Source organism: Pleurodeles waltl, chromosome 6 (genome assembly GCF_031143425.1).
Source record: "Pleurodeles waltl isolate 20211129_DDA chromosome 6, aPleWal1.hap1.20221129, whole genome shotgun sequence".
NCBI classification, from domain to species: Eukaryota; Metazoa; Chordata; class Amphibia; order Caudata; family Salamandridae; genus Pleurodeles; species Pleurodeles waltl.
The window spans coordinates 1,671,861,262-1,671,933,350 of record NC_090445.1 but is presented as its reverse complement, the minus strand read 5'-3'; the positions used below and the strand labels follow the sequence as shown (position 1 = coordinate 1,671,933,350).

General features: G+C 44.6%; 1 long non-coding RNA gene across 1 annotated transcript; it reads right to left on the bottom strand.

Annotated features, from left to right (window-relative positions):
• Positions 1 to 17,578: 17,578 nt before the first annotated feature.
• Positions 17,579 to 66,873, bottom strand: LOC138302200 (uncharacterized). The gene is made up of 3 exons (XR_011205335.1): positions 66,803 to 66,873; positions 55,924 to 56,001; positions 17,579 to 17,717 (listed from the first exon to the last, which is right to left on the bottom strand). It is a non-coding gene; the product is annotated as an uncharacterized lncRNA (long non-coding RNA).
• Between the last annotated feature and the right edge of the window lie 5,216 nt (positions 66,874 to 72,089).

Below are 72,089 nucleotides of genomic sequence, written 5' to 3'. Positions count from 1 at the left end.
ACTTACTTCCTTCTCCTTTTTTTTCCTATAAAAATGGTGCCTTACTTCTCTCTTCTATTTCTTTTTTTTAAATGAGTCCAGTCAAATCCTTATGTTTTCCAGAACACAGAATTGAATAAAAGCTGAAAGAGGAGTCTGTCTTCGTGACTCTGTGTATAAAAAAAAAAAAACGCTTGAGGCAGTGCACACCGGTGTTAGCATCTCCGTGCTAGCGGACCCGAATCCCATCCTCGTTGCCAAATTGAAGTGAAGAGGAGCTGCAGACCAGGTAGGAGATACACGTTTTATTGAAGGAAGAAGTACAAAGAACAGGTCCGTTGAGGGAAGAAGCTCAGGCTCAACTGACTCCAGGAGACTGCACGTACTAGAACGTGGAATCTCCCTAGGTCAGCATCTGAGAGCATTCCAGCAAAGAAGCAGAACACACTACAGACTGGCACCCTTGAGGACTGTTGAGGACTGTGCGACTACAGGGGCATGTCCACCCACCTTCCTATGTCAAGGTAAACAGTTCCCAAGGGCCAGATGTAGCAAAGGGTTTTTCCCATTCTGTGTCAATGGGAAAATGTGTTCGTACATATGGCCTTAAATCAGGAATCTGAAGTGAAGGACTCAACAGGAGGGCAAGTAGCCCCTTTGTATTTATGTGCAGATGACTGTCTACTTGCCCCACCAAAACAGAGTAGGGCATGAGGCGAAGTGTATGAGGCTAGTAATGTCTCCCAAGAATTCCTGCTATACAGACCGGGGCATATTCTGTTCATGTTGACAGCCCACAGACCCTTTTGGGCATTTGCCAGCCAGGGCTGTAACATGTTGACTTGGTTTTAGGGTGCACGGTCATCACTTCCCCATTTCACCCAAGATTCTGTGATTATACCTAAAACACCATGGATTAAAAGGGATACCTGAGAGTTTTAAGGTATTTTTATTTTAGACAATGATCTAAAAAAGTGCTCCCTGTAATATGGCTGAGCCCATCCTGGTTTTGAGAGATAAGGGTACAACCCGATGATGAAGCACGCCACTACCAGAGTGGGTGAGGGTCACTAATCAAACAAACTAGGATTATTCGTCAGTTGTCAACTTGTCACAAAGAGGACATACCATGCACAGTCTCCAACCCTACCATCTGGCTCAGTTTTTGGTAAGATAGTAGGATACCTTTAGTGATTGATTAGTGTAATCAAAACACATTTTAGAAGAAAAAGTTTTATCTGGGGTTGAGGTAATACCTTGTAGTGTATAATGATAATCAGAGGTACTATGCAAACATTAATCAAAACCAATTCAAACCAATTTGAAGGCAGATTAATTGTAATTCAAACAGTGACTCAACCTTTCATTACACATTAGACTGATTATCAGTCAGAAACTCCATGATCACGTGTAGTGGCTAGATACTGCTACCAATTGCTATTTTTGGAGAATTTCATTAGAATTAACTACTTGGACGCATAAAATGCACAGAAATGATCAAATGACCACTGCAATTCAAAGTAGACATGCTTTTTTTAAATAAAACTCTAGCGTGCACATTTATTTAAAAAATTGGTGGTTACCTTGCCAGCAAAATTCACGAACAAATATAGCTGCACACATACAAATTTACATGTCAGCAAGAATTCTAAACTCGAAAGTAGACGTGGAGGTTTGAAAATGTAACCACTCGCCAAGAAACCAAAATAACCTTCATCCGACTGAGAATCATGTTTATGTATGCAGGCCCTTGGCATCCGTGTAGCAAACCCTATTCTAAAGTCGGTGGAAGGCTGCCCATGGTCAAAGGCACAGACAACATGTTGTGGAGAGGTTGCTGGAGTCTGGGAGGGGAAGGGGACTGAGTCCGATTCGTACCTTTTTCGTTGCAGGATTCCAAGTTTTCTAATGCAATTTGATGTCTTTTTTCAAACAATGAACCAAGTGAAACATGGAACCAACAAAGAGACAGACGAATGTCTTGCAAACCCTACTGATTTATCGTGAACTCACTTACTATCCTCAGACTGTGTGTGTGATTGTGCATGTTTGTGCACATGTGTATGTGTTGTGTGAGTGAATGTGTATGAGGTCTGAACGAGTGCATTTATGGGGGAGTGGTGTTTTCCACAGACCATGGACTAGTGGCGTAACGATACATAAGCCCCCACCCCCCCCCCCTGCAAAGTACCTCTAGGGGCCCCCTCCCCCTGGACCAAATCAGAGGCCTGCGTACTGTGCTGACGGGGCCTATGTTACACCACTGCCCTGGAGGATCATATAATGGTCGGACAAAACAAAGGTTGCACACACTTTGCAACATAGCTGTGGTCATAGATGGAATAACAGTGGTACCTGTGACTTTCTTTGGCATAGCTGGGCCTTCTTGAACTATTCCTCGGCTGTCCCAGACACGAGGTTGGCTCTGGCAGGGTTAGGCTTATCCTTTACATGTTTTGGTTACTCTTGAGATCATGTTGGCAGTTCTTTGTTAATATTATATTGATCTTCAAACATATGAAATCAGCTCAGCAATACATTCAAGAAGCAGACTTAGGGCCCTATTTAGAACTCAGGGGATGGGTTACTCTATCACAATGGTGACGGATTTCCTGTCCGCTCAAATCTAAATCCAATTATGTGCTATGGGATTTAAATTTCGGGAGACGGGATATCCGTCACCGTTGTGATGGAGTAACCCGTCCGCCGAGTTCTAAATCAGGCCCATAATACATTCACTACAGAGGTGGTTAAGGGTACCAAGTACTTCATCAGAGAATATTATCCATTGTATCATTCCTGATATTATTGGTACTATACTTCGACCTAATGATTGCTTAACATAACGAAGGCCATCATTAACATATCGTTCACTTTCTTGTCATAATTGTGGGTGTTGTTGTCTTTATGCTCTCAAAATAACTCTTGTGATTCATGATGGAGTGGTGCTGGTTCTGCATAATGATGCTCATTCTTGATATATTCTTGGCTACTCCTTGCACAATAGTGACTTTGGCATAATGGAGCTCATCTGGAAGCAGAGGGCATAATAGTGGTTCTGGTGTAATAGTGTTTCTCAAAGTTGACATATTCTCTACAAAGTTATGGATGTTCTTGGCATAATGGTAGTCAAATCTCTTCCATATGTTAGATGTCACTGGTATTTCTTGATGGTGATAAAAATGGCAGGAAAGGTAGAATCCATCCATGTGTGGCAGTAGTACATGTCTAGTCGATGAAAATTAGGAGCTTATAGTCTTAATGTAAGGAGTAGAATTGAATAATGAACGGAAATGGAATGCAGATATGAAGAAAGATGATATATACATGTTGAAAAATAATAGGCATGTCATAATGCATTCCCAGATTTTTCAAAAATATTTATTGAGCCACTCTTTATCGATAACATGATAAAAATAAGTGGGTTTGCCTACATTCTTCCAAATGTTCATTAGGGAACTGCGAGAACAACCCCCCCACCAAAACCCCTATCGGCGGTAAAGCTTTTGTATTAACAAAGTCAACCACATTTCATAAGGCAATCCGCATTCCAGAGATGAGGTTGCTTTGGATACTTGACACTCATAAGTGAAGATATCTCTGATACATCCCTGCAACCCCAACAAAGGCTCATAACTTTTCACAATACATTAACTTTAGATTCACATAAGATATAAGTATTACTCGCCTACTGGCTCTCACAGACTAAAATGCCTGCAGTAGGACAGCACCTTAGAGGGGATCATTTATCTAGCCTTTTATAAGAATATTATTCATAAGACAATTCAGTTAATTAACTTAGCTCACACTGGAGATGACAAAATACTTTGGAAACATTAAAAAAAGAATCTAGAAGGGAATGTACGATGTTTGTGTGCAGGTGATTTAACAAAACATGGCTCGGCTTTCCCAGAGAGCACAACATATCTGGGCGCAGAAAACTCTGGGGCTCTATTACAAGCCCCTTGCGCTGCTGCAGTGTAATTATTTCTGAAGCTACGGCGGTGGAGAACATTCCCCCACCCAGCGCCTTATTTACAAACTGGCGCCCTGGGACCATTGCACCAGTCGGTAAACCCTTGCACGCATTATACCTGCACCAGGTATGATATATGCAGGGAGGTGTTCCTAAGCTAGTATTGTAAACACAGCGCTACCTTGGTGTTGTAACGGGAAAGCAGGGTGGCACAAGCAAACTGGCGCATCATGAGCGATACGCCAGTTTCTTGCAGATGGGGCTCTCTGTTTTTTAAAGCAATGAGCAGCTTTCAGACGAATATCATAACATCCTTCAGAAGCAGGGTGATCCTGAGTTCTAGTCACAGCTAATACGCCTTTGGGGTCTACGGATGCCAGCAACAGCATTGAGGGCACAATCTGATAGTGATCGCGAACCATTCAATCTACAAACCGCATGGGAGATACGTTCCCTGGTACCACCTCGTTGATGCCCTGAACCAACCTTATTTCCAGTGCCAGAAGTTCTGGCAAGCATCTAGCCTCATCATTAGTAAGGCTGGTATAAGGCTGTGCTGTGTGTATGGCAGTGGTCTTTGTGGTCATGCTGCGTCAATCTACCCGTGGGCCAATTATGTTGATAGTCACACAGGCCACTGCTCTTTAATCTGATGCATCAAAGATACAAGCTCTGCCTCAAAAGGTACCTTTATCTGTTGTATACTCTTTAAGAGTAGGCATAGTTGGGAAGCAGCCAACCTCACAAATTTGCTAATAGTTATTTTTTAAACTGTGCCCACTTGCAGAACTCCAAGCTGGAGAAGTTTAAACATCTTAGGTTTTTAGGGGGCCCTGTGTGGCAGCAGGTGTATTCCTGAGTGGACCCAGCAGTGGCAGCACATGTCTGGGGCACTGATCCCCAGCTCCTTCTCCTGCTGCTGGATGCCTCAGAGCAGACTTCCAGCAGAGGGGGGAGCAATATATCCAGTCGCGTAGTGACCACAGGGTACCACTACTGGCACTCAGGAGAGAGTCAGCACCGTACCCCCGACTGCAGGGGTGATGGGAGAGAAGCTTCTCTGACCTGGGCAAGTTCAGGAAGTGTTGCACCTATTCCTGAAATGCAAAATGCTATGAACTTGCCCAACTATGCGTTTGTAAATAAACTTTGCAAACACCTAGTTTTTTAGGTGATTATTACTACAAAATCTTTTTTTATTCTTGGTAAAATGTTATGTTTTTTATTGACCATTTTTGCTAATGACATATTTTTGCCAAGCACTCGCTTCATGGGACGGTTATCCTGTCCTCTGTATTACAAGTGCATTATATCCAATGGCATCGTCCACTGAACTCTAAATCAGGCCCTAGTATATTATGGTGTTCAATAAAGTGTAGGTGCAATAAGAACTTCCTTCATTTGATGTGATCTAGACAAGCACGTAGGATCCAGGTAGATCATTGGCGTGATCAGCCACGAAGCATTAGCGTATTCAGCCGGATGCTAACCATGAATGCATTAAGGTGGTGGGAAGCTACGGCATGTAGGTAGCCTTCTCACAGTGCTACACCTTAGTTGCCACCTATTCCTTAAGAGGACGTTCCATTTATAACATTAAAGTCACATTAGCATTTGAGCGATACCCACACAAAGTTTTAACATTACGCTTATTAGGTGCAAATTTAGACAAGAATCTATTCCTCCGACTGCCAGATTTCAGAGGCAGGGACGAGCCCTGCATACAGATTAAAACTCTCAAAGGGATGTGGGTTATTGCTCTGAATAGTTTTCAGGATAGAAATACTATAAATTGTTCATATCTCAAAGTGGTACAGGATAACACAGATTCTGGTGATGGTAACATGGGGCTTGTTTCAATTACAGACTCTTTGTTTGTAACTAGCTTTGAGTAAGCTTGTTGGGCGTACTTATAGCTGTGAGAAGCATGTCTCACCATCAGCAAAGAAGACCAAACGTCTGATTAACATAACATTGTATTTGTATGACTGTACCCAGACCAGAAGGCATCACCGTATTAGGTTTAATTGTTAACTCATGCAAAATAGAGTGTATGTTACCCGAGCTACATTACATGACTTGAAATTCTCTTCTGATACCAAGGTGGATTCATTTTTGGGATGTTTTAAATAAAAAATATGGGAAACGACCTTTACAACGTGGCCGGAGCCACAAAGACAGTAACGACGCAAGTGTGACCATGCTTACCCTGAACCACGCATGTGCCTAAACCACGCAAATGCCATGGTTAAGGCATCATGTATGTGTGTGGTTCAGGCAGACAGCGTCGAGAGGAACACGGCAGCTGGGTGAGTAGGGGTTGGGGGTAGGTTGTGGTATTTTTAATAACAGGGTGCAGTCGGAGGGCTGCGGGTAAGGGGTGGTTTTTAGAGCACGGAGGGGGTAGAAGGCTGAGGGGGGAAGGGGCAGTTTTGGCGGGCAGTTTTAGGCCTCAGGGTAGGTTGGGGGGTCGGGCTTTAGTTTTTAGGTGTGGGGTAAGGTTTTAGGGCTCAGGGCATGGGGGTATCGGGGCCAGGTTTTGGGGGTTTAAGTTTTTCGGGGTGGGGGAATGTTGTAGGACTTGGGACTGGTGGGGGGGTGGTCGGGGTTATTTATTTTTTTATTTGGGGGAAGGTTTTAGGCCTCAGGGCAAGTGGGGTTTTTCAGGGTAGTTTTTTTTTCCAGGCCCAGAGTTTTGGAGGGGGGCAGGGTATTTTTTTTTTTTTTTTTGCTACGGGAAGGGGTTTAGGGCTTAGGGCGGGAGGGGCTTAGGTTTGGTTTGGGGCGGGAGGTTTTTAGGGGGATAGTTTTAAGCCTCAGGGCAGGTGGGGGCGTCATGGTAGATTTTTTACTTAATGGGGAGGGTCATATGGCTGAACTACGTATGCTTTTAGCACACATACCTTTTACTAGGCATGCTTTTACTACAACATTTGATGTAAAGGCATGCGTGGTAAAGGCATGCGTGGTAAAGGCATGCGTGGTAAAGACGCGGTCATGGTTCTGACCGCATTGTTCAGCCACTCGAGGTTCGACCATGCGTGGTTCAGTCATACAACAAAAAACATCTACATCCAATTATATTTGAGATTACAAGATGGAAGATCACAAGATGGCAACTTTTGAGACACAAGTTATTTTAAAAAGAGCCAATATACGTCAGTTACACCATGAGTTTTTCTATTAATACATTTGGAACGTCTATTCTGAAACTCAAAAGGTACATGAATCAGAAAATGGAAATAAATATGGAGCGCTGATGTTCATTAAAACATCATGTATGTCCTCCCAAAACATTAAAATCATACCTTTAGTGAGAATAATGGGAGACGTAGATTCTTTAAGCAGCTAGAGCCATCTAACAATGTATAATGGAAACATATGGGTTAGATCAAACCACTATATATCAATTGCAAGAAGACAAGATGCAAAGAACACCAACAAAGGGAAGGTTGGTACACTCAATCAGGAAAATCAGCAACAACATTTGAAACAGGAACAGGCTAAGCGCAGGCGTTAAACTGACACACCCATTGAAATCAATGGGCCTCTCTGCACTTTTTGCACTAGCGTCCAGATTTTGGACGCTAGTCCAGCAAAGCGCCACACTAGCATAAAAAAAGTTTGACGCTATTGTCCTAACGACAGCCATTGTGCAGACACAAAAAACTGGTGCATCAGTGCTGATGCGCCAGTTTCTTGTATATCTGCCGCTAGGTGTGGGAAGATGTGTTGCAGAGTTTTCATAGAAAGAAAGCTTGATTTAGATACCTTTTCCTCTTGGTCCTTCATGGAGCTTGGAGTCCAGGGTAATTTCAATCATCAGCGAGTGGTAAAAGTCTGCAAACAGAAGTCCACTTGAATAATTGCATATTCTACAAAGAGTAGGGAGGAAACGGCTGCTTACAGGCGGGGTGAGGGTGTCTGCAGGAAATTTCCACGGTGGCCCCATGGTCTTTTCTGCACACTTTTTGGTAAACAGTATTGCCCTGAATTAGATGGAAAATACTGCTGCGTAGTCTGACAAAGAATGTGCAGAGGAATTTGAAAATGAAATAAGAAAATCTCTTTACTAATTTTTAAGAAGCTTTCCAAACTTATCTCATTACATTAGTGAGCGGAAGAGTGCCTCCTTTTCCATGTGTTATTGCCCACCTTAGGTTGCCCGATGAAAGGATGCTTTTAAAGATGATCACTAGATGGCGAAACATACTAACTAATACAAACTTTCCAGCCTCCTGTTGACTTTCATAGTTATGTGAAGAAAACACCCATGCTTGATAAGGCCCATGGTTGGACCAGGTTTCTAACTTTTCATGAATTTTTTAACTATTTCTAAACTACACACGCAAAACTACATTTTTTTTAATGAAAAAAATAGCAGACGACTGAGATATATCCATCAGTCAATTTATGGCAGTGGTCCCAGAATGTGAAACTATGGGGCATGTTTACAATCCCCCAACGCCACCAGAGCGTCACTTTTTCTGTTGCTCCGGTGGTGCTGTGCACTGCACCATATTTACACTTTTGGTGGATTAGCAGCGCCTTGTAAATATGGACCCATCCGATGCAGTTTTCTGTGGCAGAGGGGCGTGCAATGGGTGTTGCTGTGGGCATTTCACAGCACCACCCATTCTTTTTGACATTGACCCATAATTAAGAGAAATAGTAAATCTGTGGCAGTGCCAAAAACTAATGCCACCCCTGGGGTGGAGTTAGCATGGTGCAGCGAGGAGAAATACTTTTATTTCTCCTCATTTTTGCTTTTTCTATGTGTGCTGCATTCAGCAGTACACATAGAAAGAGCAAAAGGCCATGAATGATGGTTTATGTGCAGGAAGGTGTCTCTTTCTGCACATAAACAATCACTCAATTATGGCGATTTGCTACTGCATTCTCCAGCACACATAGAAGTAACAAATCGCCATTGTAGATTGTTTATGTGCAGGAAGTGACACCTTCCTGCACATGAACAATCATTCCCTTCTTTGCAGGCACCCCTCACTTTGGTTCAATGAAGCCTGCATTGGCTCTTGCAGCTACATTTAGCGCCAGTGCTTGGGGAAACACATGGGGTGCGCTGTATTTGTGTAAATACGGTGCATCCCCGCGTTTTAGAACTGACGCAGCGCTGCCAATTTCAGCGCATCGCACTGCACCTTTTCTGTGTAAATGTGCCCCTATATCGTCTTCCAGTTCCGACCCTGACTTCTCTACAGCCTTCAGAAAACACATCCACGACCTCCTCTTCGGTCTGTTCTTCCCTTACACAACCCGGCCCTGCCTACATGGATTGGTTGCTCCAGTACATACTCGGTTAGTGGTTCATAGGTCTGCATATCCTCAGTCCTTTCTCTATGCCTTACCTGAGATCAGCCCTTGGCCCTGGGCCTTTGCTTCCACTGTGCATCATCAGTCTTCCTGCACCGGGAGCGGAAGCGCACTCTATCCACCCTCCGCTGTCTGTGCAGTGCCCTGCCTGGACTCAGTCTACTTTCTCCTTTGTGCTGACACCAAGGATAAGGACTCTGCTGACACCTGTTGTAAGGACCTTGACTGCTTCTCCCTCATCACTTATCTACCTGTCTCCGTCTACCCTGCAACTTGGCCGGAAGTCGGGGAACTTGCCTTTTCACAATTGTTAGTGTGCTTTCTTCTACCTGTGCAAATTCTGCTGTTCACTTTGATGCTCTTGAGTCTAGTTTGAGCAATATACAAAACTTAAGCATAAATAAACTTAATAAAATATGCCGGATTTCACAAAAATAAGATTTGGATGTGCACAATGTATTGCTTGTGTACATTGAAATGTTCACACGTGTTTAAAACGGGCACAAAATGTGGAATCTTTGGGGGGAGGGGATAGGGAAACATGTGTTTACTTCCCTCCAAGGGCTCAACTGAGTAGATAATGCGAGATGCACCAAGCTCAGAAGAAGTTTCCCTCTCGATGCCTCTTTCAGGTTTGTCAGGTGCCATGCGCGCCTTTTTCTAAGTTAACAATATTGTTACTGGATATAGAAAGTGTGCCATCTAGTGGTTTAGCTAGGTATGATGCCCCAATGTCATTGACATCGGCCAGAAGGCCGGCTTGCAATTAAAATCTATAAATTAATATTGCTGAAGGAGAGCGGCCCAGACCACGGAGAGCGTTTAATGTACTTGCTTTTCTTGGTACAAAACCAAAATCACTAGTTTGAAGAAACCTAACATGATTCATGTAGGACATCACTAACCTTTAAACAAGAATCCCCCTGGCTCCAGAATGCAAAGGGTCTTGGGGCTCAGGGATTGGCTGTGCCACCAGAACACCATTACGACGTTGTGTGCTTCTGGGAGCTCACGTCACACCAGGGCCTGCACCAATTCACTCTTATAGACTGGCTTTTTTACAAATACCGGGAAAAGGCAACTTTGGAAAAGAGAGAAAATAAACACTATAATTGTCCAAGAAACCCCTTTAAAACAAAAGTACTAATAAATCATACTCGATTATTAAAGCTTCTTTTGTTGCTAAATTTCCCATGCTCCGAAAACCTACATCTTCCTGCACAGGTCTGCCAGAGGCAGAAGCTGTAGGTGTTAGGCATGGAAATCACTCACACTGCATTTTATGTCCAAGCACTGTGAACGGTAATCATGGCACTGCATTTTACATTCAAGCACTATCAATAGCAATCACTGACAATGCATATTACATCCAAGCTCAGTCAATGGTAATCTCCGACACTGCATGTTATGTCCAAGCACTCTCAATGGTAATCACCAACATTGCATTTTATGTCCAAGCACTATCAATTCTAATCACTAACACTGCATTTTACATGAAAGCTTTATCAATAGAAATCACTGAGCCTGCAGTTTATGTCCAAGCACTCTCAATGGTAATCACAGACACTGCATTTTATGTCCAAGCATCCTCAATGGTAATCACTGACACTGCATTTTACATTCAAGCACTATCAATAGAAATCACTGACACTGCATTTTGCATTCAAGCACTGTCAATGGTAATCACAACACTGCATTTTATGTCCAAGCACTGTCAATGGTAATCACCGACACTGCATTTTATGTCCAAGCACCCTCAATGGTAATCACCAACACTGCATTTTACATCCAAGCACTCTCAATGGAAATCACTGACACTGCATTTTACATGAAAGCACTATCCATAGATATCACTGACACTACATTTTACATTCAAGCACTATCAATGGAAATCACTGACACTGCAATTAACATTCAGGCACTCTCAATAGAAATCACTGGCACTGAATTTTACATTTAAGCACTATCAATAGGAATCACTGACACTGCATTTTACATCCAAGCACTGTCAAAGGTAATCACCGACAGAGCATTTTATGTCTAAGCCCTCTCAATGGTAATCACCGACATTGCAAGCACTCTCAATGGTAATCACCGACACTGCATTTTATGTCCAAGCACTCTCAATAATACCAACACTGCATTTTATGTCCAAGCACTCTCAATGGTAATCATTGACACTGCAAGCACTCTCAATGGTCATCAGCGACACTGCATTTTATGTCCAAGCCCTCTCAATGGTAATCACCGACACTGCAAGCACTCCAAATGGTAATCACTGACACTGCATTTTACATTCAAGCACTATCAGTGGAAATCACGGGCACTGCATTTTACATTCAAGCACTATCAATGGAAATCACTGACACTGCATTTTATGTCCAAGCACTATCAATTAAAATCACTGACACTGCATTTTACATTCAAGCACTATCAATGAAAATCACTGACACTGCATTTTACATTCAAGCACTATCAATGAAAATCACTGACACTGCATTTTATGTCCAAGCACTGTTAATGATAATCACTGACACTGCATTTTACATTCAAGCACTATCAATGGAAGTCACTGACACTTTATTTTATGTCCAAGCACTGTCAATGATAATCACTGACACTGCATTTTACATTCAAGCACTATCAATGAAAATCACTGACACTGCATTTTGCGCCCTACCACTATCACGGAGGATCTTCTTATGGGGAATTGTAATCTTTAATTGGATAAACCAAAAAATAAAGGAGCATTGGAAGTGCTACAAAAGAGAGGGTAAACTTAGATTCAGAAAGCTAACCTCAACCAGCGATCAATAAAGGTGGGAATGACTATGTTTTCATCGTCAGCTTTGTGTCAGAATGTATAGATGTCCAACCTCACAGGCTGACGTGCTTTGAATTGGTTAGGACCGGCGTTCCAAAAGTATGTTATATTTTCTATAAACACTTCTCATATCGGGCTGAGGGGAAGGAAGTGTCCTCATGTACTATGGGCAGAGGAGACTGAATGGACAGTGAAAATAAAAAAATAAGCATTGGCAAACCAAAACGGTCCGGCCTTGGCAAGTTTTAAAACTTTTTTTAATTTACTCTTTGGTGCAAAAAGTTGCAAAATATAAATAAATTGGCAAGAATATAAAAAATCAAGACAATAAGGTAGTTGTCCAGCACCCTGGGACCACCATGGGTGGCACTGAAGTGCACCCGGTTTCAGGCAGCAGAGTACAAGATGCCATGACTCAGAATGCAAGACAGCCAAGGGATGATGTGGGTTGACAAGAGTGTCCCCTACTGCACGCTGTGCAGGGCAACAGCAAAATCTGAGATGCAAACTGGAGAAGAGAGCTGAATAAAAGCCCATTTATGCATATATTTATATATATACATATGTATTTTATTATGATTTTTCAGAAGACGTGGCTGGGAGATCACTAAAGCTGTCTGTAGGATTTGTTCAAATAATACAAATCCTTTTCTTGCGGCTGACCACACATGTGTGCTCCTGTGTGATTGTGGGTGGCCATCTCGAAATGAGTAAAACCTCATTTTTAGAACAACCATGTGAAATGCAATGGGTCTTGCGTTTGCTCGAGTTAGAGCTATTGGCGTTGTAAATTCCGAACTGGACTTTTCTTGCAACAGAAATCAAAAATGAAAAGTGAAAGAGTTGACATAAGCAAGCTGATTCAAAGCGCCACGGCCGCCACGAGAATAAGTGCTTAGGAGAGACACAAAAGGAAAAAGAATTTTGCTTGCAGTCAAACATATTGGCAAACGTGCAATTTTCCTTGTAATAGGGTCGATTGCAAAGGCGGTAATCAAACTGCCCGTAGGCGGGACAAGCATAAAGCATTTACCAATGATAACAAAGATTTTTGAAAGGCAAGTCCACGAACGAGTGAAAGTGATGGGCTTGCGGTGGGCGTTGTTAAAAACCCACAAGACTCACAACAGGTCAAAGCGCTTGCGCGCTGGACCTAAAAATGGCCACTGATGCGGCAAGCATAACATTTCAAATAAAACTATATATAGAGGCGACAAGCGGAGAGGAATGGGGGAGCAATAATGTATTGCACCGGGAAATAAAATAAAAAACACGAGGGATGGAGGTAATAAACAAGCTGCAGAGGGGCATGAGACTCAACACAGAAAAAGACAAGCAACATGGAGGGCAACAGGGACGGAGCACAGTAAAGGGGGAAGAGTATACAGACAGAGAGCAGGAAAACACATGCCCTCCCATGAAGTGATTTAAGGAAAAGAAAAAAGTACTTCTATGTGTGCGAGCAGCGTCAGCAGTGCAAGGATACCCTTCAACCAATCAGGAGAATGTGAGACCTAAATGCTCCAGTGTGGGACAAACAGAAGAATAGGGAAGTAACCCCTAGAATTATGAGGAGACAACTGTGATAGAAAGTAAAGCCTCTTAATCATGAGCAACCGGGTGACCTCAATGCCACTATGTGTATACTGGAAACAACAGGTTGAGTCAACAGCTAAAGTTGTCTCAGTAATTATTGAACATGAAGTGATACAAAATGGCTACATTGGTAGATTACAATGACTTGTGACCTGCAATTCTTCAACAAAGCTCTCACCAGGGGTCCTTTTTTTCTCTTTTCCTTCAGCATTGTTAAATTATATAAAAGTTTTGCAGCCCCCACAACACTGACATGCCAATACACAAATTATTTGGGTCTGGCATAGAGACACCGTTAGCTTTTTCGTCAGCCCCATGTTATAGGAAAAGAAGTACATAAATGATTACACCTGCATGCACATAGAAAGGGTCAGCCCTCTTTCATTTGGCCTGTGGAGCTTGTAAGCTCATTTTGCTTCTCACCAACACACCATAAAGTGTGGGTAAATGGGTCAGCCCTCTTGGCTCTCTTGATGTGAATGATGGCATTTCGCTTAATCATATGTTGAACATCCACAAAAAATTGAGTGCAATTCACTAGCAGGGCTGGTGTGTCTGGGCTGCTGAGACCCTCCTTTATTTTGTTTTTTATAATTTTTGCACATTGCATACGTTTACAAGAAAAAGGAAATACGCGCTGCATGCTGGCCCAAGACAGACTGGCGACAGCATTGTTGGTTTTACCAGCCTCAAGTAATCAAAACATTTCATAAATAAAAAATGCATACATATATACATACATAGATGGGCTTCAGGTCAGCCCTCTTCATCCTTTGGTCTCTTCAACAATCATTAAATGCCTAACACTGCATGGGACATTAGGTACACCACTGCTCTCTTCCACTGTGAGAGGTGGCATGTTTTCTGATCACATGTGCCTAAAAGGTAGAGCACTTCGGTGCCAGGGGAGCATGGAGGTGGGGGAGAGAGAAGGTGTTAACACTTTTTTCCAGTTTCTTTTTCCATTCTTCATCTTTTTACGCTTTTTAGTCATCCTTTTGTGTTTAAACAATATCTTTCAGTTATGGTAATTCAACAGCTATAGTATATCATCTTTGGGTCAAGAAGTTTCATATATACCTGTGATGCACGTTGAAGCTAAAAAGGGTTATTTACCTATTTTAAGTACACCTATCAACTAGGCGGCACTTATATTAAAATTATATTTGAAAGTTTTTTGTTCCAAACTTAAATTTTCCTATAGCAATTTTATGGTGTCTATGTTAAGTGGTGGCATGTTTTCTTTTTTATTATTACTGTGCAAATCCTTGTTATAAAAATGAAAAAAATAACCATTTCACCACCTTGTGAAGCCCAAACCAATAGGTTTTGCAAATGTTTTGTCTATCCGGTAGAGGTGGGTGTTTGAAATTGTGATTCAGAACTTTCTTTTTTATCTTGGCAAATAGATCTAGTTGGTGGAGTTTTTAAAAATGTGTGAACATGGTCTAGGTGAAAAATGCATCTGTCCCACTGTCCGAGAAGAGGCTGGCCACCATGCTACCAGGCCACCCTGCTCTCTTTTAGAAGGACACTGTGGCCCAGATTTATACTTTTTGACGCAAAACTGCGCTAACACAGTTTTGCATCAAAGAGTTTAGCGCCAGCTTGCGCCATTCTACAGTGCCAGCCAGGTGCCATATTTAAGGAATGACGCTAACCGGCGCTAAGCTTGGGCTAATATATAAAAAAAAAACGCTATCCAGGTGGGGGTATGGGAAAAGGAGGTTGTGCAAGAGAAAATGACGGTAAGCGGATAACGTCAAAAATAATACGAGTAACCAGCCTAGCGTCATTTCCTGACGCACAACCACCCAAAAATGACTCCTGTCTTAGTAAAGACGGGAGTCATGCCCACCACCCCAGTGGCCAGCACAGGGGAACAGTGTCCGATGGGCATGGCAATTGCACCCAGTGCCTGGCAGGGGGCCTCATGTAAGGGCCCCCAATGGCACTTAAAAAAACTATTTAAAATACTTACCTTACTCACTTGGGATGGGGTCCCCCATCCTATGGTGTCACTCTGGTGTGGGTGGGGGTGTTCTTAAGGCTTGGTGTTGGCACCTGTGGGCCCATTCCAATGTGTTTGGCCATGAAAATGGGTCCACTGGTACCTTAAAGCCTGGTATGACGCAGGCGTTAAATAATGACGTTAAGCAAGCTTAGCATCATTATTTGGGTCTGCCTCCCACCCGTGCATCATTTTTGCGCGGGGGGATAAACATGTTGCTAAGGGTTTAGTGTCATTTTTTGGATTGGAACGCCCACCTTGCATTTCATTGACGCAAGATGGGTTCACGCATCTAATAAATGGATATTCAGAGATCACAGCCAGCCCAGTTGAGTTCACCATCCTTTCAGAGGAACCACCATCATGACGGTTCGTGTGCATGACAGTTTCTCTGCAGCCACTGCTAGTTTGGTGCATGATCGCCATCTTTCAGGAGGCCACATACCAAACTATTTTGTTTTTAAAAAGAACTCCAAAAGCGTGAGTTTGTTTTTGAAAAAAAAAATTGCCCCCACACCACAGGAGTTTTCTCCCAAGCTGTGGGGTATATTTTTCTTTATTTGTGTTCAGTACCGCCGGGTTGTTAGGATCGACAGAAAAAAATACAATCGACCATCTGCTCCAAACAGTGCGGGATGGACTGAAGTTCTTCCTCCAAGGGGCCAAGTTCACTGCCGTCTGAAGGATGAGTTCCCCCAATTATTATAGAGCTGTCAGACTGAGAGCTCGACTAACAGTGTACCTGTCCCCCATGAGTACCCAGTATGTAAAACTCGAAATCGGCCCTAGGAACGTAAAGGATGATTCTCAGAAAGTTTGTGCACATAAATTTTCATTCAGAGAATCAAGTTTTGCGTATTTTTACATTTGCACTTACGTTTGCCACAATCCACTGGGTGGACAGATTTTCTTTACGCATAAGTGTGTGGTTCGGATGGTAAAGTTTGACTACGGGAGTGTAAAACGAGCTGGCAATGCCAATAAGAACACCCATGGGCAGTGATGTAACAAAGGTCCCCGCAGCCTCCGATATGAGGTGAGGCCCCGAGCTCTAGGAGCCCCCCTCAGCACAGTACCCAGGCCTAAAACTCTTGAGTGAGTCCATGTACTGTGTAGGAGGGCTCAAGTTTCGTTACTCCACTTCCCCAGGGGGACCCATTCACCAACATTTTTTGTTAGCAGTTCTCACTTTTGCAAGAGTTACTTTGGAATTTCCAGGCGTAAATCTCATCATCTCATGGATAAAAAAAAGCTTGCAGGTAAGTTCCTTGTGTGTCACATCTTCCCGTGGCATTTCACATTTTCATATCAGGGGTAGATTTACATGGTGCAATGATTGTGTGAAAGATACACAAACACGCCCATTTGTTCGGGCACGCAGGGGAAGCGATTTCATCACAGGGAGGAAAAATCATTACAAAAAACGGAAACGTGTACAATTGGCCCTCATCCCTGGCTCTGTGCAAGAGAAGCTTCTGCTCTCCGCGCAATCTGCAGCCCTGCTACTGAGGTTATCATTTTCCGTGGTTTCTCGTACATAAGGGAAACCACGAAGCCATAGTATTCCTGCCACTTTTGAAAATCACGAAAATAATAAAGCTGTCACTGCACATACTTGCCCACACTCTTTGTTTATGAATTGGCCAAACCTCCTTCATGATCGAGCCTCATTTGTGAACGCTTTGCAATGTTTTGATTGGTCACTCTTTGTTTTGCACTTGGTTGAAACAAGAACAGATATAAACTGAAAACAGTTTTTATTTAGCAGCACGAATAGGGTTATTTCTCCACGTGTCAAGTTTCTCATTTGAAAAATGTGACTTGGGATAGAAGCCAACAGAGATAGACCTAAAGTTTGAAGTTGTCCTACCATCTTCTGCAATGAGGGTCAACCCATCCTCCGTGGTGGTATTTGGAGCAGGAGCACTGACGGTGCGCTGGAGACGCCTGGCTCTGCATGGTTCCACCTGTGGACGTTGACTGACCGTGGGGTGAGTCTGAAAGACAGGTCAAAAGAAAGAGCAACGAGTTATGCAGCGTTTTCACTGAGCTACAGCCATCAACGCTCTCTTCTTCAAAGTAGTGTGGATTACAACTGAAGATGCCCTGACTATGGACCTATCAGAAGTCTGTGCTCTGACCTCAGACCACTGATCAATGGCTCAAGGACTGCTACACTAGTTAATAGTTTCAACAACCCGGAAAACCGTGTTACACAACGCACACCATAATCACTGCAACCTTATATACTTCCCAGAGTCCATTTTTGCATATCTATATAATTACATTGTCAGAGGCCCAAATGTGGCATAATGATTTTATGCCAAGCAATCAAATGAATACACAAACACAAAACTTCAGGAAGTGGGTCGTGGATGGTCGATGGGGTCATCTTCACTGTCTGCACAGCAGAGCTTGGTTCTTATCAGTCCACAAAGCAAGGCCTGTGGTTCGACTGGATATTTATTTTAAACAGAAGTTGCAGCACTAAGCCCGGAGTTTATTACCTAATTCTTTCAAAAATCAATTTGTATAATCCCAAATAGGAAGGGGCGGCTTTTCCTTTAGGGCGGAGGATCGCCACCCCTCCCCACCCCCGCCAGCAACCAAAGCTGGGAAACTTTCACAACTGAAGGGATAACAAACTATGTTTATTATCAACCTTGTTGTGAAAGGGGCGGGGCACCTGGGGTGAGGAGCTGTGAGGGGGAGTGCTCAACACTCTGCCTCACTGCGCATGTATGTTTGGCCGGCTGGCTTGGGCCGGCCAATCACACATGCACGGTAGGCTCTCTCCAGCCCAGCATTACAGTTGCCGGGCTGGAGAGTCTGCACAGGCTCCCAGTCTGCCTGGGAGCGCCCAGCCAGGAGCGTGGTGTGGGACCGTGCCAAAAAGGTAAGTGGTTTTTACATTGTTTAAATTTTATCACATTTTAGGCGCCCCCGGCGCACTGCACCTCCCCGCTCCTTTCGAGCGAAGCGGGCCGGGACTGCAAAGAGGTGAAACCTGGTGGCAGGCTTATCAGTATTTCATACAACACGATGCAGCAAGACAACGTGCAGTGCTGCGTTGCATGAAAGGGAGAGCAGAAATGCATCATATCTACTAAGTTATGATGCTTTCATGCTCCCTCTTTGCGCTGGTACACTGATTGCTGCCTAGTACCACTGCAGACTTCATTTCACCACAGTGAAAGGGTGTCTGCGTGAAACGCAGGTTTGTTTTTTTGCAGGAAGGGACATCTTCCTGCACAAAAACAATCCTTAGAGCCAATTTACTCTTTCTATGTGTGTTGTAGAATGCCTCCCACATAGAAAGAGGAAATAACAAGAAGAAATAAATATATTTCTCCTCATTACGCTTCTGTTGAGAAGGTGTACCATTTTGATGCAATCCCAGGTTTACTATCCATAGTAAATCGGGGAGTGCGTCAAAATCCATGGGCGAACGCATGAGAATGCCTATGCTCTACCCATGGAACGCCTTCCCAACGCAGCGTAACACAAGGCAGTGATTTGCGCTGCCTTGTGTTACTCTGGATTTACTAAGTCATGCAGAGCCATGCAAGGTGACTTTGCGTGGCTTAGTAAATCCCGCTAAAAGGCTTGCACCGCCTTGCGTCACCTTGAATGACGCAAGGGCAATGCAAACCCTTCGTAAATCTGGGCTCTGGTTTCCTGCAGGAAGTAAATATGACCAAGGTTAAAAGTAATGAAAAGCAATAAAAAATGCACCCCCATATCAAATCTCAAATCCGGAAGTAAAAGAAAGACACACAAAAAGGCACAAAAATGTCCACAATGTTCAAGTATAGAAATGGGAATTTTGCATCCAAAAAATAAACGAGACAAAATTAAAAAAAAGACCATGAAATAAAGAAGGTTGGGATTGCAGTTGGCTGTTTTCCTTTGCCACTGTAATTCAACTTTAAAAGTTGGAATGTTAATGGAGACCGGAGAGAGAATACAGAACGACAAAATATAAGAAGGAAGCGAGAATGAGGAAGAAAGGACAGAGCACTAAATGGGGGGTATCTGAGAAGGGAAATGTGGTATATTTTTATGTGGTTTATATTAGGTGTGCCTTATGACATTGTTAGGTTCCAGGATGACATGTAAAGGTTCCAGGCTGGAACACTGATGGGGTCACTGAGTGAGGCAGCTAGGACTTGGACGTGCTTTCTAGGCTCAGTGGTTGTAAATCTGATTCTGTGCAACTTATTGAGGATCAGCCTCATCCAGCGCTTAATTTGTAAAAAAAAACGTGCCGGTGCCCAAGGCCCTCCTGTTAAACACACGGCTACTGCAATTAAATGTGCAAGCACGGAATACTGAGGCAGCGTAATCCTGAAGCCATCTCGGGCTTCTTCAGTCCATTTACAGCCACTCCCTGCCCCTTCAGCTCACACTTGCAGCTTTCTGCTTTCTCCACTTGTGACGCTTTTTCGTTTTTCTCTTCCTCTGTCTTTCCCATATGTGTCTTTTGCTCGCAGTAAATTCTTGAGGCAGAAAAATAAGCGCCAGACCTAAAAAATAAGTGCTGGTGCTACGCACTAGAAACAACAGGCACAAATTAAGCACTGGCCTCATCATCACATCAGGAGATTATTCTATCAACAAAGCACAGGGTAGTAGGTGGTACAGGAGTAGCATTCTGCAAGTCGGAAAAGTTATTGGGAAGTGTGATACACAAAATTGGAAAAAGTAGACAAATGGTGGTTACACAGGGTATTAAATTGGTAGAGCGGATAGGTAGTAAGAAACAGCAGAGGAAACACAGGATAGAAATGAGAGACAAAGGTGGAATAGGGAACAAAATCGGAAGACAGGATGCAAGTGAAATAGTGAAGCGTCAAAATATACGTTGGTCAGTGTGATCCACCAAACCAACTTGAAGAACTGTTTTGAATCGAGAGCTATTTGACAGGTTAGTTTCATCAACATGGCGAATCACATTTATTAAAAAAAAAATAAAGGCTTTGGGCTCATCACAAGTAAATACAACATGATTTTTAGAAAGAATGAAAACACCTTTCAAGGGGAGGGTTGCCGTCTCACACCTTGTCATCCAGCTCTATATTTCAAGTTCTGTGATTTAATTTGACAACCATGTGTTTCGTGAGTTTGAGACTTGGTATGTTTCCAAAGAACCAACTGGACACTGGTATCTGATAGGATGTTGACAATGTAACTGAAGTAGGCCTGAGTAAAATTTTAGGCCCATATTTATACTTTTTTAGCGCCTCATTTGCGTAATTTCTTTACAAAAAAGCAGCGCAAACTTTCAAAATACAATTATATTTTGTACATTTGCACCGCTTTTGCGTCAAAAAGTTACGCAAATGTGGCACTAAAAAAGTATAAATATGGGCCTTAATTACTAAATCACTAGGGGGACTGGGAGAGTTAACCGGTCCAGTGTATGGTCTCCCAACTTTAAAGCCAGATACTGTAAGGTACACTATTCCGTTCCGTGGAGTCCCACTCAAACCCAACTACTGAAGAGTGACCAGGTAATCTAAGCACTCATTTATTAGAAGCAAGAGCCCTCTCCCACCAATAGGTGGCGTCCTTCATCATCGGGCCTGCTCCTCATTAGGCCAGTGCTGCAATGCCCGAGTGACCCTGAAAGGGGTCTCTCTGCTGGAGAACTTTTAATTGAAAAAGTGTTAAAGTTGTCTACAGGGATGTTCTCAGGCCTGCAGTCGTGTGGTGTGAAGAACTGAAAAGTGTAGGGTTAAAATTGACTATAGGCCCTAAGAAAGGATGTTCTATTGCTATATAAAGAGCCTATGTCAAGATTAAAAACACAGGAGAGTGACAAGGAAAATTATGTCCCTAAACTCTCTAAATGGGATTGGGTGGGAAAACCTTTCTTTGCCCCAGTGTTCTGCAGCACCCTGTGTACTCCAGTGTACTGGGTGGGAACACTTTTCTCTACTCCAGCGTACTGCAGACACTTGTGTGGCCCTTTTTGTAATGCAGAAAGAACGTTCGCCCATATAGCGCTGGTGCTATCACAGGTGGATGTTCCCTCATTAGCATGGGGTGTGGCCCAGGGCAATGAGGGAAACAATTTCCCCCTGCATGCGCTCTGTATTGTGGACGTGGGCAAAGAGGCCCTCAGGGGTGCTAGCGCAGGTGTTTTAATAAAAATTATTAATGATTGTTTATGTATTTTGAATAATAAGTTTAAGTAGACAATGAAATAACGTAGAAAAATAGTTCACGCATTTTAAAATGCGATCACGAAGAATGGCCACCAATGTTAACGAAATGTACTAATTAATGATTAAATATTATTAAATGTTGAATATATGTTAGACTAATGCAGTAATATGTCATATTAAGCGTTATGAAGTTTGCTTTAGCTTTATAAATTGTGCGAGTGTCTTGGCCTATGTGCCAGGCCTCATGTAAAAGCTGTATTTCTTAGCGTTTAATAAAATGCTGACCAAGAGAAGTTAAACTATGAATGTCTATTGTATTGTTTAAATGTGCTCAAAATGGAAGCTTTTCATGAGAACCAACTGCTAGCAGATTATGTTCTTGCTAATGCAACATTTTATGTGTAATGTGTACGAGAATGACTTTCCCAGGACAAGAACAATGAAGATACTGACTAGAGTAGAAGCTGCAACAATAATGTTACCTGACAAGCGGGATGATTGGGACATTGCAAGACGAACCAATCAACAATGTGAGAATGGAGAAATATTAGAATTCATAGATTTGGGATATTAGTTTTATTGGACAGAGGGTGAACATACGATTAACTGACCAATAGGGATTTGGGGGATAGTTTAGGTGACTTTAACTTAACGACACTGCACAGTGAGAAGACAGACATTCTGGGACACATTTCTGCCCTTGGCTTCTGCCCATAGTTTCTGACCAAGAGGTTATTACTTTCTTATGCGTCTTGATAAGAGACGTGCTTAACTTTAATGCTTACAGACTTTGCCCTTTAATTCTGATGCTGAAGCCTGATGCTTTGCTGACTGACTAATGTCCTGAAGACGAAGATTGACTCTGCTTTGCTGAACCATGCTGAGGATAGGTATATTATAGCCTGTGATTATCATGCATATTTGCTTTTTCTTTCTAGGTGCCAACTGCGCTGTTTTGATACAAATTTGTGTTACCAAATTGTTTTCCATGAAGCCGAACATGCTGATGCTAATCTGATGTTAGTTAAGGCTTCTCACTAATGACTTACAGTAACCGGGAGTAATGATTGATGAATTTTGCTGCTGAATTCCATGTATGCTATAACGTTGACGCAGTTGACTTTGCTATTGATTTGCACCATAACTTTAGAATGTGTTGTAGTTCAAGCTTTGATTAAATTGCGTTTCTTCCGCCGTTTTGGACAACCAGTGTTGTTTCTGTATGTGTTCCATCTGATTTTGAGATTAATCTACATGACCTTAGCATTGTTAATATAGGGAAATAAACATTCTAAACTTTTACTGAAGGTGTCATGGTGCGTGACAATTACTGACTTAATTGAGTATTGATGTTATTGATTACTAATTGAATATTGACTATTGTGTATTAATTATTGATTATGTACTGGATCTATGGTAAGAACATCTTAATTGCGAGTCAAAAGGTTTATCGACCTATATGCGTCCCTTTGTAAGTTTACTTATTAAGGTCAGACGTGCTAACAGGGGTCGCCACAAAGAGGTGGAAAAGGGGGAGAAAGAGGAGAAAAGAGGCCCCATGGGACCCAACACTCCCCTGTAGGCAGGTGCAGGCCATCGCTGCACCTGCCTGCAGGGGGATCTCTGTCCCCTTTGATGTGTGAGCCAGGTGTCACTTGTATTATGAAAACAGAGCACCTGCTTTAAAATGCAGCTCTGTCCCTCATTATTGTGCTGCTGCTAAGACAGCCACAACTTTGCAGCTTCCCTGGGGGCAGCAAAATGTATTAGAGTGCACCATCCTTGTTTCTGGCCAAACCACCCAACCCCAAGTCAGTGGAATGATGGTCCGGAAGACATGAAAGCCCCACTGAGCACAAACCCACAAAGGAAGCTAAAGAAATATTCAGAAGATGATGGAGAAGAAATATATTTATGTAAAGCTAAGCAGCTGTGCTCCAAATATCTGACAAGAACTCCTCACACTCAGCACAGGTACAGGATGGGCAGCAGCACAAGCTCCCCTCACACTCAGCACAGGTACAGGATGGGCAGCAGCACAAGCTCCCCTCACACTCAGCACAGGTACAGGATGGGCACCAGCAGCACAAGCTCCCGTCACACTCTGCACAGGTACTGAATGGGGACCAGGAGTGCAAGCTCCCCTCACACTCAGCGCTGGGACAGGATGGGCACCAGCAGGGCAAGCTCCCCTCACATCAGCACAGGGACAGGATGGGCACCAGCAGCACAAGCTCCCCTCACACTCAGCACAGGGACAGGATGGGCACCAGGAGCACAAGCTTCCCTCACACTCTGCACAGGTACTGAATGGGGACCAGGAGTGCAAGCTCCCCTCACACTCAGCACAGGTACAGGATGGGCACCAGCAGGGCAAGCTCCCCTCACACTCAGCACAGGTACAGGATGGGCACCAAGTGTGCAAGCTCCCCTCACACTCAGCACAGGTACAGGATGGGCACCAGGAGCACAAGCTCCCCTCACACTCAGCACAGGTACAGGATGGGCACCAGGAGCGCAAGCTCCCCTCACACTCAGCGCTGGGACAAGATGGGCACCAGCAGCGCAAGCTCCCCTCACACTCAGCGCTGGGACATGATGGGCACCAGCAGGGCAAGCTCCCCTCACACTCAGCACAGGGACAGGATGGGCACCAGCAGGGCAAGCTCCCCTCACACTCAGCACAGGGACAGGATGGGCACCAGCAGGGCAAGCTCCCCTCACACTCAGCACAGGGACAGAATGGGCACCAGGAGCACACGCTCCCCTCACACTCAGCACACGGACAGAATGGGCACCAGGAGCGCAAGCTCCCCTCACACTCAGCTCTGGGACAGGATGGGCACCAGGAGCACAAGCTCCCCTCACACTCAGCACAGGTACAGGATGGGCACCAAGTGTGCAAGCTCCCCTCACACTCAGCACAGGTACAGGATGGGCACCAGTAGCACAAGCTCCCCTCACACTCAGCACAGGGACAGGATGGACACCAGGAGCACAAGCTCCCCTCACACTCAACACAGGTACAGGATGGGCACCAAGTGTGCAAGCTCCCCTCACACTCAGCACAGGTACAGGATGGGCACCAAGTGTGCAAGCTCCCCTCACACTCAGCACAGGTACAGGATGGGCACCAGGAGCACAAGCTCCCCTCACAGTCAGCACACGGACAGAATGGGCACCAGGAGCACAAGCTCCCCTCACACTCAGCACAGGCACAGGATGGGCACCAGCAGCGCACGCTCCCCTCACACTCAGCACAGGGACAGGATGGGCACCAAGTGTGCAAGCTCCCCTCACACTCAGCACAGGTACAGAATGGGCACCAGCAGCGCACGCTCCCCTCACACTCAGCACAGGGACAGGATGGGCACCAGGAGCACAAGCTCCCCTCACACTCAGCACAGGTACAGAATGGGCACCAGCAGAACACGCTCCCCTCACACTCAGCACAGGGACAGGATGGGCACCAGGAGCACAAGCTCCCCTCACACTCAGCACAGGTACAGGATGGGCACCAGCAGCACAAGCTCCCGTCACGCTCAGCACAGGGACAGAATGGGCACCAGCAGCACAAGCTCCTGTCACACTCAGCACAGGTACAGGATGGGCACCAGCAGCACAAGCTCCCCTCACACTCAGCACAGGGACAAGATGGGCACCAAGTGTGCAAGCTCCCCTCACACTCAGCACGGGTACAGGATGGGCACCAGGAGCACAAGCTCCCCTCACACTCAGCACAGGTACAGGATGGGCACCAGCAGGGCAAGCTCTCCTCACACTCAGCACAGGGACAGAATGGGCACAAGCAGCACAAGCTCCCGTCACACTCAGCACAGGTACAGGATGGGCACCAGCAGCACAAGCTCCCCTCACACTCAGCACATGGACAGGATGGGCACCAGCAGCACAAGCTCCCCTCACACTCAGCACAGGCACAGGATGGGCACCAGGAGCGCACGCTCCCCTCACACTCAGCACAGGGGCAGAATGGGCACCAGGAGCGCACGCTCCCCTCACAGTTAGCACAGGGACAGGATGGGCACCAGGAGCACAAGCTCCCCTCACACTCAGCACAGGGACAGGATGGGCACCAGCAGCACAAGCTCCCCTCACACTCAGCACAGGGACAGGATGGGCACCAAGTGTGCAACCTCCCCTCACACTGAGCACGGGTACAGGATGGCCACCAGGAGCACAAGCTCCCCTCACACTCAGCACAGGTACAGGATGGGCACCAGCAGGGCAGGCTCCCCTCACATTCAGCACAGGGACAGGATGGGCACCAGGAGCGCAAGCTCCCCTCACACTCAGCACAGGGACAGGATGGGCACCAGGAGCGCAAGCTCCCCTCACACTCAGCACAGGGACAGAATGGGCACCAGGAGCGCAAGCTCCCCTCACACTCAGCACACGGACAGAATGGGCACCAGGAGCGCAAGCTCCCCTCACACTCAGCACAGGGACAGAATGGGCACCAGGAGCGCAAGCTCCCCTCACACTCAGCACACGGACAGGATGGGCACCAGGAGCGCAAGCTCCCCTCACACTCAGCACAGGGACAGAATGGGCACCAGGAGCACAAGCTTCCCTCACACTCAGCGCAGGGACAGGATGGGCACCAGCAGGGCAAGCTCCCCTCACACTCAGCACAGAGACAGGATGGGCACCAGCAGCGCAAGCTCCCCTCACACTCAGAACAGGGACAGAATGGGCACCAGGTGTGCAAGCTCCCCTCACACTCAGCGCTGGGACAGGATGGGCACCAGCAGGGCAAGCTCCCCTCACACTCAGCACAGGGACAGGATGGGCACCAGCAGTACAAGCTCCCCTCACACTCAGCACAGGGACAGGATGGGCACCAAGTGTGCAAGCTCCCCTCACACTCAGCACGGGTACAGGATGGGCACCAGGAGCACAAGCTCCCCTCACACTCAGCACAGGTACAGGATGGGCACCAGCAGGGCAAGCTCCCCTCACACTCTGCACAGGGACAGGATGGGCACCAGGAGCACAAGCTCCCCTCACACTCAGCACAGGGACAGGATGGGCACCAGGAGCGCAAGCTCCCCTCACACTCAGCACAGGTACAGGATGGGCACCAGGAGCGCAAGCTCCCCTCACACTCAGCGCTGGGACAGGATGGGCACCAGCAGCGCAAGCTCCCCTCACACTCAGCGCTGGGACAGGATGGGCACCAGCAGCACAAGCTCCCCTCACACTCAGCACAGGGACAGGATGGGCACCAGCAGGGCAAGCTCCCCTCACACTCAGCACAGGGACAGAATGGGCACCAGGAGCGCAAGCTCCCCTTACACTCAGCACAGGGACAGAATGGGCACCAGGAGCACAAGCTCCCCTCACACTCAGCACACGGACAGAATGGGCACCAGGAGCGCAAGCTCCCCTCACACTCAGCACAGGGACAGAATGGGCACCAGGAGCACAAGCTCCCCTCACACTCAGCACACGGACAGAATGGGCACCAGGAGTGCAAGCTCCCCTCGCACTCAGCACAGGGACAGAATGGGCACCAGGAGCACAAGCTTCCCTCACACTCAGCGCTGGGACAGGATGGGCACCAGCAGGGCAAGCTCCCCTCACACTCACCACAGGTACAGGATGGGCACCAGCAGCACAAGCTCCCGTCACGCTCAGCACAGGGACAGAATGGGCACCAACAGCACAAGCTCCTGTCACACTCAGCACAGGTACAGGATGGGCACCAGCAGCACAAGCTCCCCTCACACTCAGCACAGGGACAGGATGGGCACCAAGTGTGCAAGCTCCCCTCACACTCAGCACGGGTACAGGATGGGCACCAGGAGCACAAGCTCCCCTCACACTCAGCACAGGTACAGGATGGGCACCAGCAGGGCAAGCTCCCCTCACACTCAGCACAGGGACAGAATGGGCACCAGCAGCACAAGCTCCCGTCACACTCAGCACAGGTACAGGATGGGCACCAGCAGCACAAGCTCCCCTCACACTCAGCACAGGGGCAGAATGGGCACCAGGAGCGCACGCTCCCCTCACACTCAGCACAGGTACAGGATGGGCAGCCGCAGAGCACGCTGCCCTCACACTCAGCACAGGTACAGGATGGGCAGTATCAGGGTATGTTTCCCTCACACTCAGCACAAGGACAGAATGGGCACCAGCAGCACAAGCTCCCCCTCACACTCAGCACAGGGACAGGATGGGCACCAGGAGCGCAAGCTCCCCTCACACTCAGCACACGGACAGGATGGGCACCAGGAGCGCAAGCTCCCCTCACACTCACCACAGGGACAGAATGGGCACCAGGAGCACAAGCTTCCCTCACACTCAGCGCAGGGACAGGATGGGCACCAGCAGGGCAAGCTCCCCTCACACTCAGCACAGAGACAGGATGGGCACCAGCAGCGCAAGCTCCCCTCACACTCAGAACAGGGACAGAATGGGCACCAGGTGTGCAAGCTCCCCTCACACTCAGCGCTGGGACAGGATGGGCACCAGCAGGGCAAGCTCCCCTCACACTCAGCACAGGGACAGGATGGGCACCAGCAGTACAAGCTCCCCTCACACTCAGCACAGGGACAGGATGGGCACCAAGTGTGCAAGCTCCCCTCACACTCAGCACGGGTACAGGATGGGCACCAGGAGCACAAGCTCCCCTCACACTCAGCACAGGTACAGGATGGGCACCAGCAGGGCAAGCTCCCCTCACACTCAGCACAGGGACAGGATGGGCACCAGGAGCACAAGCTCCCCTCACACTCAGCACAGGGACAGGATGGGCACCAGGAGCGCAAGCTCCCCTCACACTCAGCACAGGTACAGGATGGGCACCAGGAGCGCAAGCTCCCCTCACACTCAGCGCTGGGACAGGATGGGCACCAGCAGCGCAAGCTCCCCTCACACTCAGCGCTGGGACAGGATGGGCACCAGCAGCACAAGCTCCCCTCACACTCAGCACAGGGACAGGATGGGCACCAGCAGGGCAAGCTCCCCTCACACTCAGCACAGGGACAGAATGGGCACCAGGAGCGCAAGCTCCCCTTACACTCAGCACAGGGACAGAATGGGCACCAGGAGCACAAGCTCCCCTCACACTCAGCACACGGACAGAATGGGCACCAGGAGCGCAAGCTCCCCTCACACTCAGCACAGGGACAGAATGGGCACCAGGAGCACAAGCTCCCCTCACACTCAGCACACGGACAGAATGGGCACCAGGAGTGCAAGCTCCCCTCGCACTCAGCACAGGGACAGAATGGGCACCAGGAGCACAAGCTTCCCTCACACTCAGCGCTGGGACAGGATGGGCACCAGCAGGGCAAGCTCCCCTCACACTCACCACAGGTACAGGATGGGCACCAGCAGCACAAGCTCCCGTCACGCTCAGCACAGGGACAGAATGGGCACCAACAGCACAAGCTCCTGTCACACTCAGCACAGGTACAGGATGGGCACCAGCAGCACAAGCTCCCCTCACACTCAGCACAGGGACAGGATGGGCACCAAGTGTGCAAGCTCCCCTCACACTCAGCACGGGTACAGGATGGGCACCAGGAGCACAAGCTCCCCTCACACTCAGCACAGGTACAGGATGGGCACCAGCAGGGCAAGCTCCCCTCACACTCAGCACAGGGACAGAATGGGCACCAGCAGCACAAGCTCCCGTCACACTCAGCACAGGTACAGGATGGGCACCAGCAGCACAAGCTCCCCTCACACTCAGCACAGGGGCAGAATGGGCACCAGGAGCGCACGCTCCCCTCACACTCAGCACAGGTACAGGATGGGCAGCCGCAGAGCACGCTGCCCTCACACTCAGCACAGGTACAGGATGGGCAGTATCAGGGTATGTTTCCCTCACACTCAGCACAAGGACAGAATGGGCACCAGCAGCACAAGCTCCCCCTCACACTCAGCACAGGGACAGGATGGGCACCAGGAGCACAAGCTCCCCTCACACTCAGCACAGGGACAGGATGGGCATCAGGAGCACAAGCTTCCCTCACACTCAGCACAGGGACAGGATGGGCACCAGGAGCGCAAGCTCCCCTCACACTCAGCACAGGGACAGGATGGGCACCAGGAGCACAAGCTCCCCTCACACTCAGCACAGGGACAGGATGGGCACCAGGAGCACAAGCTCCCCTCACACTCAGCACAGGTGCAGGATGGGCAGCAGCAGGGCATGTTTCCCTCACACTCAGCACAGGTACAACATGCACATCAGCAGTCCATGCTGCCTTCACACAGACTAGTTACACTCCTGGCAGCAGCAGTGACTTCAGAACATGAACAGTAAAGCCAGAATCATTGCAAGCTTCCCTGGCATATAACTCAGGGACCTGCAATAGCAGTCACCCTCACACAGAGAAAACATACAGCCCAGGCAGCAGCAGAAAAAGCACCGCACAGTGCTGAGAGGACAGATGACTGAAAGAGCCTACACAATGTTCACAAGGCACATGTCTAAAATCTCATCAGGAAGACTGTGAGGGGTGAGAATAGTAGTGATTCTAGAGCTTGGGCAGGAAGTGAAGGCTTAAAACTGACTGATGTGTGTGATCTAGGCACTGCCATTATATCAATTGAATTCAAGAAGAAATTCAAGAAGGAATTTGTGTGAACTAGGAATCTTTTAAGATGCTACTGAAATATAGGAAACGTGTTAAGATAAAGCACATGCTCTCATTGCACATTTAACTTTAGTGCATGGGATGGTGTGTTTAGAAAGGTCTTTGTAAGCAGGTTACCTTTCATGAGATAAATAGCAAGATCACTAGAAGGGTACCCTACATCAGGAGCAGCCCCTCCATTAGAGCGGAGGACCGTCGCCCAGCTAAAAAATTCCCCCAGAGCTGAAAAATAAAATGGTAATGAAATTTATTTATTACCATTTTATTTTCAGCATCCGATCCTGAATAGTATCAGGACAGGGCGGGGCAATTGCTGCTGAGTGACAGCAGCAGGGAGCTCTGCACTTTAGTTTAAAGTGCGCATGTTCCTTTGGCTGGCCATCATGTGATGGCCAGCCTGACATGTGCACTTTAAACTTCTCTAGCCCAGCTGCCTTAAGACAGCTGGGTCAGAGAAAGCACAGGCTTCCGGTGCTCTTGTGAGCGCTGCGAGAGGCCCCTCCCTCCAATCTTGACGCTTTCTTCATGCTGGTTACCAACGTAAAAGCAGTGCCAGAATTTGTTAGTGCAGTTTCCTGGTCCTGCGTTGGAGCGTCCAGGAGCACGACAAGAGGAGAGGAGGATGCCGTGAGGAGAGGGGAGGCCTTTTAAAAAATTATTATTATTGTACCCACCCACCATAAATACAAGCCAGGCGCCACTGCCTTGCATTCAAAAGCGTGTGCTTAGAACCCCCCTCAAGTCAATACCACTTCTCTTTGCATAATATCCTGCAGGTCTTATCCCCTGCAAGCAAAGACCACAGGGAAGCTGAGGAAGCTTTTTGTTGAAGTTTACGCGCTACAAGATGCTGTTGCTGAATAGGTCTCTTAGGTGGCAAGCTACACTTGGAAATTGTGAATAGCAAAAAAAGTGTCGATTTACACATAGGTGCAGTATTAGATTTACACATGAGTAAACATACATGTGTGCATTTATCTTTGTATTACTATGCACTGAGCTTGCATGTTTGCTATGATGTATTCTCCTTGTGTTTAGTCTTCTACTATGAAGTGCCTTAATGCCTCATGGTGATGAGCGCTATATAAAGCTTCAAAATAAAATAAATATGTGAGAAATAAGAGCCAGCGGGCGTCCTCACCTTATTGTTAGGTCATTCCTTACAAGGAGCTCCCTCCCTGCTTGTGTTGTTGATTATCACCTGAACAACAGAGCTGCACATTTCATTGAACAGCCATCTCAGCTGCAGACTATGGACAGAGCTTTGTACATCATGAACCAATATAGGTGATAAAAAACCTATTGTGCAAAAAGAATCATGAATCCAATTTACCATGTTCATGGCAGTGTTCGCTATTGTAAAGGTGTCCTATATACTGGTTGGGTTCAGAGTTCACATAAGACATCAATAAGTCCAATCAGATGCAGTTGTTACAGAATGACAAGCGTTGACCCTTTACTCATCCAGCTCTAGTGTGGCCAAACTATCTAGATCCTGGAAGGACAAGGCCTTTACAAGACTCTGGCTTGGCCTTATGAGAAGATACTCACAGTATGATCTCGGTGCACTTTCAAAACAAAAAGGTAGCAGAGCAGATAGTAATTATAACCCTAAATTCCGATTTCTTTTGTTAATTATTGCTCTCCATCTCTCGCTCCTTCTTTTTCTATGTCCCTCTTCTCTTTTCCTATCTCTCTGCCACCCTCTATGTTTTTCTCTCATTTTCTGTGTCCTCAGCCAGCTCTCTCAATGCCACCCTGACTGTATCTATCTACATAACCACCTCTGGGTCTCTGTCTTTATAACCTCTCTCACCCTCTGGATTTTATTTTTTTATGTCTCATTTGCCTTTTGCACTTCCAAACAGGGCTCCGAGATCTTGCTCTCTCAGTGTGATGATGGCCCTTGCAAGATCAAAGTGCTCCGAGAGGGATGTTAGAGAATAGGGCGAGACCGACGGGTGTACCCACCCATCACCATATCTTAATCCCACATGGCTCTAACTATCAGACAGTACACCTCGCCACCACGACACAAAGCTAATACTAATAGTGTACTAGTGATCTCCCCCACCCTTCCTCCCTATCCAGCTCATCCAGGGAGACCACATCTTTTCCAGCCTTGTTTGCATGGTTTCGATTAGAGTCCATCTTACATATGTAGGCTACTTCATGCAACCACTCGACTCTAGAGGGGGCCTTCCAAGATGTCCATTGTTTACAGATCTCCCTTCTTCCCAATAACATCAAGTAAAACAAAAGGTTTCTTCAGTGCCCATATAGAGTAATTTATTTATGTAACCACCCAAAAACTACCAACTCCTGGCTCACATATAACTGCGGGTGAAATATCTCTTTTAGTACTTTGACAAACTCCGCCCAGAATTCCCGAACATAAGGGCAGAGAAAAAACATGTGAAGATCATCCGATTTAACTGAGCCACATTTTCTGCAGACCATATTCCCTACCCCACTTAATTTTGCCAATTTCTTAGGAGTGAAGTAGGCCATATGAAGGACAAAAAGATGATCCTCAAGTACGCAGGTTTAACCACTTGATACAAAAGGCTCCATGATACCAACCATAAACGGGTGACATTTTCGCTCGGAAACGTTTCTCTCCACATAGTGACTGGAGTATGCTGATCTTTGTCCGAGGCATCTAAAAGTGTACTGTAGTATGCCCCACTTCCTTTTTGTGATTGGGATTATTAACTATTAACTCCTCCAGTTCTATTGTATCTGTTCCTTCCTCTGACAAGGATCTTTCCCAGCTTTGCAGTTGATAGTATTTAAATCTTGATAAAGACCCCTGAGTTTTGACCATGAGGTCCTCCCATGTAAAAAATGTCCCATACTGAAACATCTGTCCCCACTCTACAATGCCTGCTTCCCTCAAGGGATACGATAAACTATCTTTAAGGCATTTCGTCATTCCAAGGGAGACCCACACATGGGCATACTGGCTATAGTACCTTAGATTGGTTATTTTCTGGGCCCACAGCTGGCCTGCTGCCTGTAAAACTTTTAGTTTCACTTTTTTGTAGAAACTAGGGTGGCCGTATTTATACATGAACTTATCCTCTCCTCCTGCCATTCCCTTCAGCATAGCCTCCCTTAACTGATTTCATCCTGACCCAGATAGTAAGTCCTTCATGTTCTTCTGCTGAAAGGCCCAAGCATAGAGTTGCAAGTCTGGGATTGCTATTCCTCCATTATCATATCTCCTTCTCAGCTTCTTTCTTGAGATTCTAACTCCTTTGGCTGCCCAGATAAAGGAGTCTGTTTTCCCCTGTACCTTTGGTACCCAACCACTTATAAAGTTTAGAGGAATCTTGTTGAAAAGAAACATACATTTTGGTAAAATAGCCATTTTTATCAGATTTGTTCTACCATATAGAGCGCGTGGGAGATGAGTCCAGCTTAGAAGTAGCCTAATGGCCTCTTTCACGGTGCTGTTAAAATTCACCTCTACAGTATCCTCCAGGGTATCGCACACCTTAATACCCAAGTATTTTAATTATTTCCTTCCCTGACTATGTTCATCCTCCATATTCCAAGTCATGATTTCAGTTTTCAACATGTTGACAGCGTACCCCGATACCTTCCCAAAATCCAGCTTTAAACATTCCAGTCTGTCTAAGGTAGGGCGCAGATTACTTGTGTAGATCATAATGTCATCCACATATAATGATATTTTCTTTTCCCAACCTGCACTGACGAAGGGCTTAATAAGGTCTTTCCGAATCCTTTCTGCCAACGGCTCTGTATAGAGATTAAACAATAATGGGGAGAGTGGACAACCTTGTCTAGTACCCCTAGTGATCTCAAAGGCCGTGGCCCTCAGTCTTTCTGTGTCTCTGGTGCTCAGTTTCTTTTGCTCTCTCTGTTGCAGTCTCTCACTCTCCATGGCTCTCTCTCACTCTCTCACTCCTCCTCTCTCTTGTGCTCTCTTTCTATTTCCCTTTCTTTCTTGTTGCCCTCTCTCTCTCCCTGGTTCCATCTCTTGCAAGCTGTTGCTCTGTCTCTCCGTTGCATTCTCTCTCTATCTCTCTCACTATCTTTTGTGCCGCCATCTTTTTCTGTGTTCCTATCTTACTTTCTATCCCCTGCTCTCTCTTCATGTGTGTCTCTATCTATGTAAATATATCTATATGACTGACTTGAGTCTCTCCCTTCTTCACTGTCTCGCCCTCTCTTGTGCTCTCGCTCTGTCTTCCCCTGTGGGCGTGTGACTTCCTAAATTAGGCTTAGGTGACATAATAGGGCAGTGACATCTACTACCCTCAGAGGTCGACTCAAATCTTTTGACTCAGACAGGAGTAATAAGATCATTAAATCAAATAATGAGAACTTATAGCTATAAACAACAACGAAAATGTAATAATGAGTCAGTAATTTACACTCACCGTGACCTATGTGGCCATGAATCACCACACCAAGTTAGGAACATTTAAACATTTATTGTCCTTATAGTAACAATCCTAAAGTCACATAAATAATAAACAAAAACAGTTGATAGCAATACAGAACAACACAGGCTGTCAAAAATGTTTAAAGAATCTTAGTTTAATAAGAGCAATCACCATTAAACACTCCAGAAGAATTATACAGAATTATTTGAGAAATAACAACAGATTTCATTAGTTGTGCAGTTGAATCAATCATAATCAATTAATAAACAATCAATTTGGTTATTCAGTCAGGCATTCTTACTACCAAATTCTAATTCCACAAAGCATGTGTGGGGTTGGGCTTTGTCACATGCATAAATCAAAATACGACAAAAATTAATTTAGAAAACATATGAACTATGGTGCTAGCAAAAATATGAGGTTGGATTTCATAGGGGAAACCTGCAAAGGGAAAACAAAACAAATGCACATTGGTTACACCTCTCCTAAATGAGACAACAGTTAACAGAGTCTTCATCAGAAGAGCACAGGAACATCAGGTTTTCAGCGATCAGCAGCAGGAACATGAAAGGGGTGACAGTTCAGTAATGTAGGGTCTAAGGTAACTGAACTATCATCATCATAGCATAACAGCACTTCTTCTCCTCCTCATCTACTGAAAAACATCTGAAACCTTGCTAAATTAAAGTTTCAAAAATCACTACCTACACTCCTATTGGGTAAGACTATAAGAAGTGATAGTGAGCAACCAATTGAATTTCACATTTTCTTCAGATTGTGACTTTTCTTAATTTTTCTTTAAGATAGGCCTATGTTGACACTCCTCTCCGGTCAGCAGTTTCCACAGAATATTAACATTGTAGAAAACAGCACAGAACACGACATTTAGCTAACATTATTTCCAACCAGAAGCTAAAGCCCATTGCTAAAACGTTCAATTATTATCACAAGGAAGTACAGAATGAACAGAATAGAACAAGACAGTAGATTTCCACTGTGAGCCTTTCAATGAATAGCTAATAAACAATGTTTGCAAAAGGTTCTAAATGAAATCAGCATAATATCTCAACTCAGTGCTGTGGAAAAACACTAATGTTTAGGCCCTTTACTAATGCTAATACATGAAGAATAAAGCAGTTTTATTAGTAAAACCATATTTAGTACATTATTTAATTAATCAATCATAATTTCTAATCGTTAGTTTTATTTATATTAATTATCTTTTGTCAGTACAAATGGCTATGATTCATCAAAATACATTTTCAAAGTTATTTATTATTTCACATAGAACTCAAGGTGACTGACACCATGTCAACCACATTTCAAACATGCACGTTTTATTTTTCCGACACACATTTCTCTAATTAAACTCTTTTAGTACACATTAATTATAAGATTTGCTCACTCATATTTTATTAGTAATGTTTGTTCTCTAATAATCCCTCCTCTGATGGCAATCTGTGCCGTAACAAAAGAACACTTTATTACTTCATTAATGAGACAATTCAAAGCTTAGTTTGGTTAGTATATCTACTGTTAGGTTTCCTTAAATTTTCACAATTTCTCAAATCACAAAAGTATTTGATTCTCATCTTTTCCATTTGTATTTCTTCTGTTCTCTGTTCATTTTTCATCTTTTGCAATGTCATGCATGTGTACAGTTTGTAAAATCGGATTATACAAATAAGACACACAACCACTTTTAAGAATGGTTTCAGTATTGTTCCCACAAAACCCTGACCAAGATTTCCTAACCAATTTCCCACTTTAGTAAAACTTTTACCTATATTTTCCCACACACTTGGTTGTTTCAGGTCCTTTAAGTCAGAGTGTAGCTTTTCATTTCTTTATTGTTGTCTGAAATAAAAGTGCTCAATATTGTGCCTTAACCATCTGACAGACTCTGCCCTCTTTTGCTAAAAGAATATCTAACATAAGACGGTTCTGAAGAACCATTGAACAGACAGCAGCCATTTCTGTATCCATGAGAAGTATTGCTCCAGAAAAATCTGTTAACATTTTGTCTACAATGATAGACCATTTTCAAATCTTCATGTCATTCAGAGCAACTCCTATAGAAGGAATCATTGCTCCAAATATATCCCCAACTATTTCTGAATAGATTGCTCTTTTTGATCCTGTTCTTGACTATCATTTATGTTGTCAATTTGGTACATTTTAGGGAAAATCACTCCCAGATAACAAGTCCCATACCATCCATGAGGGAGACGATAAGAAGCAGTTTTACCACAAATATAGTATACACCTGGAATCATAGGGTCTTGTCTATTTAGCATAACGTCCCATATTTTCTTAAATAGAAATACATGTCTGCATTCTCGTTCCCACACACTTACTTTCAGTTCTGGATTAAGGCCTGTATATACAAGGCTTTCCTACATGCTGAAAATCTAAAGCAAGCTTTCCTTGCATGTTAGTTACACTATATGCATGATCATTCTTACATTGTGTTTCACCTATCCCCCTTCTATCTTTTTTCTATTGTTTTTCTTCTATCAACAGCCTGATTCAGGAAACGTCTCTCAACCAGTGAAAGCATGCATGTCTGATTATTCCTGTGAGCATAAGCTGTACCAAATGTCAGTGGTGGTCATTACAACCCTGGCGGACGGTGTTAAAGGTGCGGTAATACCGCAAACAGGCTGGTGGAGAAAAAAAGGGAATTATGACCCTGGCGGAAACCGCCAACAAAGACAGCCACTTTAACACACCGCCCGCCACGGCGGTACAGACAAGAGAGCGGCGGTTACCGCCAACAGACAGACGGGAGACAATGTACCGCCCACACTATTACAACCCGCCAATCCGCCACCTTTTCCGGGGCGGATTCACCGTGGATAAAAACACGGCGGAAACAGTTTCTGCAATGGGAAAACGCTCACCTTAGCACAACCCACGAGGAAGGAGGACACCATGGAGCCGGAATTACAAATCCTACCTGCCCTTGTTTTTCTGCTCCTTTACGACCAACAGCTACGTAGGCGCAGAAGATACCGGTGAGTACTGCACCTACGACACGGGGGAGGGGGGAGGAAAAAGTTAGGGGGACACCCACCAAACACCCCCACCCTCGCATTATACAACATACACACCAATGCAGTCACAAAAATCACAGTAACAACCCACAATCCCCCCGGAAGAATGCAAAGACAATACGAAATTCGGGCAAACATTGTAATGTGCCAATATACATGTCATACAAAAATATACAGATATATATCTCAAAATCACTCTTATTTACACATACAATCCAAGAAGTAGTGCAGATATGTACACAACAATGTCCGTGCACCAACAGTCCAAAAATGCATGGGCGAGGCCCACAATAGATACCTGACCAAAATCGGAGAGAACACCGCCGGGGCATCAGATAGAAACACTACAGGCACCTCAGGAGGAAGGGAAGGGGGGGACACCTCAGCCAGATGAATGCGAAGCCAGATACACGACGGGGCTCCATGCCCATTGATGCATCCTGGGGAGTGCAAAGCCACAGTCTCTCAAGTCACTACAGTGGGTGGTTTGCCCACTTTGCCATCCTGGGGAGTGCAAAGCCACAGTCTCTCAAGTCTCTACAGTGTGTGGGTTCCCACTGTGCCATCCTGGGGAGTGCAAAGCCACAGTCTCTCAAGTCTCTACAGTGGGTGGATTGCCCACTGTGCCATCCTGGGGAGTGCAAAGCCACAGTCTCTCAAGTCTCTACAGTGGGTGGTTTGCCCACTGTGCCATCCTGGGGAGTGCAAAGCCACAGTCTCTCAAGTCTCTACAGTGGGTGGGTTGCCCACTGTGCCATCCTGGGGAGTGCAAAGCCACAGTCTCTCAAGTCTCTACAGTGGGTGGATTGCCCACTGTGCCATCCTGGGGAGTGCAAAGACACAGTCTCTCAAGTCTCTACAGTGGGTGGTTTGCCCACTGTGCCATCCTGGGGAGTGCAAAGCCACAGTCTCTCAAGTCTCTACAGTGGGTGGGTTGCCCACTGTGCCATCCTGGGGAGTGCAAAGCCACAGTCTCTCAAGTCTCTACAGTGGGTGGATTGCCCACTGCGCCATCCTGGGGAGTGCAAAGCCACAGTCTCTCAAGTAGATGCAGGTCTCCACTGGTTCTGGAGGGGGACTGGTGCCCAGACTGGATGAGTCTCCCCGTGAAAGTACCTGTCCTATCACTGTCCCAGCTGCACATGGGATAAGGATGCCTGATGTGACGGTCCATTCATTCCTACACGGTGCATGCCCTGTTCAGCAGTGCTTTGCCATGGCGGTCTATGGACTGTTCAACAGTGCTTTGCCATGGCGGTCTTTGCCCTGTTCAGCGGTGCTTTGACATGGCAGTCTTTGCCCTGTTCAGCGGTGCTTTGACATGGCGGTTCTGGATTGTTCAGCGGTGCTTTGCCATGGCGGTCTTTGCCCTGTTTAGCGGTGCTTTGACATGGCGGTTCTGGACTGTTCAGCGGTGCTTTGACATGGCGGTCTTTGCCCTGTTCAGCGGTGCTTTGACATGACGGTCTTTGCCCTGTTCAGCGGTGCTTTAACATGGCGGTTCTGGACTGTTCAGCGGTGCTTTGCCATGGCGGTCTTTGCCCTGTTCAGCGGTGCTTTGACATGGCGGTTCTGGACTGTTCAGCGGTGCTTTGCCATGGAGGTCTTTGCCCTGTTCAGCGGTGCTTTGACATGGCGGTTCTGGACTGTTCAGCGGTGCTTTGACATGGCCGTCTTTGCCCTGTTCAGCGGTGCTTTGACATGGCGGTTCTGGACTGTTCAGCGGTGCTTTGCCATGGCGGGCTTTGCCCTGTTCAGCGGTGCTTTGACATGGCGGTCTTTGCCCTGTTCAGCGGTGCTTTGACATGGCGGTTCTGGACTGTTCAGCGGTGCTTTGCCATGGCGGTCTTTGCCCTGTTCAGCGGTGCTTTGCCATGGCGGTCTTTGCCCTGTTCAGCGGTGCTTTGACATGTCAGTTCTGGACTGTTCAGCGGTGCTTTGACATGGCGGTCTATGGACTGTTCAGCGGTGCTTTGCCATGGCGGTTCTGATACGGACATTGGTGTGTGGCATGACGATCTCTACACTGGGCATTGGTGTGTGGCATGACGATCTCTACACTGGGCATTGGTGTGTGGCATGACGATCTCTACAATGGGCATTGGTGTGTGGCATGACGTTCCATCATTGCCCAGCGTGGCTGTGGCATCCTGGCCCCTTATGGGCTGTGACTCCGGCGGTGGTTTCTGGACCAGTGACGATACTTGTGCCCTCCTGGGCTGTGACTCTGGCGGTGGTCTTTTTACCAGTGACGATACTTGGGCCCTGCTGGGCTGTGACTCTGGCGGTGGTCTCTGGACCAGTGACGATACTTGGGCCCTCCTGGGCTGTGACTCTGGCGGTGGTTTCTGGACCAGTGACGATACTTGGGCCCTCCTGGGCTGTGACTCTGGCGGTGGTCTCTGGATCAGTGACGATACTTGGGCCCTCCTGGGCTGTGACTCCGGCGGTGGTCTCCTGACCAGTAACGATACTTGTGCCCTCCTGGGCTGTGACTCCGGCGGTGGTCTCTGGACCAGTGGCGATACTTGGGCCCTCCTGGGCTGTGACTCCGGCAGTGGTCTCTGGACCAGTGATGATACTTGGGCCCTCCTGGGCTGTGACTCCGGCAGTGGTCTCCTGACCAGTAACGATACTTGGGCCCTCCTGGGCTGTGACTCCGGCGGTGGTCTCCTGACCAGTAACGATACTAGGGCCCTCCTGGGCTGTGACTCTGGCGGTGGTCTCTGGACCAGTGACGACGGTGCTGGCGGTTGTGTCTGGACCGCCTAAAATGATGGCGCACTTCTCCGCCGTGACACTCACAACAGGCTGGGCAGACTTCCTCTGGACCTTCCCCCCCTTTTTTGGAGTTACAGCTGACTCACCAATCGCCTTCGATCCCATGTCACTTGTTGTCCCACCAGGAGTCTTAAGACGGTCCTGTCGTCCATTCTCCAATTTCAGAGCCTTTACAGGGGTTGGGCTGCCAGTGCCTTGGCTCCGGGTCCTACTGCCTGCCCTGGTAGCCGGTGCACTCCAAAAACCTGGAACACGCACCACTGGTACTGGAGGCTTTTTTGCTGAGGCGCTACGACGGGACTGATGAATTGGAGGGGGGGGGTGGGGGCAAAAAGGTCAATTTGACATAGGGACATTTTCTGACGGACACTGGGATGGGTAGCTGGAGGGGGTCTGGGAGTGGGGGAAGAGGAGGTGGTTGTAGGAGGTGTCACTTTAGGTGTTTTGGGTGCAGGTGCAGGTGCAGGTACTGAGGCTGTCTTGAGGTGGATGGATGTTGGGTGAGTGATTGCCGGCGTTTGTGTACTTTGGGAGGGGGCGTCACAGACACATTGGGAGAGGACACAGGGGACGTGTAAATGGCAGTGGAGGTGGTGAGTGCAGGTGAGCGGCTTGTGGTGCTGGGTGTCCTGGTGCGAGTCTTAGTGCCTGTAGATGTAGTGCATGCAGGTGTGTGTGTAGACGAGACTGGGAGGGAGAAGGGAGAAGAGGAGGAGGGGGACACAGTGGAGACAGTGGATGTTGCTGTGTCTGTATGTGGGTGAGGCTTGCGTGAGTGCCTGTGGTGTGTGTGGTGCCTATGTTTGCTTGAGCTACTTGTGTGTGCTGACTTGTGTGCATGCTGGTCTGTAGGTGTGCTTGGGATGGGCTGGGGTACAGGAGATTGGGTCTGGGTGGAGGAAGTTGGAGTGGGGAGGCTAGAGACAGGGACAATGGCTGCCATCAGTGCTGAGGCCAGAGATTGCAGGGTTCGCTGAAGGACAGCCTGACAAGAATGAATGCCCTCCAGGAATGCATTACTATGTTGCAACTCTCGTTCTACACCCTGGATGGCATTCACAATGGTAGACTGTCCAACAGTCATAGGTGCCATTGATGGGACCCATGTAGCTCTGGTCCCCCCCGCAGGAGTGAACAGGTGTACAGGAACAGGAAGAGTTATAATTCGATGAATGTCCAGATGGTCTGTTTGGCAGACCAGTACATATCGCAGGTAAATGCAATGTTCCCTGGCTCTGTGCATGACGCCTACATCCTGTGGAATAGCAGCATCCCTGATATGATGGGTCAACTCCAGAGGCACCGTGTATGGCTATTGGGGGACTCTGGTTACCCCAACCTTTCCTGGCTATTGACCCCAGTGAGGAATCCCAGGACCAGGGCAGAGGAACAGTACAATGATGCCCATGGGCGGACTAGGAGGGTAATCGAACGCACCTTCGGCCTTCTTAAGGCCAGGTGCCTCCATATGACAGGTGGATCCCTATTCTACTCACCGAAGAAGGTGTGCGACATCATCGTCGCCTGCTCCATGCTCCATAATTTGGCATTGCGACGCCAGGTGCCTTTTCTGCAGGAGGATGATCCAGATGACGGTGTTGTGGCAGCTGTGGAGCCTGTGGACAGTGATGAGGATGAAGCTGAGGAAGAAGAAAACGACAACAGGGAGTCAGTCATACAGCAATATTTCCAGTGACACACATGTGAGAAAATTTTCTGGTTTAACATTACATTAACTTTCACACGTCTACCTCTATCCTGTACCTACATTTCACTCACTATTTGTTAATTGAGTTGTACCCTTCCATTTCAGTTTCACAAGTGTGGTAACCTACGTGTCAACTGCTTGCATCCTTGAAGGGCTTGTGATGTGTGACATTGGTATGTTAGCCTTACAATGGGTAACCCATTATGACACTGTAATTGATAATACAAAGTTCCAAATCATAGACTGACTCCAGATTGTTTTGTGTTTCAAGGGTGTTTATTTAAGTGCTCAAAAAATGAAGGGGGGTTGTAAAATGGGGATGGTGGAGGAATGTCCATGGCAGAGTCCAGTCTATTAGTCTCACAGGTGCACTGCCCATCTGGGCATTGGAAGTGGAGCTGGGGCAGTTCCAATCTGGACAGGGTGACAAAGTGGGACAGTGGGGGGACAATCAGGGTGGTCTCATTTCCTGGCGGGGGTCTTGCCATCTTGCTCTGTCCTGTTCCTGGATCTCAGGGCCCATTTGCATGGTGGTTGTCCGTCTGCAAGGGGTTGGGGTGCTGGTGTGGTGGTCCTGTGGCGGGGCGTCCTGTCCACTAGCGCCGGCGGAGGTGGTGGGCAGTTCGTCGTCCTGGCTAGTGTCAGGGGTCCCTTGGAGTGCCACGGTGTCCCTCAAGGTCTTTTGAATGTCCGTCAGCACCCCTACGACGGTGCCCAGGGCGGAGCCGATGGTCCTGAGCTCCTCCCTGAACCCCAAATACTGGTCCTCCTGCAGACGCAGGGTCTCCTGCAACTTGTCCAGGACCGTGGCCATGGTCTCCTGGGAGTGGTGGTATGCTCCCATGATGGGGGAGAGGGCCTCGTTGAGAGTGGGTTCCCTTGGCCTGTCCTCCCTCTGTCGCACAGCAGCCCTCCCAGTTCCCCTATGTTCCTGTGCCTCCGTCCCCTGGACGGTGTGCCCACTACCACTGCCCCCAGGTCCCTGTTGTTGTTGGGGTGGTGGGTTACCCTGGGTGCCCTGTAGTGGTGGACACACAGCTGATTGACCTGTCCTGGGTAGGGAGGTTTGGGCCCTCTGGGTGGGTGCTGTGCTGGTGTTACCAGAGGGTGGAAGGTCAGTGTTGGGCTGTGCCTCTGCAAGGGGAACCGACTGTCCCGAGGCCCACGATGGACCAGGCTGGTCATCAGGATCCAGTTGGCCAGAGTTGCTGTCGTCACTGTGGGCCTCTTCTGGGGGTGGAGTGGTGTTGTCTGGACCCTCTGGTGTGGTGACGTTCCTTCGGGTTCCTGCAGGGGTATAAGAACATGATTATTGCATGTGTGTGTTTCATGGTGTGCAATGGTTGGGTGTGCGTGAACCTCTGTGCAGGCATTCCTGCGTGGGGGCTTGAGTGGTGATGGTTGGGGGTGTTCTGGGTATGTGCAGTGGGCATACTTTAGTGAGGGGTGTCCATGCTTAGTTGTGTCATGCAGGGCTTGGTGTTGGGATGGGTGGTTGGTGTCATGGGTAGATTAGTGAGGATTTTGGGTGATAGGGGAGGGTGTGAGGGTGGGGGTGTGTGATAGCATGCAGGTAGGGTGGGGGATGTGATAGTTAAGATTTGACTTACCAGTGTCCCATCCTCCACCGACTCCTCCGAGGCCCTATGGATGCAAGATGGTCAAGACTTGCTCCTCTCATGTTGTTAGTTGTGGGGGAGGAGGTGGGGGTCCGCCGCCAGTCCGCTGCACTGCGATGTTGTGCCTGGAGACCGTGGAACGCACCTTCCCCCGTAGGTCGTTCCACCTCTTCCTGATGTCCTCCCTATTTCTTGGGTGCTGTCCCACGGCGTTCACCCTGTCCACTATTCTGCACCATAGCTCCATCTTCCTGGCTATTGATGTGTGCTGTACCTGTGAGCCAAATAGCTGTGGCTCTACCCGTACGATTTCCTCCACCATGACCCTGAGCTGCTCCTCGGAGAAGCGGGGGTGTCTTTGGCGTGACATGGGGTGGTGTGTGTGATGTGTGGAGTGGTGTATGTGTTGATGAGTGTGGTGAGTATAGTGGTATGTGGTGTTTTGTGCGTGGATGTTGTGTGGGTGATGGTTTTGTGTGCCTCTGTGTGATGGGGTTGTCAATAGCTGTGCTCTCTCTCTCGCCTTCTCTCAGAATTTCTGGTTGTAGGGGTTTGTGGGTGATGTGGGTGTGTATTTTATATTGTGTTGGGTGTGTGGGAGTGGTGTGTGTATGTGTCTCAGGTGTGTGTATTTGTAATTGTCCAATGTGGCGGTGTTTTGGAGATGTGTGTGTATTTTGAGCACGGCGGTGTGTACCGCCAATGGAATACCGCGGTTGAAAGACCGCCGCGTGGATTCGTGGGTCGTAATAGCATGGGCGTGTTTCTGTTGGCGTGGAGGTGGAGGATTTGTTTCTGCATGTTTATCGCTGACCTTTGGTGTGGCGGTGTTGTGTGGGTGTCTGAATTTCGGCGGATTCCGTGATGTGTGTCATAATAGCTGTGGCGGTCTACCGCGGCCGCGGCGGTGTATTGGCGGTCTTCTGCACGGCGGTAAGCGCCTTATACCGCCAATGTTGTAATGACCCCCAGTGTGTGTTAAAGAAACCCCCTACAATGTCTACGTTTCTAGCTTTAGCAATACTCACAAGTGTTGATTTACTGAAACAAATGCAAAGACTAAGTCAAAATGTTAGGTCAAATACTGTATGTACTCCTGAATATAAAGCCTTGTTAATAAAAGGTTACAACTGATCCCATATGGAAGTGGTAAGCTATGATATGTAATCCCTTCTTTTACTGAGGAAGGAACCTGTGTACACACACAACATCCTCTTGTAGCCATAGTCTCAACATAGTCATACAGCAAACGATAAAAAAAATTGAAGAAAGATATCCTTTTGAGTTATCTAAATGTAAGTAACCCTCATTTTTATAGACTTTATTTAACTCAGAAAGTGTATTAACCTCTTGTATTAAAGAAGGTGAGTAAGTAATTTCAACTTTACCAGAAATACTTATAATCAGCAAAAAACTTAATAGCACAAATACAACTGCCAATCCAAGACATACATAATTGCAACCATTGCTTCTATTGCTTCTATTCCAATTGGTATTCATGACCTGTAAAGGGTCAGAAAGTGGAAGGAAAGGAAAAATAAAAATGTAACTATGCATCCTTAGCAAAAATCAAATATATTCTTCAGTTTTCTTTGCAATGATATACAGCAACCTTCAGGCTTTCCAGAATGTGTCAAAAATCATTTTAACAGCTTTTTCAAAATCAGTTTGAAATGTCTCCTTAGCACATGACAATCTTTTGTTAAGTGACTATCATTTCCAGTGTATAATGTCTTTCTTGGTCAATCGACAACGTAATTTAAAAACTCAGTTCAAGTTTGATTTCAAGTTCCAAAATACTGTCCTGGATTCTCACAGTCAAAACAAAAGGACACAAATTGATGTTCCCACTCATCAGCTGAAAGGTACGTCCACTCAGGACCTGCGCATCTTCCACTTGCATCTCTTTTCCTTTTTTGATTTGAGACTTGCACTTATTTCTCCTTCACTTAGACCTGTTTCTTCTGCTGTTTCTGCTTCCTCATTTATGTCGAGCAACAACATTTCAACTGCAGTCAAGGAAGGTCACTTATCTCCTTTCACAGTTTTTCAAGAAATTAATAATACAACTGGTCTTACAATTCTTCTTGGTCTAGCAGGAATCCGACAAGTTCTTCTTTGACTTGTTTCACCTGCCCCAGTAGCCGCTTTAGGAGGAGTCAAATCTGTGTGATTTTGATTCAACTCAAATCCACTTTCGGCTATTACAGGAAACAATATTTGCTCTATCTCTTTTACCCAATCATCTGCTTCTGGGAGTATTCTCCTGCTCAGACTTGACAATCCTGCCACATTCACCACTGTTTCTCCTCAAGCTCGGCTATAAGTGGAATATTTGGATCTGGATCTTCACCAGTTTACACTGTCTTTACTTCTGCAGTCTCTGGCATGTTTCTGTCCCTTGCTCCTTGTGAGACTATACAGTTTTTGCTGGTGCTCTCAGGAACACTGGATCTTCATCATCCAAGGGATATGGTACTTTACGAGTATGACTCAGATGAATCCCGTTTGGAATTCCAGCCACTTCACACCAGTCGTCATCATCAGTATGACCTGAAAAGGCCCTTTCCACCTAGGCTCTAAGCAAGTCTTCCGCATGTGCTTCTTGATCACCACCCAATCACCAGCCCGTAGACCGTGACACTGGTCTTGGGATGGTGGCACATCTGTTGCTAACCCCTGGTGAGACAAAGAGAGAAGCACATCAGCTAGACCATTGCAGCAATCCAGCTTCAAGTCTTCTGTTATGTTCCCAAGTGCATTTTCAGGAACAACTGGTAATCTCATTGCTCTGCCCATCAATATCTCATGTGACGAGAGGCCAGTTTTTCTGTCGGGTGTACTTTGTATGTCCATCAGAACCAAAGATAAAGCAGAGGGCCATTTCAGATTAGTGGATGCATACATTTTTGCCAATCGTGCTTTCAGAGTACCATTCATTTGCTCCACTCATACAGAGGTTACAGGACGGTAACTACAGTGCAGCTTCTGCTCAATGTTTAAGGCTGAACATAGCATTTTTATCACCTCGTTACTGAAGTGACTTCCTCTAGCTGATTCTAAAGAGGGCATGAACCCAAATCTTGGCTTACGTTCCTTAAGTAACAGCTTTGCTACTGTGAGGCTATCATTTCTACTTGTAGAGTAGCCTTCGATCCAATGACTAAATATACAGACAATCACCAACATGTATATCAACCACCACACACAGGCATCTCAATGAAATCCATCTGTGTTCTGTTAAATGGACCACCGGATCTTCCAATGTGACTCAGAACGACAACAGTTCTTTTTCCCCACATTCATTTGCTGGCATGTAATGCAACTGTGGCAAATGGCTTTTGCAACCTGTCTAAACTTCGGATTGAACCAGGATTGCTTAAATGTTTGAATCATTGCATCTCTGCCAATGTGAGTTTGTCCATGGTAATATCTAGCCATTCGTGTCACTAGACAGTTTGGCAAGACTACCTGCCCTTCATTTGAAACCCACATTTAATCAATTTCTCTTTGATTGCAACCCAATTTTATCCAGCTTCTTTTTTCATCTTCTGGAACTTCATCTTGGAATCTTTTTATTTCTTCTGAAGTGTCAACCACTTTAACAGAAAACATTGGTTTGTCTCATCAGTACCTGTTACATTTTTCCACTCTTCATTGAAAGTGGCACATTTAAGTGAACCGTATCTAGCAACTTACAAAGCATATGCATTACCCATAGTGATAAAATCATTTGTTTTTCGATTCTCAGCACCTGACAACTGTGACTTTCTCAGGTAATTGCAAAGCTTCTACGAATTCATGAGGCCTGTCTCCCTTTCTGATAGGAGAGCCAGATGAGATCAAAAAACCCCTTTGGGAAAACAATTGCCCGAAGTCATGTACAACACCAAATCCATGTTGGCTGTCTGTAAAATTCATAATTTTGAGGTGTGATGATATACAGCAGTGATACTCAAAGTACGGCCCGGGGGCCGCATGCGGCCCTCCTGACATTTACATGCAGCCCCCAGGTCAACAGCAGCACTGTGCTGCTGTTTATTCGACATGGCACCAGCTCTAAACACTGTTAACTAAACGGGCAAGTATTTAGTTGGAAGCTAATTGAAAAGGGAATAACTAGGGTGTCCTGGAACTCAACTTTATAAACACCTTCATTATTAGAGACATCGTGCAGCAGAAATATAAAAGTATGATCTGTTTGAAATTCAAAAGGTGCATTTCATTAACCTGCAGAACCGTTTCACCTTAGTACACACAATTATATCACTGCACTGAGAAGTATTTTTAGAGTGATAATTTTCAAACATAAATTAAAAAACTTTCATCCCTCTTTCCCCCACACCCTGGCAACAATGTGAACTGTGAACTAAGAGGCAAGCCAGCTGTTATGTGAACTCTTTGGGAGGGCTGGGTTTCTATTGTACACGAACAACATTATATTTGATTAAATCAGACACAGAAGGTATTATGCAGCATACATCCTGAAGACGTATTTCAAGGTCCTTATATGTGATGATGAAGAAAAAGGAGGAAAAGTGAAGTCAAACATTTGCCTAGGATCACACAATTTGGTTAAGTGGAGAAGCTGGGATTTATACCCAAGTTTCTGGTTTCACATTGCGCAATTCAGACACTAGATATATACGCTTCACTTACCCTACAACCACTTTACCACTACCCCTCCCCACCATCAGCCCTCCGACTGCCACCCTGCGAGCATCAATGCAGCCCTCGGTCACAACACAGACCAAAGAGTGCGGCCCCTGGGAAAATGTTTGTGAGTACCCATGTTATACAGCATGCTCTAGTAAGAACAACCAATTCAGCCACTTGTGTAGAAAATGAAGCCATGAAGCTTGGCTGTTCGACCAGTGACCCTCCCTGCCCCCCCCCCCCTCTGTTCCCCCCACCCCCAGTGCCTTGAGACCCTCACGGGTGAGTAGCACGCTCTACAAATTTCTTTGATTTATTGATTGATTGAGTACACCAGAAATAGTGCATACAGCATAACCAGCTCTCAAGGTTCCCACATTGTCTCTTAAAGAGGAACCATCAACAAAAATTATTTGGTCATTTTTCTCTGACGGAGTATCCTGAATATCAGGTCTTGGTTTGGTGCACAGTTCAATAACATCCAGGCAGTCATATTCCACTTTATTTACATTTTCAGATTCAGCAGTGTCTATAGGTAATAAAGTAGAGGGGGTTAAGTACTCCTCACCTTCTCAGATGTATATGCAGGGATCCCAAAATTAATAATTTGTATCCTGTCAATTGAGCATTTGTCAAGTATTGAGTTTTGGTCCTTGGAAGCAAGGCCTCAACTGAGTGAGGGACCAGAACATTTAAAGGATGTCCCATCACAATGCTCTCACTCTGGGCAAGACTAATACCAACAGCAGGCACCTGCTTCAACAACCTGGTAAAGCAGTGGCAACTGGAGCTAATGTAGCTGAAAAAAAAGCTACAGAACTATTTACACCACCATGTACCTGGGTCAGGACAGAAAGAGTACAACAATCACGTTCATGACAACACAGTGAAAATGGTTTCGTGTAGTCAGGCATTCTCAATGCTGGTGCTCGGCACAATCTCTCTCTGCTTAGTAAAAGCTTTCTTAAAGCTTCATTAAAAAGGCACCAGATCTGTAATATCTTTGTGGGTCAACCTCTGTGAAAATCACAGAAAAAATGGGAATCCATTGGTGACAGTAACTGACAATTCCCAAAAACATCCTGACATCTCTTTGAATAATGGGAGGGTTCATTTGCAATGTAACTGTAAGCCTTTCTCTGGATACTTTCCTTGCACCTTTCTCTTTTTGGTGACCCAAAAAGTTAACTTCTTTTTGACACAACTGTAATTTCACTGGGGAGACTTTGGGTCCATTTCCATCCAAATGATTCAGTAAGGCAAAAGTATCTTGCCTGCATGCTTCTTGTGTCTTTGAAGCATTCATTAAGCTATCAATGATTCGATGTAGATTGGAAAGGCATTTCCAATGCTTCCAAATTCTTTTTCAACACTTGATTAAAATTTGAAGGGGATTCTGAAAATCCTTGTGGAATTCTATACCAGGAGTACCATGATTGCAGAATTTAAAACAGTAGAGAAATTGGCTATCCTCATGTAGAGGCACTGAGAAAAATGCTTGTGACAAGTCCACTACTGTGAACCATTCTGTATCACATGGACTATGGAATAACATCACTGCTGGATTTGGTACCACTGGACTAGATTTGACCACGATAACATTTATTTTTCTCAAATCCTGAACTATGCAAAATTTCCCACTAGGTTTCCACAAACCCATAATAGGTGAATCACATGGGCTTCTCAACACTTCCTTAAAAAAAAACCTTGCTCAACAAAATCTTTAATTACAGCAGTAACTCCTTCAATTACATCTGGTGCCATGAGATATTGAGGAGTTTTCGGGAAAACTGAGTTAGGTTTAATTATGACTTTGACTGGTTCTACTCCTTTAAATAGACCAATAGCTCATCCAGAAAGATCCCACACTTTTATGATAACTGTAACTTGTAAGTCACTTTGTAAGTTCTGTACTGTGGAAGCGGGAAAAAGAGTAATCAAAGGGAATTCTTCATTAATCATATTACAACCAACTGGTATACATGAGTCTTCATCATCACTATTTGTTTGAATAGCAATTCCATCATTTGTACAAGTATTGAGCATTTTAATTTGCACAATAAGTCTCTTCCCAGTAGACATAGCGGACTGGAGTCACAGACTACAAATTTGTGCATGCCTTCAAAAGTACCAATTTTAACAGGAATCAATTCATTAATCGGATTTCTCATCTGTTGATTCGCTACCTGTACTATTCTCCCAGATAGTGGCACATTGGGAACTTCTGCAGTTCTTACAGCAGAGCGTATAGCTCCTGTGTCAACCAGAAATGAAACTTCATGTACCATAGTTGTTCCATTTACATAGGGATCACTCTGGTCCACCTCTAATGAAGCTTCTAGCACACATTTTTCTTCATCCGAACTCTCACTCATGATATCATCACTCAATTCATCCCCAATGTGTAAGGGATATTGTACAATCACTTACTGATTATTTTGAATTAACCTTTGACCCATGTTCTGATGAGGAATCACTACTTGCTGGTGCGCAATTGGAGCTTGAGATATTTGCATTTGCTGCTGCGACATCATTTGCATCTGCAATTGCATTTGCTGTTGTGGTACCTGAAAACGTGGCACCTGCTGTTGAGGAATTTGCAGAATCTGCATTTTATTATTCATATTCTGGACATTTACATTAGGATTCCCAATTCTCAGTCCTCTAAAATTTGGAAAAAGATGATGTTCATTCACCTACACAAAACTTTCCTGCACAATCAAAGGACGTTTCCTCTTCCAGTGTCCAAGACTCCCACATGCTTGACAAGGTAATGTTTTCTTCATTGCTTGCATATCACCTGGATTAACATTAGTATTCAGATCAACACGATTTCCATTTCCACCACCACCATGTCCTCTTCCTCTCATCATACCTTGTCCCTGAATCACTTGCATGTTTCCCTGTTGATGTGGAATTCCCTGCATCCCTGATTGTGCTGCTCTAAACTACATCACCATTGCCTTTCTCTCAATCGTTTCTGCTTCATGTCAATTTTGTCACTGTAATATTTAGCAAATCGTAATACTTCATCAATCGGTTTTGGTTGCTGGCAAATCAAATGACTCTTAAGCATGTTACCAATTTCGGTCTCACCCCTGCACAAACCTGAACAAGAAATTAATCATGTCTTTGGGCTCAATTGTCTCTGTAACACTGTAATGCTTGAATGCTTGCAACAACTTTCATAATACATGAATTGACTCCTTTGCTTCCTGAGCTGTGCTACCAATTCTCTGCCAATCAATATCTTTGGGAGAAATTCTTATTTTAAAAAATTCAATCACTCTGTAATAGGTTTTCATTACATCATGAGCGGCGCACCTGTAACCGGATCTCGTGGAGGTTCTCTCGTCAGCCAGTCAACACTCCTTTTACATTGAATCCACAAATGAGCTGGAACCACTTTCAATCCAAAAGTGAGCTGGAACCACTATTTCTAAAAGAGCATTTAAATCTTCCTACAAACATTTTGCAAGTTTCACAAATCTGTCTGTCAACCATTCCACTGGCTTTTGTCTCAATCTTGGGTAATCATTTGTGAATGACAAAATATCACTCCTGCTCCAAGGGAAATAAACATAAATTTCTCCAGGAATTTCTCTCATTGGTAATATTTTTACTGGACTATTAGTATACTGAGTGTCAGTAGAGTTTGAAGTTGCAGACTCTCTTTTCTTCTGATCTCTTGTCTTTTCCCATCTGCCTTCCCGTTTATCTAATGCTCCCTATGTTTGAATACTTAGGATTAATTCTCTAATATGAATTTTCATTGCTGGAGATCTCATGTTTTCAATGTCTTTTGAATGGAATTCTAACATGTAACGCCTCTTGAGTGGTTTGAATTTTTCAATATGCATTTCATATTTTTCTGCAAGCTCTGATAATTTCTGATGTGACAGTCTTGCTCTTTTTTTTACATCTTTACACATGAAGAGTAACTCACCTTCATTATATGAGTCAATTCTATTTAATTCAAGTGTTCCTTCAATCATTTAATTTAATTCTAATTTTAATCTTGCCAAATTCAATGTCCTTTCCCCTTCAGCAACTGTTTTCATTGCTGATGCACCACTCACTTTCTCCAACCGTTCTGTTAATTTCTGAGCTGTCAAGCCTTGCAGGGAACCATCATTGTTCACTTTGGGCATGCATTGTAGAGTATTACATGGCAGACCTAGAATGCTTTCAGGTGACACTAGAATTGAATTTAGCGAGACCAAAGTTTGTGAGATCACATCACAAGTTACATCAATAGGCGGACCTGTTTTGTGAAAAGTCTGATTTATTGGAGACATAACTTCCACAGTAGCATTGAGTTTCTCCATTTCAGCATTTGAATTAAAAGGTGAAAACACTGCAGCATTTTTAGCTGAATTAGTAATCTGCATATTGCTCCCATTGTTTCCCTGGGCATACAATGGAACAACTGGATCAAATGGGACAGGAACTGTTAATGCTTCTGGACCTGGTGAAGTATTCTGAGTTTTTGAAAAAATCATTCCAGAAATCTGACTTGTAAATACTGAACAACTCCATTGCGATATTGTTACTGGAGTATGCATTGGCAATGTCTGAGCTTGACTAACATCTCGGACAGGAGTCACTGAACTAAGTGTAGACTCCGTCTGGACCATTACTGGTTTCTGAAATATCTGTGCTTCCACCGGGACTGCAATACTCAGTGCAGAACTAACAACAGGAACTGTAGGAAATATCACAGGTTGAGCTACAGTCTGAATCACAGGAGTTTGAGTTACTGTAATAGGTTAGCACCTTGATTTGCCTCTTCTGCTGCATGTAGAGGAGGACGATTCCTCAATAATTGAGTTATAAATTCTTCATCATATGAATCACTAACATAAGTCAGTGATTTCCTAGCTTCATCTGACTTCGACTCAGTTCTTTCAGGAAACTTTTTCTTTGTCTTTCGTATGACACTGTCACCTTTTTCTTGTGAAATTGCAGAAAACATCACAGTACCTTGTAAGGTTTCAGTTCTCCAAAATGTCTGCTCATTATCCAATTTGGCTTCTACCAATGTTTTCTCAGCTTTTCGTATTCGTCTCTCAAATTTAAATTTTTCTTGTTGTCTGGCTGACAGCTCCCACAGAGCTAAAGCTTCAAATTGTGCTGGTCCGGGAGGGGGGTTTAATTCATAAAGTACCCTTTTGAGATTTTCTTAAACAGTCATATTAAAACTTCCATAATTATGAAAAGCTAAAGACCCTTCTTTCTCTGTTATTTTGCACCATTGTTTTAACCAAATACATGCTGATGGACCTTTCTCCTCGAATACTATGTATGTGGGAGTACCTTCTCCTATTCTAACTAGAATTAAAGCATCTCCTCTCACTCTTTAATGCTTTAAAATTTTTCATTTTGACCTCTAATAGGGCTTAAACTACAATTTAAATTCAAATCAGGAAGTACTTCAATCCCAAAATTATTTTCGCTTGCTATTCTCAAACAATAGCTGTTTACGGTTGTCCACTAATCCGTGCACGGCTCTGTTCACCAACCGACCAATCCCAGCGTGACCCACACAGAAGCTGACAAAGCCTCACCGCTCGTCCTTCAAACTAAATTCACACGCAAAAAACTAAATGCAAAATATTCCAAGCACTAAAAAAATCAACAAAAACCAACTTGTCTGTTCTCTACAGGTAAGACTCAAACACTTCGGAAGCCTTACGGAAATTCCATAATTTCTGTAAAGCTTCCGAACTGTGGCCTTTCGCACAAACGGCTACTCTTTTGGATGTAGCTTAGTCTCAAATGCAAGTAAGATTTGACACACAAACCTCACTCCGGTTACTACAGATACTCCATGTGCACTCAGGATTCACCTAATACCAACCAACAACATACACCCAAGGAAATATTACTACAGGTGTTCTCTACAGCGCTCAATCGACCAACATCTTCACCTGCAGGCAAGTGAACAACAACAACAACTACATAAGTGTCTCACACACTTGTACAATACTCCAGAGTCTTAGACCTTGCAGGGTATGTTACAACAACAACCACGAGGGCAATTTGTGAGTACAAAGTGCCACATTCACTTGAAGTACGACTACTTCCCTACTCTCACCCTTTGGAGTACACAAACTCCCTACTCAACTACTTTGGAGTTCGCAAACTCCCTATTATACTCACATATCACAATTCACCTGCGATTTGTCAAAGCATTGCAAGCGCAAACCCTACTTAGACCTCAAACAACACTGGAAAGACTCAGAACATACCAACCTCATCTAAACAAGCACTGGAAAAAAGAAAAACAAAAACGCAGCATGATCTCTGCCATATTGAAACAAAACCACCCTCTGCTACCAAATTCTGTGGGCGTGTGACCTCCTAAATTAGGCTTAGGTGACACGTAATAGGGCAGTGACATCTACCCTCAGAGGTCGACTTGAATCTTTTGAATCACAGAGGAAAAATAAAATCATCAAATCAAACAATAAGAACTAATAGCCATAAACAACAATGAAAATGTAAAAGGAGTCAGTAATTTATACTCAGCATGACCTATGTGGCAATCAATCACCACACCAATTTAGTAAAGTTTAAATATTCATTGCCCTTATATTACCAAAGCTAAAATCACGTAAACAGATTTCATTAGTTATGCAGTTGAATCAGTAATAACCAATTCATAAACAATCGATTCAGTTATTGGGTCAGGCATCCATACTGCCAAATTTTGATTTGAACAGCATGTGTGGGGCTGGGCTTTGTCACATGCAAAAATCGAAATAAGACAAAAATTAATTTGGAAAATATCTGAACTATGGCGCTAGCAAAAATATGCGGTTGGATTTCAAAGGGGAAACCTGCAAAAGGAAAACAAAACAAATGCACATTGGTTATACCTCTCCTAAATGAGACAGAATTTAGCAGAGTCTTCGTCAGCAGAGCACAGGAACATCAGGTCTTCAGCGATCAGCATCAGGCACATGAAAGGGGCAATAGTTCAGTAATGTTGACCCTTTGGTAACTGAACTGTTACAATCATAAACATAACACCACTTCTTCTCCTCATCTACTATTGAAGAACGTCTGAAACTTTGCTAAATTAAAGTTCAGAAAATCACTAGCTAGACTCCTGTTGGGCAAGACTATGAGGAGTTATAGTGAGCAACCAATTGAATTTCACCTTTTCTTTAGATTGTAACTTTTCTGCATTGTTCTTCAAGGTAGGCCCATGTTGACACTCCTCTCTGGTGAGCAGTTTCTGCAAAATATTAAAATTGTAGAAAACAGCACAGAACATGACATTTTACTAAAGTTATTTCCAACCAGAAACTAAAGCTCATTGTTAAACCTTCAATTACATTCACAAGGGAAGTACAGAATGAACAGAATAGAACAAGACAGTAGATTTCCACTGTGAGCCTTTCAAAGGAATAGCTAATAAACAATGTTTGCAAAAGATTTAAAATTAAATCCTCATAATATCTCAGCTCTGTGCTGAGGAAAAATACTAAACCTTAGGCCCTTTATTAATGCTGAATGCATGAAGACTAAAGCAGTTTTAATAGTAAAACCATATTTAGTACATGATTTAATTAATTCATAATAATTTAAAATCATTAGTCTTATTCATCAATATTAATTATCTTTTGTCAGTACAAATAGTTATGAGTCATCAAAATAGATTTTCAAGGTTATTTGGTATTTCACATAGAACTCAAGGTGGAGAACACCATGTCAACCACATTTCAAACATGCATGTTTTATTTTTTCCAACAAACGTTTCGCTAATTAAACTCTTTTAGTACACATTAATTATAAGATTTGTTCACTCATAGTTTATTAGTAATGTTTGCTCTCTAACACCTCTATGTATATCTCTCAAGCTCCCTTCATTACTCTCTGTTGCATTCTCTCTCTCTCCCTCTCTGTCTGCTACTGTATTTCGCTTTCGCTCTATCCAACCTTTTCTGTGTTATTCTCTGTCCAGCCACTCTCTTTCCATCTTCCTCTCTCTCTCCCTCTCTACATCGCTCTATAACTCTCTCTTTCTCTCTCTCTCTGTTGCTCTTTTTCTCGCTATCTTCACTTCTATCTCTGTCTCTGTTGCTCTCTCTCTCTCTCTCTCTTCTACTCTCTTTTATCTCTCTTTTGTTCAGAAATCCCCTGTAAGGGGCGGAAAAGACCTCAGAGAGACTAGAATGAGGAGCGTTAAAAACGAATCCATCCATTACTGACATTTGCCTCATGAACATTTTCAAAGTGAGCCAGCTTTAAAGAGTCCACAGACCCTCAACACAAACATCTCTATTTCAGATTTTATTAAATATTGATCTAATTTAGCTGCCAAGCGCCAATGCAGCCACCCTTGCACCATGGTGCAAGGATGGCTGCATTGCGGGAAATAATGCTTTTGTGCAGGAAGGGAAATGAAAGCATTTCTCCTCATTGCGCCATGCTAATGCCACCTCTGGGGTGGCGTTAGAATTTGGCGCTGCCTCAGATTTATGAAATCTCCTAAATTTGCGTCAGCGTCAAAATGCAATGGGTGTTGCTGTGGAGTACCCTCAGCAGCACCCATTGCACGCCCCTTACACACAAAGAGTTGAGTATTAAGGGGCCATATTTTACAGGGTGGTTTTAAGCCACAAGAAGTGGCTTTACACCGCCTTGTAAATATGGCTCAGTGCACAGCACCTCCGGAGTGTCACAAAAAGTTACTCTCCGGTGGCGGTAGGGGCTTGTAAATATGCTCCTAAATTGGTAACAAAAAATAACCCGCTGTAGTAGGCAGTTGCCTTACACCAAAGACAACAAAAAAAGTCAAACAATAAGAAAGAGGAAAAATAAGCCTGATGACAAAACAGGGAGGAGAAAGAATGGTTTACTTATGTATTGACATATGAATGAAGTGCATACATAGCCTTAGGGGCAACAGGCTGTTTCACAAGGAGAAGGAATAAGTATGGTAAAAATTGTCAGCAGTGCTAACTAGTTGAAAATGACCATTATATACAAGCATTGGCAAATCCAAGCCATCTGGCATTGGCTACCAGACATTCGGTCTGTCAGTATTTGTTTTGTATTCACATGGCTTTAATAAAACATTGTTGATGGAGCTGCCAGGCTCTCACCAATACTGAAAAAACACTAGAATAAAGCAAAAATATTTTTTGGTCTGAAAAAGCACACAATGCCATAGTAGTCAACGGCACTGAAAGAAACGTCTATGTGTGTGGATGTGCACTTGTGAAAGAGCTGAATGACTTCACTCACAGAAAGATTACCTAATGGGCCCACCCATTACCTCATGTTGTATGCTGTAGTGGGTGGTTCAAAATGTGAATAGCACAATTAAAGACCAGTGAATGAAGGGGACTGGATGAAAGATGTTTAATACACTCTACATTTTACTAAAATCTAAAGGCCAGATCTACATGAAACTGGTGCAAAAATAGCTGTTCTGTTCCAGTTGTGAAACTCAGGGATGCACATTATTTACAAGAATATTATGCACCCCTGTGTTTCCCCCTGCACCATAGTGCAAGGATGTCTGTGTTGAGGGAAGTGATTATTTGTATGCAGTAAGGTGTCCCTTTTGGAACATAAACAAAGTATAACGGCGATTTGGCACTTATATCTATGCTGCAGAATTCAGTACACATAGAAGTACCAAATTGTCATTTTTAAATGATTGATTTTGTGCAGGATGGTGTCCATTCCTGCACATAAACAACCATTCATGGTCTTTTGCTCTTTCTATGTGTGCCGCAGAATTCAGCACACATGGAAAAAGCAAAAAACGAGAAGGAATAAAAGCTTCCCTCCTCATTGTGCCATGCTAATATCACCTTGTAAATGTGGCGCTGCCTTGTAAATGTTGTGCATTGCACAGCACCACCGGAGCATCACAAAAAGTGATGTTCCAATGGCGTTAGGGCCTTGTAAATCTGACCTTAAGTGTTTTGGCTAATGCCAGGTCTAATAGACACTGGAAATGCCAAAAAGTCTCGCCTTCGAGACCTACTGGCTTTGCTAATGTTTTTAGCAATGCTGCACAGCAACTCAGACACTGTGCAGAAAAGCTAAAGAATTAAAAAAGCCAGAAGGAGGAAGCAAAAGGAGGATGCAGTTGGGGGAGGAGAGCCCACAGGCCTGAGAACAATATAGAGGTTGTGGTGTGAAGAGCATGGGCAACAATGCAACAAAGTTGTGGGAAGCATGCAAGGATGAACACAACATGGAGTGGGCTGGGAGAAGCACGTGGAGGGCAGAGAGCAACAAAGAGTCAGTAGGAAAGAAATACGCAAAGTAGACAGTTGGAAAAAACATGCTCTCTCATGGAAAGCTTAACTAAGAAGAACAAAGGAGTGCTTGAAAAGCAAGCTGTGGATGAAAAATAATGGTGAAGAGGCAAGCTTGGATAAAAAGTGATGGTAAAGAAGCAATCCTCGATGGGTGGGACAAACACAAGATTGACAATTTGAGACACAGATAAGAAGCAGGTAAATTATAGTGACTACCAACAAATGGAATGTAATGGATGGGCTCCAAGCCTTTGTAGGTCTTTGGTAAGCCCACAATAAGCCTTGCAAACAAACAGCCGATGCACTGTCAAGAATGCCCGGCCAAAAAATTAGAACAGTCACAGTAGACAAAACCAGTGATGTGGCTGTGTACAATAAACGTACATTGTTAAGGTTGTTCTGAAAAGGTTGGTTTAGGACTTTGTGAAATGGTAACAGGTTTGGTATAAGTCTTAAATATTCAGGTATTTGGTTCCATATTCTTATGGCTTGACAGGAGGACTGTTTCAGCGTCTTTTACTTTTTGATATTTGGAATCTCTAGCTAGAGGATGGCTTTACTTCTAATGCAAACCCTGCTCACACGTTGCAACACACAGCCTTTGCTTGACAATGCTTGGAGTTCAGATGCTCCCTCTGTTACTTTCTACCGACCATTCACTTGGAGGCTCCAGCATATGATCCCTTGCTTTGGCAACAGGAAAATCTTAAGGAACTTGACCAAGAAATAGTCTTAGGGTCTGATTTATATATTGATGGAGGAGTTACCCCATTACACCGGTGATGGATATCTTGTCCGCCAAACGTTAAATTCCATTAGATGTAATGGGATTTATATTTCAGCTGACAAGATATCCATCACCACTGTGACGTGTAACCCCTCCAACAATATCTAAACCAGGCCCGTAGTCTTTGTCCCACGCACAGGTTAGCTTCTTGAATGTGTGCTTATGGAATCGTTTTAAAGACTCCAGTTTCCAGGCAACCACTACAGAGGACAGAGAGATCCCCAGGAAGAGCCCCTGTCCAATTGAGGCTGAGAAGGGTGGCAATCTCTGGTGTAGCTTGTCTTATGGTTTCCTTGCAGCCTCTTGTGTTACAGATATACTTCCTTTCCCTATTCCCTCTTTCCTGCAGGTGCTTTTCCATTGTCCACTGCTCCTCCACTTTTTGATGTTTTATTTATGGCACCTGCCTTCATCACAGGTTTGGAGACAACTTTTGCTGAGTCAAGGATGTGCATCGTCATCACCTCTGAGGGTGCCATGTTACCCTGAAGGACCCAGAATCCTGGCATTCACTTGGGACACAAAACTGATGCAGAGGGCGCAGGTTGTTGGGTAATGTTGAGGACCATAGATGGAGGTTTGGTCTCACAATTACTTTACCTTACACATAATTTTCAGAACCATCCCCTGGGAAACAGAGGTCCGCATACCGGACATTTAGGAGGCAAGTAATGAAAAAACATATGTTTAATCACCCACTGTCTTCTAAAAAATTTGATTGTGGTAAGATCTTAAGATTAAAAACTCAAATGTTATTATACAGACCTTCTTTCCCTAGTGAAAGCATTAATGGAGGGTTCATAGTTGTCATTTAGTTCCAATAAATTACTATTTTTTTGATATGATAAGATCTGGTTTCAGTTTGCTAAAGGCAAGCTGACTAATTGCCTGTCTGTTGCATCTATAAAGTGGATAATGATGTATGTGTTCTTTTTCTTATCAATTACATGCAACAAAATAATATGAAATATTTGACCTGGTGCAAGGCTTAACTGCAACAAATCCTGTTTGCTTCACTTTATTGGTGCCTAGCTTTTAGAAATGTCTAGGATTTACAGTTTTCCATGGGTTGCACAAAAGCCTGATCACATAAGCCATTGCTGACAATATCACTAAAATGGGTCAATTTTGCATATGAAAATCAGATGTCTCCATGTTGCCTTTTGGAGCCTTTTCTGTCACATGCGCTAAGCCCAAAGACACAAGTTGGTACCTTTTTTAATCAGGTGAAATGTGGGAATAGAGAATAGTAAAACAATTGTTACTGTCCATTGCATTTCTCTCCATTTTTGGCTTCCAAATGTAGATGGCCAAGAACACAATTTGCATAGTACGAGTGATAGTACGAGTAACCACAAATTCTGAATAGTACAAATTACCACATTTACTGAATTCAGTATCTTGGGCACATTTCAGAAACTTATAGGCTTCCTTCATATCCATTTTTCAGTCATTAGATTTTACCGTGTGAATTGACTCATGGTAAAAACATATTATAAGCACTAGCTCAGTCATTTATTCTGGGTATCACACGTTTTTAGAAAACCAACAAACACTATCTGTGTGACAAGAAGAGTCTGGGGGACATAAAGGTTTGTTACTTTTGTGAATAGGTATCAGGGCAAACTGTTACAGAATTAAACACTGTCAGCTGTTTCTTTTTTCTTCTTTATTTTTTTCTGTTTCTACATAACTTTTGATCTCAACGATTAGTTTCTTTGAGTAAACGAAGAGCTATCTACACTAATGATCCCTTGCTGAATTTGGATTTTTTTTCCCCAAAGTGTATATCTTTCTGGATTCACCAATGTGCGTCACACCTGTTTCCACCACAAACTGCGTACGTTGAAATCACAAAAAATAGAACTAGACTACCATTCAGAGAAATGTAAAAACTGGGGTTAAACATGTTGGATTTATTTAAAACTCTTGCTGTCACTGAAAAATGGGAACATAGATATGTTATCACATCAAACCGTGTAGTGATGCCATTATTATAAACAAATAGTTTTCTTGCACAGAATTGTTCCAAATCTTCTAAAAACAATGGTTATATTTTGGCTATGTTTGCAGTTCCCTCCAGTGAAATCTACAAATCCTGGATACCATCTAGCATGTGGGAACAATAGAAACAAATCTGGCCTAGGTACCTTTTGTGGAAAAATAGTTTTGGAGGATTAAGCGAGCAGTGCTCCAAATATCTAAAAAGGGTCTTAGTAATGGGGTGGGAAATGTCTTGCAGCTAAGCAATTACGGTGTAATACCTCACCCTTTGTTTTGCCAATGTTTTCCTTAATATGGTGTTTCGGAGACACTTTATGGTTCATTATAATCCCTAAATACTTATAGGTAACAACCCTTCAAAGCTTCTTGTGTTTAGGGAAAAATGACATTGATTCTGAATGTTTGCTGCTTGCCCACAGATCGTTATTAGGAACATGCCTTATTATTCTTTTGTTTGTTTCCTTTGGAGCATCCTTCCTCTGTGGACAACATTCTGTCTGGACGGCATCATTGATTCTCTAGCTAAACAAAAGGAGTTGTTTTGAGTGAAGGAGGATCAGTATCTTCCTCACTGCATCACAGGAATACCTTCCATGTCATCAGCAGATCACCATAGTAGATTTAAAAGAGGTGGCGTAAAGAGATATACGACACCTTCCATCTCATCAGCAGATCACCATACTAGACTAGAAAAATGTGGGTGTCAGGAGATATATGACATGCCCTTTGCTTTCCCCGTTGAAAGGTATCATCACAGATCTGTGATCTGACAACCCAATCGTGACTGGGTTGCTGTTTCACATGGAGATTACCAGTGGTCAACAGTCTTTGTTTGACAATTACACGCATTTTATTATAGCCACAAGACCACCATTTTCACACCATCAAAGGCCTTACTATAGTCCAAGGTCACAAAGAAAGGTATTTCCTTATTAAAGCAGGACTCTCATCTCACCAAACCTGCTGTTCCTTCCCCATTTATTGACATGGGAGCCCCTAAGTGCCCAGAAGCAGAGCGTAAGCTGTCTCCGCCATTTGAAACCTACAACTTGCCACAGGGCTGTCAGTCTATGAGCTTTAGGCCCCCGCCATGACTCTTCCTCCTGCCCCTTCATGTTTCCGGTTCAGGACTGACATACGAGACACGCCAGCTGTGGGCACAAAAAGACAGAAATGCCCCCGGTGTGCAGGGAGAAAATTCCTCCCATTCAAGAACTTTTTTATTTTTTTAACATAAACAAACTCAGCTTTGTGGGTTTGTTTTCCCAAAAACAAAGTTAATGCAGAGTGGGTCGTCAAAGCATTATACTTTTAATAAACGTGGTACCTCCAATTAGGCTGGAGCACTTTTGTCCACGGTAGGAGCAGACAAGTTTCAGCAGATAGTCTGCTGCTAGCTGGGTGGAGGAGTGTCTCAGCTGCTCCAGGGGGTCAGTGAGTAGCCCCCGGACATCTAAATAGACCCCCTACGAGCCAAAGCACAAAGACCAGGTCAACTGTTCACAGCTCTTATCTGAACTCTACTTGTCTGGACACAGTTATTCCACTCCTTCCATCAATGGCAGCATTGCCAACATGAGCCATCTGAAATAAGTAAACATTTTTATCACACACCGTAAAAGAAAACAGGTTTCCATTGAATATTGATCAGGAAAAATGTGTCCGTCATAACAGAGGAGAATGCAACATCAAGAATATAGATGTGGTTAGTCTTTTTTGGGTTGAACATAGCAGCGCCCAAGCGCTGCTTTTCAGACGTGTTGGTATCCATGTGGGCTTTTAAACAGACCCAACTCACGCCCATCACACTCACTCTTTCGTGGGCTTGCCTTTCAAAAATCCTTTGGTATCATTGGTAAATGCTTTACATTTGTCCATCCTTGGACGGTTTTGTTACCGCCTTGGACACTGACCCTGTAACATGGATAATTGCACGTGTGCCGATATGTTTGACTGAGAGCAAACTTTTTTCTTTTATGTCTCTCCTTCGCGGTCACACTCATGGCGGCCATGGCACTTTGAACTGGCTCACTTATGTCAATTATTTTATTTTTCATTTTCAATTTATGTGGCAAGAAAAGTCCATTCGGTAATTCACAACGCTAATAGCTCTAACGCGAGCAAACGCGAGACCCACTGCATTGCAAATGCATGTTCTTTTTTGTGCCAATTGCAAATGTGCATTTCTCTAGACCAGTGGTCTCCAAACTTTTTAATGCCGCACCCCCCCCAGTTGAAAAATAAAAATCATTGGGCCCCCCTCATAATTTTCAACAATTATTGTTTAAAAATGGCAATGTTTAAATATGTCTAAACCTATTTAAACATTGTAGTTAAGTACTGTTACCTTTTTAAAACTGCAATAACATGCTTCTGCTTAAAACAAAGGCCTGTTATCTGTATAATATTTCTTTTGGCCAGAGTCTAGCCCCCCCCCCGCCCCCGGGATCACTTGAGGCCCTCTAGGGGGGCCAGCCCCCCAGTTTGAAGACCTCTGCTCTAGACCCAGTGCATCCAAGGCCATGGCAGTGCTTGAAGGTCAGCCATGTGCACAAAAGCAAGCCTTGCGACACGCTTCAACAGATTCTTTTTGGTGATGTTGGCAGTCAGTAATGCATTTGCAAATGCTCTTTACAATATCATCATTGTGATGTATATGAGTCAGCATTCTTCAATGAGGATCTGCTGCGTTGGGAACGTGACTTCAGAAGGCCGGGATAGGGGCATGACTGCTTAGAGCTGCCAATGCATCTGCAGAAAATCAATTAATGAAAGGGAATGAAGCTCTTGCCAAGGCACCGCCCAGCTCCGCTCACCCCTCCTCAGTAATTGGAAAACCTCTTAAAAGGGCCTTGCAAGCATCCCAGTCTAGGCTTTCTTCTTTTACTGAGGGATACTTGTCAGCCTGTAATTGTTTTATATTCAAGTGGACACGCCACATTTCCCTAATTGTTCTTCCATGGTTTGCAATCTTATTACAGTAGACAGCGGAAGATATTACAATTCAGATGGGATGAAGAAGCCAGCGGATCAAAGGTCTAAGACTGAATACAGCATTGACATCACTTCTTCTCCATGGAAGGCAGCTTTCTGTTCCACTGATCGCTCCAATAGATGCATATGGAAATGGAAATTTATTAATGCAGTGATTGACTCTCTATATTAGACTTTCCGCAAGTGCTTCAGGGTTTGGCAGATAAGTTAACTGAGGAGTACAGGTATAAGTTGATTTGTCAAAATTCAAACAGTGCGCTCAAGTCAGCTAACAAAACTAGACCGCAAGGATTATATTCTGTAAACTTTTTTACAGGTCCAAAAAACAAACAAAGTAAATTCATTTCATACAACTGTACTACTTCCATGAAAAGGAATGAAGCCAACATAGTGTGCCCTACTTTTGCTGCTTACAATATAAGAAATGTAACTTATTGGTTTTGTCTAGAACCTGGTCCGTCTGTTGCATCTATAAAGTAGATAACGATGTATGTGTTCTTTTGCTTAAATGTACCAAAATTGTGTCAAATCAAGCATTATTTGACCTTGTGCAAACTCTACTGCAACAAAATCTGTTTGTACCACCACATTTAACAAAAAAAGGGGAAATTGTGCAATATGGAGTTTCACAGTGTCTTAGAAAATGGGCCAAGTTCTCCTGGATTCTCACTTAGGAACATTGGTCTAGATGTACGAAACTTTCTTGCAGTCTCATTGCAGAGTTTACAACAACAACATTTTGTGGCCTTATATCAATCCCATTTTAGGAGTTGTTTAAGTCGCACTGATTACTAAAATGGGTTTCCAACTGGGTACTGACTCAGTTTTTGAATGGGGCATGTTGTGGACATTCTTTTCAAACACCAAATCAGAACCAGTTGTATCAATGGACTGCAATCCGAATTCCAGTTGTAAACCATTGAAAAGTTACCAGGTCCCAAGTTGAGGTGGTAACTTATTTACAAAAGAGAAGCGGTCCCCTTCGGACCTCTTCCCCTCTGTGACTTGCAAAAAACGTTTCAGGGGAGTAGGCAGTGGGCCTATGAATGGCTGCCAACCCTGACACTTTTTTATAAAGATGTTTTTAAAGCAGCACATTCTCTGCAAGTAAACTGGTCTGCCTTTAAAAAAATGCTTTATTAAAAAAACAATCACAGGCGCAGTGGTTTACTGTCCCTTTGAGGCCACCATCCCTGTGATTGCCACCAATCGAAGTGAGATGCGATTTGTGACCCAGCTTATCAATATTAATGAGGTAGGCTGAAAGGCAACCCATCAAGATTCTGAATTTTGAATCGTTAGTAGAAAAGTCCGTTTACAACATCTAATAATAATTGCAATAAGGCTGGTCGTACATTTTGACTACTTTTTGTGACAAGTTATGGATGGATCCAACTGGCTCATAGACCACATTTCCTCATAAACCACGAGACTTCCATCACAATAACTACTTGAGAAATATATTTAAAGGTGACGAAGGAGGGACATTTCTCAGCCTGGATATCGAAAAGACAACATTGCTTATTTTTCAAACAAACAAATAACATAGAATTTTCCCAAGAGAACTCAAACACCTGAGCCACTTTTCATGTGACCCTCATAAAATACATATATCACTGTACATAAGCCTTCATCGTATCAGTGAATTCGATATCCAACCCTAGAAAGAGTCAACTAATATGTCTAGGGAAACATTTCTTGTGACTACAAGTGTTCAAACCTTTAATTTTAGAGTCAGACCTCTTTCATATCAGACTATTGACAGCCCATTTTTAATACCAAAATACCATATAAATATATGTCCTTATGCGAATTAGAAAAAGTTCGAGAACATAATTCAGTTTTTACTTTTCAAACTTGACAGATCCCGCCCCAGAAAACCCAATGTTTTTCAATTACGAAGTGGAAAAACAGGAAGCAGAGAGCAGGGTCGGGGGACAGGGGCAGGGTGTTTGCAGAAAGCAATTTACCTGTCGAGAAAACATGTCCCCGCTTCTTTTCCTCGTGGTCTCGCCAGCCTCGTCCACCAGGGAATAATGACAACAGATGCGCTGGATATTAAAATGTTGTGCCGAGGTTATAAACATAGGCACGTGATGTTTGCCTCATTACGCCAGACTGGTTCCAGCGCCGCGCGCTGCTAGACAATGCAAACAATGGAGCTGCGCCGGGGCGACTTCTAAAAGCGACAGAGTGCGCGAGACCACGGGGACAATCCATGCATGAAACACCGTGGATAGCAGAGGACGGACCATGTCTGCTGCCCTCTCCTCTGTCTGTATGAGGGGTTACTTGGCGGGAGGAGGGGGAGATGTGGAGCCGACCTTGGCACTGTGGTAGCAGGAACGAGTCTCGGCGTCCGATCAACATCATGTGATTCTAGGCAAGTCACTTAGGGCCAGATGTAGGAAGCCTTTTGCGCGTCGCAAACTGCGAAAAATGCAGTTTGCGACGCTCAAAAGGCTTAACGCGATGCACAACCTCTAATTGCGAGTCGGTACCGACTCGCAATTTGAGGCTGCGACTCGCAAATAGGAAGGGGTGTTCCCTTCCTATTTGCGACCGCATCGCCATGCAGAGTTGGTTTGTGACCGCGAATGCGGTCGCAAACCAACTCGCAGTTACCATCCACTTGAAGTGGATGGTAACACATTCGCAAAAGGTTGGGGACCCCTTCCCCTTTGTGAATGCCCCAAAAAATATTTTTTCAGAGCAGGCTCTGAAAAAACCCAAACTAAATGGTTTCGGAAGTTTTTCGTTTTGCAGCTCGTTTTCCTTTAAGGAAAACGGTCTGGAAAAAGAAAAAAAAAACTGCTTTATTTAAAAGCAGTCACAGACATGGTTGTCTGCTGTCTCCAGCAGGCCACCATCCCTGTGAGTGCTTTGACTCGCTATGGGGTCGCAAACTGCGACCCACCTCATTAATATTCATGAGGTGGGTCTTTGCGACCCCATAGCGAGTCGCAGAAGGAGTCTGAGACACCTTTCTGCATATTATTTTGCGAGTTGCAACTCGCAATTTTTTTTTTGCTACATCTGGCCCTTAATCTGCCCGTGCCCCCGAACAAATGAGTGTGTCCTTACGTAATGTATGGGATGCTCATATAAAGTGCCCAGATATCCTAGAGTCGAGTTGGCGCTATAGAAAACTGCAAAAAGATCAAGAGAATCTGGTATTTGGCGATCCACATTGGTGTAGTGCACTACCTGTCTTGGATGGGTGTTTCTACCAGGACCTGGGTTCTCTCCCGGGCTTACTGGGGAACTAAAAGCAGCCCTAGCAAAGATGCTCAAAGCATCCAGTCCATTGTTTAATTGGTAAAAACAATAAATAAAATAAGTGCCAGGGTCCTCGTCAGGAGGCCACTGCAGATTGCATCAACCATTGCCCATGCCAGGGCAGCCAATGACAATACCAACACAACTACTGCATCACACTTCTAGAAGTGTAACAATCCAGGCTATTCTATGCAGCCCAGTTCTAGAGGAATAGCTTGAGTGGCAGTCATTAGTCCTTTTTCATGTATATTGCATTAACAAACAACTGTTGTCATGCTAATTTCCACATTTGAGTGACAGCGCCCCATTGTGGTGGACTGTTATAAGGGCTGTTTTTGTTAATTGAGTGCCGGTGCTGAGCACTGGAAACCGCCAGCTCAAATTAAGCACTGCTCTATGCTCCCTTTGTCTCCTTATGCTATCTCTCCTTTTCTAGGCACTCATTCTCTCTCTCTCTCTCTCTCTCTCTCTCTCTTTTTCTCTCTCCTTCTCTTCTCCCTCTCTAATCGCTTTCTCCCTCCCTACTCTCTTTCTCTCTCTCTTTCTCTCTCTCTGTCTCTCTCTCTCTCTCCTTCTCTTCTCCCTCTCTGATCGCTTTCTCCCTCCCTTCTCTCTTTCTCTCTCTCTCTTTGTCTCTCTCTCGAAGCATTCCCCTCCAAGGACTCTAGTCCACTGTGGAAATTCCTGGTGGTATAAAAGGCCTATCCAGCCCTGGCTTTCTCAGAGATCAGAATTTGAGCTTCCATTTTGTGATTTGTTTCTAGCATTCAGAGCTAGTCTAGCAATAAAACTATGTAGTGTCCACTTTGTGCAATGTTAGTTAAGCGCTGAGTTCAATTTAGTGAGCATCGTAAGTGGTCACGATAGGTGGTTGGTCGTGCACTCTATGTGGTAACAAGAGACTGCCACAAACTCTGCCTATTTCATACAACTGCTCTCTACTGGGCATTCCAGGTCATATAGGATATACATTATTACTATTTTTTAATTTGTAAAGTGCCCACCTGTCTATGCATGAAAGAAAACCAGGGATCAACAGAAAGGAGAAATGTTTAAAGCCCTTAGAAAAACAATGAGCCTGATTTAGAGTTTGGCCTAAGGGTTACATATTCACAAGGTGACGGATAGCCTTTTTCACTTTATTATAGGTGCCAGGTGATATAATGATTCCATTACTTGCCGATAACCTTCATTGTCCTGAGTCTTAGTCCTGTTCGTACCAGTCCTTAACACTGGAAGTGCCCCACCCTCTGGCAGCCACGCCCTTAAAGCCTTCAATAAAATTAAAAGAGAAAAACGTGCTAAAGTCCTTCTGCTATTTTCATGCCAACACGATTAAACCCTCCCCTCCGATCCCAGCATCCTGCCCTCACAAAGCTAATTTGCATTGGCACCATGCTTTGGAGAGAGCAGGATGGGTGGATTCTAGGACTGGGATGATGAATCTAAGACTCGGGTAATAAAGGTTACCGGTAATTAATGGAATCATTACCCCCTAGTGCATGCTCCTCGACCCAGTCCTTAACACTTGAAGAAAAACCCGAGCAAAAGAAACACCACCAATGCAAATTTCTCATGCTTCTCTTTATTTTAAGTTAATTCAAGAAAAAGGAAAAACTACAATTACTTCATCACAGTTTTTAAAGCTGCTGAAGCAAAATTGGCATTCTCTTCTTGCTGAACACTTAATCGATAACAAGAAGTGAAAGTATGGGGAGTGCACTATATGTCAACATATTTCCTGTAAAGAAACCTGTGCTGACCCTGACGAGGAGTTGCAGACTGCCCTGGTAGAGGACCCTTAGACCTTTCCTGGCACAGGACATCTAGAGGTAATGTAAGGATGCAAAATTGTTTGTCCAACCCAACGACTAAGAGTGTGCTTTGACACATTTTCACCTTTATTTGCTAAGCCATAAAATACAAAAAGAGCGTTAGTAGCTCAAAATGATTTAGTCCTGTCTAGAAAAGATGTTGATGTTCTCTTTATAACTAAGGCAACTGGAATCTGATTCACCTCTGTAGCAGAGGAAATAGGAATACCTTCTTGATCTAAATATAATTGGTATTGAACTTTTGGTCGAAATTTAAGTTCTGATTTTAAGTCTACCCTGTCTTAAAAAAAATTCTAAACTAGGGGTAAGAGATGACTAACACTGCATCTTCACCCACCCTTTTAGCTGATGTTATAGCTATAAGAATTGCCATTTTTGCTAATAACCAAGAAACTTTGGCTGTTTCCAAAGGTTCAAACGGGTCCTTCTGTAAATCTTCTAAAACTATTGAAAGATCCCATGTTACAAAAGGTGATGGAACAACTGGCTTCCTATTTCTGAAGCTTTTTGACAATCTGGAGGCTAAAGGGCTCCATGTTTCCACCAGAACCTCACCAACCTGTATAGCGGCCCTCTGGGCTGGAAAGGTGGAAGGTGCCAGCCCTTTCATAAAATTATCTCTCAAAAATTCCAGGATCTGAAAAGGATCACAGTCTGAAGCTCTCAGGTTCTTAATCTTTCACCATTTTAAAAACTTTCTCCAGTGCTTGGCACGGGAGGCTAAAGCTGAGGGCTTGCTGGAGGACTGAAGTTTCGATGCTACCACCGTTGAACAGCACACAATTTGGAGAGATCTCCTTTCAAGAGCAAGGCCAGCAGATTTAGATCCATCAATTGTTTCCTTGGCAGATCCAGAATCTTGAGAGAAGAAGGATATCTAAGAAGATGAAAATGCTGAGCTGCTGACATCCTTTGCCGCAGTGGAAATCGTGGCCAACAAAGCAAAAATGGAGCCACCAGGATGACTACAAACCTCTCCACCCAAATCTTCTGAAGCACATTTGGGAAAACGTGAATTGGTGGGAAGCCACAGAGAATGCTCCTCCCCCAGCCAAAGAGTTGGAATAGCATCTATCATGCATGCTTGGGAAAAGAATATTCAATAGCAAAATTGTGGGAGTTGGGCTTTGGAAGGAGTTGCAAGACAATCCAACCGAGGATTCCTGAACTTAGTCATGATCTCACCAAAAACCTCCTACCGCCAATTAGATTCCAGGAAGGAAGGAAGGAAGATTTCAGCTGTCTGTATGCCAAGACATGAGGAGCCCCTAGAAGGGACAGTGCTTTTTAGACTCAGAACACTCCATTCCTCCAAAGAAGAGCTCTTATGTGCGAACTGAGCTTTGGAATTTACCTTCGTACTCCCTGACTGTTGTTGTAACCTTTGCCAACTTGGTTGTCTGTTCTTATTACTATTGATTTCTGTTGTAGAGGATATACACTGTCACATATATTTATGTGAAAAGCTAACATCTGTGAGTGACTACCCCCCATTCTGGCCAGAGAAACTGTCCAGAATGGAAAATTTACAATTTAAACATTACAGAGAATCTCACATCAGTGAGATTCTAGTGTATCAACATCACATGACCTGCAGACCAACATCATGTGACCTACAGCAATATAACACATCTCATTTTCTTCCACAAAACACATTACAACCTTAACATCCAAGTAGGCACAAATTTTGCACTTGGCATTCAGCACTCTCCCTCTCATGATTTCAAAAGGGGACTCTGAAGTTGGTTCTTAAACAGTGATGTGATATGCCCACACCAAGCCCTCAACGAATCTATCCACATCTTTTCCACTCTCAATGGCCATATGAATGATTCCCTTCACTAAGCGATTTGCTCTTTCCACCACGCCATTTCCCTGAGGGTTATAAAGTGAAGTGCCATTATCGTTAATAATTACAGATGACACTCCCTCTTCAAACATTATTTTCTGATTGTTAGAAATTGGGTCTCTAGTTGGCAGAGATAAACACCCTGTCCAGGTAGGGACCACAATCCTAGTCAGGGTAAGTCAAATACGCAACCTAAATTAACCTGTGCTCACCCTCTGGTAGCTTGGCACAGATCAGGCAGGCTTTACTTAGAAGGTGATGTGTAAAGTATTTCTGCAACACTTAATTACAGTA